This window comes from Calonectris borealis, chromosome Z (genome assembly GCF_964195595.1).
Source record: "Calonectris borealis chromosome Z, bCalBor7.hap1.2, whole genome shotgun sequence".
In the NCBI taxonomy this organism is placed as follows: Eukaryota; Metazoa; Chordata; class Aves; order Procellariiformes; family Procellariidae; genus Calonectris; species Calonectris borealis.
The window spans coordinates 82,780,113-82,852,201 of record NC_134352.1 but is presented as its reverse complement, the minus strand read 5'-3'; the positions used below and the strand labels follow the sequence as shown (position 1 = coordinate 82,852,201).

At 43.6% G+C, this 72,089-nt stretch overlaps 1 protein-coding gene across 3 annotated transcripts; it reads right to left on the bottom strand.

The window, feature by feature from the left end:
• Positions 1-15,754: 15,754 nt before the first annotated feature.
• On the bottom strand, positions 15,755-64,808 carry LOC142075670 (protein ARK2N). Of its 3 annotated transcripts, none has more exons than XM_075137379.1 (5): positions 64,627-64,808; positions 48,615-49,431; positions 30,140-30,322; positions 25,972-26,098; positions 15,755-18,826 (listed from the first exon to the last, which is right to left on the bottom strand). In XM_075137379.1, the coding sequence occupies exons 2-5, from the start codon at positions 49,336-49,338 to the stop codon at positions 18,637-18,639; spliced, it is 1,224 nt and encodes a 407-aa protein (XP_074993480.1). In that variant the 5' UTR covers positions 49,339-49,431; positions 64,627-64,808; the 3' UTR covers positions 15,755-18,636. The 3 variants fall into 3 exon arrangements, with proteins under 3 accessions (XP_074993480.1, XP_074993479.1, XP_074993478.1); XM_075137378.1 differs by lacking the exon at positions 64,627-64,808 and adding an exon at positions 22,272-22,406 and having other exon boundaries at positions 18,728-18,826; XM_075137377.1 differs by lacking the exons at positions 15,755-18,826; positions 25,972-26,098; positions 30,140-30,322; positions 64,627-64,808 and adding exons at positions 35,614-42,076; positions 62,023-62,211.
• Between the last annotated feature and the right edge of the window lie 7,281 nt (positions 64,809-72,089).

Sequence of the window (72,089 nt, the reverse complement as noted above, 5' to 3'; positions counted from 1 at the left end):
CTGGGTCTTAGCTCCACTCTTGCTGCCCGCCTGCAGGTCCACCGTTGCCCTTCTCCTTCCTAAACCACCGCGTTGCCTAGAAAACCTCCCGAGTGTTGCAGCTGCCTTTGAGTTTTGAGCACCACGTTTGCCACGAGCAGCACCTTGAAGCGTTTACACACTACCCTTCAATCGAAAAGCCTTGTGCTATCGCCCGACTCCAGGAGCTGCAGGTTTATGCAGAAACACCCAAATACCGTGAGGTGCCCAAGAGTCACACGACATTCGCTGGTGCCATCACACCTCTCTCAATTGCAAAACCAACTCTGGTTTTGGAGGTTATGGATATCGAAGATGATCTAGATGTAGGAGAAGACCTTCTGCAAAGTCTCCCCTTGCATTTCTGGCACATTTATGTAATGCTCCCCGAAACGAGCGTTCCCAGAGTAAGGTGGGGCTTTTCTCCGCTGACCTGCTGTGTCCCTTTTTGAACACCTCTAGAGATAAGGACCTTCCAGTTTTGACACGAGGCAGCTCCAGGACACAGTTTAGGTTTAAACCAGCATGTAAACGGGCTGGAGGGGATGCCCATGCCCTCGCTACCGGGTGTCGTGCCCCACAAGGCACCCCGAAAGAGCCATCCTCCCCTCTCCGGCCACCCCTGCACCTCCAGCAGTTGCAACCATCATCCATCTGGTCGGTGGAGAGGGATGAGCCAGATCTCGGATGTCACACATGCTCCCCGTGGCACGTGGGGGGGGTTCTCCTACAGGTTTGGGAGGACGGGGCTCCCGCGTCTGCCCCAGCAGTGCTCCATCCTCCCCTTTCAGCTAACGAGGCACTCCCCAAATTACGAGCAGGGTTTAAAACAACAACAACAAAAAAGGAAGCTCAGACTTACTCTAGGACAGTCCTTCCAGGAGGTTCACGGAGGAGGACTCGGCACGAGACCGGCGACCCGGCGAGGCCCGAGGCGGTTATGGCAGCGTCCTGGCATCCGGGACGCACCGAGCGATGCCGGACTTTGTCCCCACCGTGTCCCCACCGCCTCGTTCCCCCCCGGCCACGGCAGCTCCTGGGTTTTGTGGCAAACACCCCCCCAATCCGCCCTCCCCAGCTTCGCAGCCGCGTTCGCTTTCTCGCTCGGGCACCAACTCACCGGTTCTTAAATAACACATTTCCACGGGGCCGGATCCGCACAAAGCAAGGTAAATCCAGATCAGCTTTCATTAGGCTTTGCTGATAATTCCCAATACGAGCAAAATGTGACCACTATTTGTTTACCTTTTTCTTAAAAACGATGGAAATTGTGACACAACACCCCAAACCCCGTGTGAGAGACAGACCGGTCCAGCTCCCATTCGGCATCACTAAATGCCCGCAGATGTGTATAAGACCTTTACACAACCCTTATATAAATGAATCTCCGTTTTGTTCGTGTTTGGGATTATCCGTCTCCCTGTTATTGAAAGAAGTTATTTAAAGCAGCCCAGGACCATGGGTTGGTGCTGGCGAGATGTATAGGCTTTATAGAAGCCACTGCATGTGCCTCCACACCCACAGCAGCACCACCAGCCCGCGACTCGTCTTGGATTTCCTCAGGCCGCGATGCTAAAATCAAAAAAGATTATTTTCTTTGTACCAGGTGGCTTTTCAAGACTCAGAGTGTCAAAGGAATTAAGTCATTAAATTGTGGATGCATTTGATGGATTATGAGCTATGAAAGCCTGGTGGTTACTGACTAATAAGGCTGGGAGGTGGAGGGGGGGGGGAGGGAAACGTTTCCTCTCGTAAAAATGTGTTTCTAACAAGGTCAAAATACGATGCGGATGATAAATTGCTTAGTACGAGTTGCCATTAACCCAACAGCTTTCCGTATGATGAGATTACCAAGGTATCCTCAGAGTACATCGACCAAAGGGTTTTGCTCTGTATCAGCGCTAAGGTGCAGAAGAAGAGCAGGGGTTATTACACCCGCTGCAGTGAATCCGCCGCTCCGAACAAAGGGGCAGCTGCCGGCAGGTGTCCGTAGCGCGAGGTACGTTTCGGAGGGGACTGGGTTTATCCGTGTTGGGGTTTCGGGGTGGGGTAGGGGGGTGGGATTCATTTTTTTTCCATGCCGTAACTCAAATCTCATTGTCTGACGTGGGGATTGAATTAAAAAAAAAAAAAAAAGAAGGGGGGGGAAAAAAAAAAAAATCACATTGGAAAATGATCAGCCCCAACAGGCATGCATGTCTCCCTTCATGCAAGCGAGAAGCACAGCCTCCCTCCTCGGGATGCGTACGGGGACGAGTGTCACGCACGGAGCTCAGCGCTGGCCCAGGGCGAGGATGGAGCGAGAACAAAGGGCCACAGCATACACTACATCCAGGGGGGAGCAGGGGGGCAACCCGCTTGCGCTCATACCGGGGAGGGGGGAGAGGATGGCCAAACAGTCATCGAGATCACACGGGAAGAGGAAATGTGGAGAAGGAAATAATAAATAAATGTTTAAAAAAAAAAAAAACAAAACAACAAACCAAAACCAACCAAACTCAGGGTAAAGCTAGGAGGGAGGTGGAAAGGCACGGCCTTGCAAAATGATGCGCCTCTTCGAGGGGTGCTGGGGTAAGGCAGGGCGGGTTGCTGGAGCCACTTGCTTTTGTTTTTTTTTTTTGCTAGCGGCTCCTCTTGAAATTTTAGCTGAATTTGTCTTCCTCTCATTAAAGACAAATAACCAATCCTGCAGCTCCCCACCTTCTGTGGAAATGCAATTAAGACAAGATGCTCCCTCCCCACCAACCCCAGCCCCAGCCCCATCTCCTGCTTTCGAGAGCCCCTGACTTCCCGCAGTTTCTGGTGGCATCCAAGCCAAAATTGGGAGGTTTTACAGGACCATTTTGCAGACCTGGGAAAGGAGGTCTGGCCCAGGAATAAGGAGAGGTGACCGGTATTATTATCGCTTTGCAGCTGCAGCAAAATTGCTCGCTGACCGCAATTTGGTTGTCCATCCTTCCCTGCTTCCAATATTTTAAGGTTCCCGGTGACTTTCTCCCAACCCCATAGTTTGCTCTTTTGACCAAATGGGGTTATTCAGAAGATGGTGGGCCTGGAGGTTTCAAGCAGGAAAATGTAGTTACAACATTAGCAGCTGGGACGGTTTAACGAGCCCTGCCTTGCAGGGGTCTAGTGAAGATATTTATAGCGTGCCAGTCGCCCCGGGACCCAGGCACAGCAACTTCTCGCCTAGCAGATGGTGGGCAGGGCGCTCGCATATATGTATATGTTTAAATATACAGCTAATAGATTAGAGGGATTTTTCTTTTTTTTTCCAGGTTCATTTACCTCTTCCCAATCAGAGTTTAAAAAAAAAAAAAAAATAATTCCCCCCATCCATCCGGAGGTCATCCCTCTCATTTTGGTATCAGTCTGGTAAGGAATGTGTAATGTTGTAACTAGAATGAAATAAGCGGCAGACCCTTCATCAAATATCTTTTTTTTTTTTTGATTAATAATGAGCGCTTGGATTTGTACACCTTTTTTTTTTTTTTTGCTATTCTGCGGTAAAACAGGATTCTGCATCGGCACAACAGTAATACGGACTGTGCGTCTAGGGAGTATGTACACACAGACTAATGCTGAGGGTAGATATGGGATAGGAGGAAAAAAAAAAAAATATGTATTAAAAAGCCCCCATATCTGCACTACGGGAAAAAAATCCACTCACTCAAACCTCACGATGGGGGAAAGCAAGGAAAAAAATCTAAACAGCAGGATACGACAATAAATGGGAAAACAGCAATAGAAAAAGCACACTAGGTTAATATAGGAAAACTAGTTTCTTTATTGAGAGATCGTATATTAGTATTAGTGGAATCGTGTGTAACAATGTCATCATGCACACAATACAAAAAGGCAAGGCCCACCATGCTATGGAAGGGCAACAGAACAAAAGCAGCGTACACTGAGCAGATGTATAGGCTACAGCACATTACATTTCAGCAGGGTATGTCTCTACAGAGAGATTTACATCAGAAACTAGGTAATGTAAAAAAATACAGACCATGCTTTAGTTTTAGTACAAGAAAAAGGTGAAGATACACAACCAAAGGATATTCGATACAGAAAATTACCCACAAAATAAGAACAGGAAGTAATTTAGCACAGCAGAAAAAAATGTTATCCCTGTTTAATGGAAAACCATTTTGCCAGTCGTCTCTTTTCGCAATCAAATTTGGGGAGGGGGGGCTGTTCGCCACGTCGGAGGTGCGCAAATGGGATGGGACACTTGTGGCTGATGGGACGGGCGGGATGGAGCGTGGGATGGCCGGGCGAGCGGCTGGGCGGGCGGGCGCCCACGGGGGACAGCTGTCGGCTGCGGTGTCACCGCCGCCGGGGACAGGGATGCTGCACCCCTTTGCGGGCGATTCTCACCAGCGCTGGCCAGCAGCTTTTGGGGGTTATTTTAGCCCCCGTTTAACCGCAGATCTTACTCTCCAACTCTTTTCCAATTTTATTTTTGGAATTAAGGCCAATTGCGTTTCCTGGATTTCTCCTCCCCAATTTTTTTTTTGGGGGGAGGGGGGGGAGAATGGGGTGTTTTGGCCGCAATTTGGGGGCGTTTGGCCCCCCCGGAGACTCTGCGCCCCACGACCACAGCAAAATGAATCCACTTAACAGGAATTTACAGTGCAATGTACTCAGCTAAACAGGATGAAGGTACAAAAATGGCTGTTATCGTCTACAGCTACGCTGAAATGGCCTGGTGGCTACGCTACACGGCGAGACGGGGGGGGGGGGAGTGGGTGGGTGGGTTTAAATTAAAAAATAAAAATAAAATTTTAAAACATAAAAAAGGAAAATGGATCTACCGAAGCACAGACGGGAGGTGCAGGCGGGAGCTGGGCAAGCGGCGGGCGCCGGGGCGGCCCCGGGGGTGGAGGGGGGGGGTGGGGGGCCCACAACGGGCATTGCTGGGGGAAGGGGGGGGGGGGCTGAGGGGGGGGCGCGGAGCCCTGCGCGCCCGCGGAGCGAGGCGGGCTCGCCCCAACCGCCGACCTGACGGCACGCTGAGCGCCATCCTGCTGCCGGGCCGAGCCTGCCGGGCGGGCGGGGCGCAGCCATACGCGCCCGGCCGCGGCCGCGGCCCCCGCCCGCCCACACACCCCCCCCCAACCCCGCGCGGAGCGGCCCCGGGACGCGAACCCGCGGCCCCCGCGCACGGCGCGGTACCTCTGTTGCGCACGGAGCCGAAGACGGGCAGCACCAGGTAGCCGACGTGCACCAGGACCATGCTGCGGCCTTTGTGGCGCGGCGCGGCCCGGCCCGGTCCCGCCGGCCCCTCCGACGCGGCGGCGAGTGGCGGCCGCCCGCTCCGCCGGCACACAAAGGCGCCCGCCGCCAATGGCAGCGTCCCGACCGCCGGGCGACACGCCCTCCCGCCGCCGGGCCACGCCCCCCCGACTGACGCACCGGCCAATGGGAGACGAAGGGAGGGCGGAGGGCGGGGCGGGCGCGAGCCCGCGGCGGGCGCGGGCAGGCGGGCGCGCAGCCGCACGTGGGGCCGCTCGTCCGCGGGCACGCGCACGCAGGCACGGGCCCCGCAGAGCTGCACGCGTGTGGCCGTGCAGGCGGGTGCCTGCGTGTGCAGACGCGTGCGTGCAGGTACAGACGGGTGGGTTCAGGTACAGACGCGTGCACACGCGCACACAGAGCATGCACGCGGGCGTACAGAGATGTGTGCGTGCACGCTTATGCACACACGTGCACAAGCGGACACGTGCCGGTGTACGTATGCACTGCACACGTAGACACAAGCATATATGCATACAGATGCATGTGCACACACAGGTACATATGCGCATACGTGGGCACTGGCATACTCGGGCAGACGCATGCACGTCGGCATGCACGCACACATGCACATACTATATACACACAGTCCCATGCACATGTGTAACCACATGGCACACATACATGCACACACACATGCACAGGCATACTCGGGCACGTGCATGCATGCACACATGCACACGCGCGCACCATACGCACACAGAGTCCCAGGCGCGTGTGCAATTACAGAGGCACGCATACATGCACACATATATGCATACATGCATGCGACCACGCACATTCACACACAAAACACGGGCGCAGCCCTCCTCTCCCCTCCATACATCCCCTCCATACGTCCCTCCGCACCGCAGCCCCTGGCCGCGGGATGTATGGGAAACGCGCGTCAGGTCGGCTGCAGGAGCAGGAAGGGGTTCGTCCCCGTCCCCGTCCCCGTCCCCGTCCCCGTCCCCGTCCCCGCAGGCGGCAGCGGGGCCCATTGTGCTGACGCCCCAGTTACTGGCAGAACTTATTCGTTGGGGCATCGCTGACCTAAAATGGCTCCGGCCGAGCCCGGAGGGACACAGAGAGCTCCTGGAAACCCCGCGGGGCTCGGAGCCGCCTTCCTCGCGGGGCAAAGAACCCCCGTGGCTTAAAGCCGGACACCCCCCCCCCAAAAAAAAAAAAAACCAACCAAAAGCTGTTTAATTAAAACTGTTTTAAAGAAGCGGGTAAGACCCCCGTTGCGTAGGACGGGTTTCTGTCAAGGCACAGAGGCCCGGGAAGCATTTTATTGTGCTGCAAACCAATTTTTTTTAGTGCCTTTTCCACCCTTTTTCCACCATTCCGGGGGTTGGTTTTGCCGCCGGCCGCCGTCCCGCCGAGGGGAGCCCCCTTAATCCCCGCTTAGCTTTATCCCTCCCGTGCATCTGGCAGGTTTAAGCGCTCGGCAGCCTCCGAACGTCTATGTGCGATGGATTTGTTCTCCTGGATTATTGCATTGGGTTTGTCGTTGGGGTTGGTTTTTGGGTTTTTTTTGTTGTTTTTTTTTTTTTTTTCCTGATGGGAATTAAAAGAGGGGCTTGGCAATCTGTTTAACCCCTTCCCGCCCAGCCCCGCCAGCCTGAGGGCAGATGCCGGGCCCGGCAGGCAGCGGGACCCTCGCTGCCTTCTTCAGAGCTGCGACATCCACCCAAAACCACTTTTTCTGGAAAAGATTTCCCTGCCCAACGCCGAGCTCCCCGCAAATGGGAGCACGAAAAGTCCCAGGTGCCCAGTGCCTCCCAGTGCCCACCCGACTGCATCCCAGTTTGGATTTTGCCCTCCTGCCTCGTCCCCCTCAGTGCCGTGCCGACCCCGGGAGGGTTTTCCATGGGGGAAGGCTGGATCTTGTCCTGCCCTGAGCAGCGCCCACGGCCGTACGGGATCTGCAATGCTCGGTGTTTGCAGGTACCGCACGTCGTCCGCGCCAGCATGAATTTCCAAGGAAAGAGCAAACTTGGGTTTTTTTTTTTTCCATGCTTACGCCATAACGAAACGCTTCCCGTGCCTTCTTTGTGGTGCAGCATAGAAAAAATTACCGTTTTCCACCCATTTCTACCAGTGGCAAGAAATCGTTTCCGGCAGCAAGGTGCGATCTGCTTGATCGCGCTGCATTAAACACCTCCTACAAAGGGACAGGTCTTTAAGCGCTAAAAAACCTGGAGGGGGCTAACGTAGCCAAATCCATGCGTGAATCAACCAAGGAGAGATTTCCACCTCGTCTCCTCTTGCCCGTCCCCACCGTGATGGCTGCAGGATGGGGCTCCCAGGACGTGCATAGACCCTTCAAAGCACCCCGATGTCCCCTCCATGGTCCCCTGAGACCGCCGCTGGCCCCGGACCGGGGGCTGCAACCCCACCGCTGGCTCCGGTTGCCTTGGGCAGCTGCTCCCGTGGCCCCCGGCCCCGCCGCGGCAGTTGTCGTGGGTATTTCGCAGCGCTCAGCCCTCGCCGCTGTTGCTTTTCATCCGTGCACACTCCTCCCCGGGACATCTGATCCGTCGCTGGGGCTTTGCGTGTCACGCAGATGCCGCGGGCACAGGTTGACGTTAAAATTAGCCCTTGGCTTCCTCCTGCCCGCGTGACCGGTGCCTGTTGGTGTCCCCCAATGCAGCTTTTGGGGTCCCAGCACCCCCAGTTTGGGGCATCCTCCCACTTTAGCCCCAAACTCTCTTTAAAAATTAACACCATGAAATTCTTCTTCCATGTGACGTTCTCCAGCCTCGTGGATGTCACCTGTGCCACCGGTGCGCCTATGGAGATGTATTGGAGATGCTGCAGCACAGGCATCAGGGCTGTCTCACCCTTCAGTCCCACGGGGACGGTTTTTCCCCTTAGCCAGGCATGCACAGAGAATGTTCAAGAAATATAAATGTGATACAGAGCAGTTGAGAAGTCCTGGGACACGTGCAGCACATCAGCCACCATCCTTGGGCAGGTCTGGGGGTGACCATAACTCTCAGCTCATTTCCAGACCTGGCACTCGCCCTCAAGAGACGTGAGGTAGAGAAAATCATTACGCATTCGCTTAAAATGAAAATGAAGTATTTCAGCATTTCAATTTTCCAGTTTTATGGGGACAAAATAAGAAAACGGGTAAAAACCTCACATCCAAAGAGCAACCATTTGGGAGATGAGAGAGGAAACACCATGCCCCTATTTTGCCCGAGCAGATTTCAAATACGCAGCCCAGGACTTTCTCCGGAGGAAAGCAGGAGGCGGTTTTTCCTCTTCCCCCAAGAGCGGGGATTTTTGGGAGCTCGCAACTGCCCGGAGGGACCCGGTGCCCTCCCGGTGCCCTCCTGAGCTCGTTTAAGAGGGATCGCAATTTATTGCGGCAAAGGAGGACAGGGGGTTGCGATGCCCCCAATTTACGCCTCATCATTTTGCTAAAATTGAACTATTTTGCTCCGAGGAATTTCATTCTCCGTTTGCGCGGGTACGGCAGCCTACAAAATAATGTCATTTTTCTGACACGCGGCAAAAATGGGAGCTGGCGATTTTTCGCTGCAGCGAGTTCGGAGCGGGATATTGGGGCTGATTAAACCCTTCCTTCGAGTTACACGTTTAACCGCACGTCCTCCACATCGACCCCGTGCCTCCCTACGGAGAGGGCAGGGATTGAGCTTTAGGATATTTCGCATCACCCTATTTCAAGAAGAATGTCCCAAAATCATCCTTTCTCCTCCATCCTGCCCATAGTTTTGAGAGCAGAGGTTTTGATGTGTTTTCCTTGGTGGTCCCCCGACGCTCTCCCCATCCCAGCATCCCGCCAGCTCCCTGTGGCAGCGGTTTTGGGATGCAACCGCAGCCGGTGCGAGAGTCGGGGTGAAAGGAAAGCCCTCTCTTGGCTCGGCAGCAGCCTTGCTGCAAAACCCCGCGGTTTCTGCCATTAATCAAGGACGTTGCAATATTTTATCTGTGAAATCCGCCCCTTGCTCTCAAGGTAGCTTTGCACTAACCAAAAATAAGGCAAGGTCGATGGCCTCTGTCCGTATTCCCAGATTCCAGGCTGGAAACCCAGAGAAACGACCCTCCGTCGGACCCGTTGGTGATTAATTACCTTGAAATCACAGCTGGGTGATTTAATTTTGGCGTTACGTCCGGATGATTCCATTTCTTTTGCGCTTCCTGGGGCCCGTTTCCCCGCCGCAGGATGGATGCTGACTGCACGGGCAGGGTCTGGCCAAGCCTGGTGTCCAGCATGGTTAGGAAAACCAAAAAAATTTGGTCTTTTCACATCCACGAGCCTTTCTGCCTGTTTTTGGGGGCACTTTCCCCCATTCTGGGGGATGCAGCGGAGAATGCGATGGCAGCCCGGAGCCCGTATCCTCCGGCTTTGGTGCCATCTAGTGCCTTCCCACCGGCTGCTTCCAGCCCGGGCTTTCAGAGCTAAGATGACGCTGGGCCAAATTGCTTTAAAAATCATGAATATTTCTTGCCAAATCACCTTCTTTGCAGTCTGGGTGCTGCTGAGACCCCCTCACCTCCACCCACACGCCCATCCCAGCCTTTCCGTGGGGCTGGGAGCCAGTCGGGCTGAGCCTGGAGCACCAGGAATTAAGGGGATTCCTCCCTGGGGCACAGGGAAGGGGGGAAAGTGGGTGTAAAGCTAATTTTAAAGCATTTTTGAGAGCTTTTCTGAGCATTTTAGAGTTTTGCTATACCCTCGCGCAAGCTGGGAGTGCTGGTCCAAGGCAAGACCTCACATTGGCCATCGAAGGATGGGGGAGCTCAGCATCACCCCTCCGAAAACTTGGCCGTAGCACGCAGTGCTGCAGCTTACCGGGGTATAAAGCATTCTAATAACACTTTTTTTGGCTGGCAGGGAGCTCCGACCCTCCTGGAAAACACGTTCCCTGCCTTGTGCCATGCCCAGGTGGGACTGCTTTAAAAATTGCCCTAATTCTTCCTCTTAACAAGCAGCTGGAGGAAGGAGAGATTGTGCAAGGAGCCAGTGGTTCCACAGCTCCAAGTGGGATGGGGTTTTTTAATGGCCTGGGACTATGTTTCAGCAGCATCCCAGCTACAGAAGAGGTCCTCGAATGCTCTCAGGAGGTGTGGAGGACGGTCAGGTGTGCACCAGGGGCTCATCCTCCTTTTGCAATGGGGGAGACAAACTAAACATTATGAGGAGCGGCTGAGGGAGCTGGGACTGTTTAGCCTGGAGAAGAGGAGGCTGAGGGGAGACCTCATTGCGCTCTACAACTACCTGAAAGGAGGTTGTAGCGAGGTTGTTCTTCTCCCACGTAACAAGCGATAGGACGAGAGGAAATGGCCTCAAGTTGCGCCAGGGGAGGTTTAGATTGGACATTAGGAGAAATTTCTTTACTGAAAGAGTGGTCAGGCCTTGGAACAGGCTGCCCAGGGAAGTGGTGGAGTCACCATCCCTGGAGGTATTTAAAAGACGTGTAGATGAGGCGCTTAGGGACATGGTTTAGTGGGCATGGTGGTGTTGGGTTGATGGTTGGACTCGATGATCGTAGAGGTCTTTTCCAACCTTAATGATTCTATGATTCTAACAGCATTTTCAACTCGCCAAGTCTTGCCCGAGACACGCTGTGAGCTGCCTTTTGAAGTTATCCCTCTTTTCATTAGGATTTACTCACCGTCTTTTGTCTTCTGCTCTGGGTGTCTTCAACCTGCAGCCTGCTCTTCACCTTCCCACCGTTGTTTCCCAATGGCTTGAGTCTGCCCTGGGTTACCCCAAAGGTGACCTGCACCCATCTCCCCACCTCCTTGCGGCTTCAAACCTCAGGGGGAACCCACCCTGACTGATGAAAGTAAGATGGAAAAAAATAAACCCAACTGAATGAAGAACAATATTGAGACCAGTTTTGTATCTCCTGCAGCAGCGGAGGGGCAGCGCGCTGCTCTCCGGTCCCTTAATCACATCCTAGGCATCATGTGTCGGGGCCTGAGGTGGTGACACGGGCTTGGTTGCACAAGAAGAGTCCAAGGGCTGTATTGGGGCTGTCTGATGCTCGTCATCAAGAATACGTCTACAACACACCCACGGCAAATGAGTGCGTCAGCACAGGTAAACACACGGTCTTCAATTATTCAAGGGAAGGCATCTGCTTACTCGCTTCAGCCTAAGTAATGCATGATCATTTGAGCGGCTTCACGCTTCCCCTGAAGCCAACAGACACCAAAAAGCCACAAGATCGTGTTAAGGGATGGGTTGAGTGTCTGGTTATTTAGTAGGTCCTGGGGTTGTTGGAGCAAACCTCCACCCAGCCCCGAGCACCTGAGAAGGTTGTACTGTATATACTCTGCTTCCCCTACGCGCTCCTGGCTCCCAGGTCTGGCTTTTCCTGGGCCAGATGTCGTTTGTGGACACGTAGCGACTCCCAGTGATGGGATTTTTCATCGTTTCAGGGACTTTTTTTAATGAGAGATAGTTGGGAGGCTGGTCAGGCAAAGCACAGAAATGTGGGTGTTTCTACAAGCTGCTGCTCCCGTGTCTGATCGTCCACCAGCATTTTGTCTGGATAATCTCCATTGCTCACCTGTCCAGAGCTGAAAACAGCTCTGAAGAGCTCTGCTCCTTCCACAGACCGAGGGTGAGCTCCCGTCACCGCCTGTCCAGCCTAATGTTCAGTGTGGGATTGGAAATGGGACACTAACAGTCCAAGAAAAGACGCAGCACATGTAAAGAACCATCAGAAATGAAAATGATTTGACAAAATACCCAAACCTGCAGTTTTTCCTCCTTGGGATGCATCTCACAGACAGGCAGGGCCCGTCTCCCACCTTCGCTGGGGAAGGGAGAGACCATCCCCACCAGGGATGTGTTTACAAGCCGAGGTTTTGGCTGCCTCTCTCCACCGTGCTGGAGATGACCCTTCTGCCCAGGGGTTGGGGACCTCCTCCAGAAGCAAGAGGCAAAGGTGGAGGAGCAGTTAAGGAGTCACCCATCAGCTGCCCTCGATGACGTCCCACTCCCGTGGATCCCATCCTCGGTGGTACCCCACGTTGTGAGATGCCTCCATCCTTCCCCGCTCCCACGCAATGGGATGGGAAGCTGAGCAAGCGCACTCCCTCAACCTTCAAGAGCCAACCCCAAATGCTCAGAAGAACCACCGCTTTGCCCAAATCTATTCATTAACCCACATCACCGCTTTATTTAAGTGGAAAACGGGTTTCTTAGGGTGCCCTTCCCTCTTGCTGCTCTGAGCAATAGAGAGACGAGGAATGGGTATCCTCCTCTCAGGGATGTGCTGGTGACCAAGAGAAGAAGGAAAGCCCTGCCGAGGTGGTTTCCAGCCCATCACCACACCGCAGAGAGCTTTGCTGTGGCTCTTCGTGCAGACGACGGATCCCATTAGAGCTGTAAAACACTGGCAGAAGGGAGGCGTTAGTGAGATGTCAGAAAATAGATCCGTGGTGCTCGGCCGGTGATTTGTAACTGGCAGAGCTCCTGCGAGGGGTATTTTTATTTGGCGGTTTTGTCACACATGGTCCAGGGAGATTGTGAATAAATGGGCCCGAATAGGAAGTGTAATCATGTGGAAAAGCAATAAAATTACCCCTTCATGACTCTCTGTCATATCCTGTGTCAGGTAAGATGAGCTTTGAGTGAGAACACATAACACAAGTGACACATCTCCCATTAGGATCTTAAAATCATCACTCCAGCCCAACCACCTCTGACTCGAAAGCTCCTCTTTGGGTTTACAGGACCACTGCCGGCTCATAACATCACGGATAAACATCTCCTACGTATCTACAGCCCCAGAGGGGGGGATTTAAATGAGCCCTGCTTCGAAACAGCAGCCTCCCCTGGAGGTCCGTGCTGCCAAACGCCAGGGCATCCAGAGGGCTATAGTTGTAACGATGGGGGGAAATCAAGAGTATTTTAGGCTGCAGATAATTAAATCAGTTGGACTCGATGATCTTAAAGGTCTTTTTCAACCTAAATGATTCTATGATCTGCGGGTGGTAACATTAGAAAAGATGCATTTCCGAGGAAGCAATGGAAAGTCACTCTTTTTATGAGTGACTTTGGCATACGGAGTTGGAGATTTCTGCTAAAAACTGCAGATCACACAGAGTTGTGCAGCAGCACTGTCAATATTGGAAGACGTGGGTGAGGTCGGATGAGCTGGAGTGACGGACGTGACACTGGAGTTCAATCACGTCAAGTTTAAGGTAGACACACAAGCACCTGGCAGAAAGGAAATGGAAAAAAATTGGGTGTGCTTGATCATGGGCCAGCCAAAAGTTATTGATGCGATGAAGCCACGGGCAAAGCAAATGCGATCCTCAGCTGTATGAGACGGCATTTTGTCAGAGCCACGCGTCAGATACCTCCTGGAAAAGGCACCGGTCAGACTCCAGAAGTTCTGCATTCAATTTGCATCACCTACAGTAATAAAAAATGAATTTGACAGGGGACTCTCACTTCTTTTTCCAGCTCTGATGTGGTTTCACCCAAAGCTGTCTATGCAGCTAATAAAATTATTAGCAGCAGCCTAGAAAATTATCTGAAATTAAACTTTCAGAGAGTTTTCCCCCGTCCACCCCAGCTTTGCCCCGAGATTTACTGTCTGAAAGATCCTTTCTTCCCAGTAGCTGGCACTCAATTCTAATTTTAAACTGAATTACAAATCCAGATGACTAACCAGCTCCAAGAGAAAACTTCCAAGGGGCATTTATGAATTAGTAGTCGTAAGGACTCTCGGGAATGCATTTATACTGTCATAAACTCTCTGGTATCGAGGTATCGACCCGGGGGGGTTGGACTCCTCAGCTGCTGTTTAGTTTCAATAAAAGGAGGGTGTTCACCTCATTTGCACCAAAGACGAAAGTAAATGCAGCGTTTGTCCGTCGCAAGTTTGCATTTTGCAGGCGTGCTGCTCCTTTCTTTTGCAGACAGAAAGGAAACTGCATCCCTGTGATGCTCCGGAGAGAAAGCCTCAGCAGCTGACGTTCACAAACGATGACCCTAAAAAAGAGAGGGGAAAAACAAGTAGTATTGCAGCAAACGGAGGTGATGGACTCAGCAAAGGACACCATTTCCAGATTCTCCAGGGAACCGGGGAACTAATCCACTTTGCAAAACATTTTCAGTCCCCATTTTAAGGCAGACAAACTAAATTTTCAGCCAAAAAATTAATCTGCATTGCAATGATTTCACTGAGGAAAACAATAAAAATCTAACCTGTTTGGGTAGCTTTTGTCACTTCTCGTATTGCCCCAAAAACGAGAGTTCCCACAGAGCAAAGCGGCCCGAGCCACGAGGGATGCGCCAAGGGCCGCAGGAGAAATTTTAAGCTTTCCGTTCGGTGTATCCTGAAGTCCAAAGACTCCGGGAATCTCTTGGTGCTGGAGAAAAAAAGATTCAGGAGATACGTCAGCTCTTATCTTTCCACATTCTGCACCGAACTCCACAGCGCTGTTCTCCCTCAGCTGGTGACACACATGAAGTAAAATCCGAGCCTGGTGACCACCTCCACAACCACCACCAGGCCCAGGATTTGTATTTTCCAGCTTCACAAAAGCCAAGAACTCAGCGGGGCCGAAAAGCCAACTCGCTTCAGTCGTCATCAATCTTGACATTTAAAATACATGGATAAACAGCTCTCCTTATTTGCACCACTGAGAGCCTTCTCATGTGATAAAAACATCAGAACTAAAGCAAACTCCCCTATTTTGCTGGAAATGTAATGGATTTTATTATTAGTATTATTATTATTATTCCTATTTCCGTATTGGCTATGAGAAGACTGGCAGGCAGCGGGACCCTGAGTTTAGCACAGCGCAGTTATACTTACCACTCTTCTCTTTACTTGCAGGTGTAAATCCCCCGGTATAATGTAAGGGTTCTCCAAAGGCTGTTCAGCCTCTCACGGTCTGCGAGGACCTGCCCAGAGCTTCACAGCTGGTCTACACATCCATTTCGAACGGCAGTAAGATCTGAGCTTGTCGCTACTACCTGGCTGCATGAGAAAATCCGAGCGTAACATCGGTCTCTTAGTCAAACGGTCTCACTGACCAGCAGAAGACCGCTGTGAGGATGGGACGAGGGGATGCAGTCGAAGAAATACCGGTACGAAGGTTGCTCAGGCACCTGAAGGAGACGGAGGCTGCGCAGAAATTGCATCCCTAGAAGGGTTTCTGCAGAGCGCGATGGGCAGCGGCCGCTCGTTACGGCTCCCCGCGCCTCCCCCGGCATCCCCCACCAGCGCTACAGCAGAAGCGGTGGTCCTGTCCTGCTCTGGGAGGTAAAAGCAAGCTTTTGCAGTCAGGAAATCACATTTACATTCTGGACGTTCAAAATTAAATGCAGGGAACAGCGTTGAATTTGGGCAGTTGTAATCCATTCCCGGAGCTTAAGGCTTTATTTTGGAGATGTGACAAACAGCGGCGTATTGAATGGAAGTGGGGGGGGGGAAAGAAATCCCAAACAAGTTGATACTGTTTAAATAATACACTCTATTTTATTTTGTCTTAAAATAGTTTAACCTTTATGCTACAGACTTGTTTCAAAAAACAGAAGGTCTCATCTTGCACCAAAAATATATATATTTTTATATATATATATAACACTCTGTTTTATTATTATTTTTTCTCCAAAGACCATTAAATACTAGATGGAAAATGAGAACTAAATAATGAGTGTCGAGAAGAATCAAAATTTTTTAACTAGAGTCGCACGTTTTAAACATTTATATTCTAAGCAATGATTTGTCTTCACTACAGAAGATTCCAAGTTCACACTCCAGCAATTCAGGAACTGCTAAAACCGTGAAGGGCTTGAGCCAATGCACACTGAAGTCGATGGAAAGCCCTGCATCAACTCCAATGGGTTCTGGATCAGGCCCCAAGTGCATCGGTTCTCAGCCGTACAACGGCCAGCATTTCTCTTTCTTGCTGAGAAGAGCAAAACCGTCCAGGCACCTTTTGCTCTCTTTAAAAAAAAAAAAAAAAAAAAAGAAACAAAACAAAAAAAACCAAAACAAAAGCACTTCCTAGCTATCCAGTGATTGCGGTTTTCAGATCACTACCCTTTCAAATTTGTGAAGAATAAGAGAAAATATGTAGTGTTTTAAATAAAAGAAAAGAAAACCTGCATCAGACTATAATACATGAATTGTTTAAACAAACACAGTGCACAATTGGAGGAAGTTTGGTTAGGACGCAGTCGTTTTTATATATACATGGAAGTCACATCATATACAAACTGAAAAACAAGAGAGTGAGTTTGCATTTTTCATGGAAGGACTACAAATGGGTCCCTGCAGCTTTCTTCAAAACTGATCTTTAAAAGACTTTGTGAAACAGGAAAAAGCAGCCACACTAAATCCCTGTTCCAAAGTTACCTTTACAGCATGTGTGCTAGCCCACTAAAACGACGGCTGAGTTGCGTGATTAAAATACGAGGAGAAAAGATCGAGGGCCGCTACTGATACAGTGCCCCAGCAGTACGGGGCTCTTCCCTACCGCAAGGCGAACGGGCTCCCTCCACGCGCCGCTCCCTCCCTCCCACCCCCAGAGAAAGAAATCGGTCACTAGAAGCACCACGTACGTTTTTCTGGCCATGCAATACACTTATGTTCAGTATTTTAGAAAGCTTGAAATTGGAATATCAATCCCTTACCTAGTTGTTCTTTAAAGTGCAGTCATAACCGTTCTGCTTATTAAAGAAAAAGCTGTTTGTTACTAACTATTCCACCACTGCTGGGTTTTTTTTTTTTCCTTTATGTGACAACATAGGTAATTTTATTTCTTTTTTTTGCCCACAGATAAAATTATTGGAAGCCAAATAAATTTAGAAACCGGCCAACACAAAAAGAAAACAGAACTTCCCATGTCCTGACTAACCCCTGGTCAGCTTTAAATGGCAAAAAAATCTGATGATAGAGCTGTACAAAATTCCCACTAGAAACATTTTGAATACAAAGGAACATTTTAATTGCACAATAGACATTTAAAGTGAATATCATCTTGTTAGAAGTCTAATCTTTGGTTTTTGCCTTGAGAAAGGCTCAAAATGACAGATGAGGGGCAGGAATTTCCATATACACTACAGAAACTACAGCCTGCTAAAATAAGTAGTTCCGCTGATTTTGGTAAATATTCTGGTAGAAAGTGTTTTCTGGATCATACCCTAAAAACAATTCCAAAACTAGGATAAGAGACATGACCTAAAGCCAGGAAAATGGTGCAGATCTAGTTTGGGGGGGGAAAAAAAAAAACAAAAAAAAAAGATCACAACCTTAAGCCCTGATCCTGCGACATCTTTTAGGACAGAGTTTTAAGCACTTGAATGGCCCCACGAGTTTCAGCGAACTGTCCGAGCTGAACGCTACGCATCTGCTAAAGTGCTTTGCCAGACTGGGGCTTTGCAAGGTTGCTTGGGTTTTTTTTTTTTGGTTTGGTTTGTTTTTTTTTTTTTTTTTTGGAGATGGTCAATGAAGCAAATAAGCAACAGCAGAAATGAGGACTACGAGCAAAATGTTTCGTTTCTCTCGTTCTCCTACTCCAGGCAAGACTCAGATATAGGTAAAAAAATTCAGCTATATTTAAAAAGGAGAAGGATGCCGGGCCTTTTTATTACTTTTTCTTGTGCTTCTGCAATAATCAGCTGCTAGTAAGTCACTACTATTAGTATTTTAAACCGTAACAAGCTGTGGGAAATGCTCAGTGAAACACAGTAGTCAAGTAGACAGAAGACTCAGCACTGAAAAGAGTGTAAACTATAAATTATATTGAAAATAAAAATCCTTTAATTAAAAGCTGTTCAGTGCATATGTTATGGGCCGTTTGTATTAAAGACAGTCCCTCCTGCTGGTAACGTAACCAAATCACCTTGGGTATAAATACTTTTGGCCCAATTTTCGGAAGTGTTGAATACCCCCAGTTCCACTGAAATCAGTGAGGACACAGCATTTCTCAAAATCACTGATGCTCACACAGCAAAACACTAACTTCTACTAACAAACTCAATATACTGATAAATTAAAAATGTTCTGAAGTTGGAGGTGGGAAAGGGTGGGAGGATATAAGTTTACACACAATTATTTCTTCAGATTAACACACACACAAGTTAGTAACTGTAGATGTGTTTTAAATTTGGAGCTATTGGCTTTTAATTCTGGGAGGAATCCTCCTTTGAGAAGGCAAAAACATTTAAAATGATATTGAAATTATACTACATTCTTATGGAAATGAAAAACTTCATGAGTTTGAAATTCGTAATGCCAGGAACAGGGCTTCTGAAGCTGAAGCTTTAACAATGAACTTCTGTGCCACAAAGGGGAGAAGGGGTGGGGACACAAACACAGTGACACTGCATTACAGTAGATATTTGCGCCTGGTATCCTCATCCAAAGTGAGGTCTACTACTTCTGGGGGCGAAGACCAATTCTGCTGGGGAGTCACAGCTGTCCATGATTGAGTTTGTTGAGTGTTAATATACTGTGAGCCTGAGCCGTGCTTCCAGGAAGACACACTCTGAATCACACCTCCCCTGGGATGCACACACCTGTAACGAGGCAAAAAACACCAAGGATTAAAGCTACTATTGCCTTCAGGCACAAGATTCTTAGCTGCAGCGGTTTATCACTTACACATCCTTGTTAACGCGTCCCTCTCCAAAGTGCCCGTGTGGATTTTCCACTTGTAGAGTCCATGACATCTTAAACACCCAGTAAACAAAGCTGAGACTAAATTTAAATTTAAACTTGGGAGTGGTGGTGGGGATTATATTATTTTTAAGAACTGAATTCTGCCAGTAGGTGTAAAGTGATATTCTTTACAAGGTATGTGCGTGGATCCCAAGGGTCTTGAAGACGCCTGCCCCATCATGTGTCGTACCGTGCATTATTCAGAAGTAGAGTTTCCTGCTAGCAGTTTTACCCACTGGACTTTCAAAAAGAGAAAAATTTTAAGTGAGGCTTGATGAGACGAAGAGAAAAGCTATCTTTCTATATGAAATCAAAACCATGTTAAAATAAGGACATAATGAAACTTTCATTACAATTACAAGAGACATCTTGTAATTACATTATTACAGCCATTACACTTGATTTTTCTTTGGTCTTCTTAACTTCTTAATTAAAAATTACAAACATGCTGGGAAATGCTTACGGGTAACAGTACAGCCCCCCTTCAGCAAAACATTCAAGCTTTCAGTGATTATAGTCAATGAGACTAAATCATGTATTTAAAGATAAGCATACACTCAAGTGCCTCGCTGAAGCGAGGTACATATCTACTTATTTGCACAGTATTTTTACCTATTATATTCATAATAGATATGTGACAATTTAAGTACAAGCTAATAATAATTAGAAAAAAACAAAAACGAAAGACAGACTAATTTTTCTATATGATGAAGTGATGACAAGAATTTACTGGTGTCTTTAAGATGATCATTCCATTCCCAGCTGCAAATCTTAAACAAGTGCTAGTAAAACTTTAAACCTAGTGCTCCAAAAGTCGTTTTGCTCTTGTAAGCGCTGGTGGTGGCTGTAGCTGCTCCTGGCTGCACGCTTAAGCAGGAGATGTTTGGCTGCTGGGGTAACCTTTTCCCGTTTCTTTGTGAAAGCACGTGTACCGCATTTCAGGAACTCAGGTCTTCTGCACTGGTCAAATCATAGAATTGTAGAATGGTTTGGGTTGGAAGGGACCTTTAAAGGTCATCTAGTCCAACCCCCCTGCCATGAGCAGGGCCATCTTCAACTAGATCAGGTTTTGCTCAGAGCCTCGTCCAACCTGACCTTGAATGTTTCCAGGGATGGGGCATCTACCACCTCCCTGGGCAACCTGTGCCAGGGTTTCACCACCCTCATCATGAAGAATTTCTTTCTTATATCCAGTCTGAATCTCCCCTCTTTTAGTCTAAAACCATTCCTCCTTGTCCTGTCGCTACAGGCCCTACTAAAAAGTCTGTCCCCATCTTTCTTCTAAGCCCCCTTTAAGTACTGAAAGGCCGCAATAAGGTCTCCCCGGAGCCTTCTCTTCTCCAGGCTGAACAACCCCAACTCTCTCAGCCTTTCTTCATTGCAGAGGTGTTCCATCCCCCTGATCATTTTCATGGCCTCCTCTGGACCCACTCCAACAGGTCCATGTCTGTCCTGTGCTGAGGGCTCCAGAGCTGGACACAGCACTGCAGGGGGGGTCTCACCAGAGCAGAGCAGAGGGGCAGAATCCCCTCCCTCGACCTGCTGGCCACGCTGCTGGTGACGCAGCCCAGGATAGGGTTGGCCTTCTGGGCTGCCAGCGCACGTTGCCGGCTCATGTCCAGCTTTTCATCCACTGGTACCCCCAAGTCCTTCTCGGCAGGGCTGCTCTCAATCCCTTCATCCCCCAGCCTGTATTGATACCGGGGGTTGCCCTGACCCAGGTGCAGGACCCTGCACTTGGCCGTGTTGAACCCCATGAGATTCACATGGGCCCACTTCTCGAGCTTGTCCAGGTCCCTCTGGACGGCATCCCGTCCCTCAGGCGTGTCAACCGCACCGCTCAGCATGGTGTTATCTGCAACTTGCTGAGGGTGCACTCGATCCCACTGTCTATGTCATTGATGAAGATACTAAACAGTACTGGTCCCAGTACAGTCCCCTACGGACACCACTCATCACTGATCTCCATCTGGACATTGAGCTGTTAACCACTACCATCTGGATGCGACCATCCAACCAATTCCTCACCCACTGAACAGTCCACCCATCAAATCCATATCTCTCCAATTTAGAGAGAAGGGTGTTGTGGGGGACCGTGTCAAAGGCCTTACAGAGGTCCAGACAAACGACATCCCTAGCTCTTCCCTTGTCCACTGACGTAGTCACTCATCATAGAAGGCCACTAGGTTGGTCAGGCAGGACTTGTCCTTGGTGAAGCCATGCTGGCTGTCTCGAATCACCTCCCTGTCCTCCATGTGCCCTAGCATAGCTTCCAGGAGGATCTGCTCCATGATCTTCCCAGACACAGAGGTGAGGCTGACAGGTCGGCAGTTCCCAGGGTCTTCCTTTCTATCCTTTTTAAAAATGGGTGTAATGTTTCCCTTTTTCCAGTCACCAGGGACTTCACCGGACTGCCATGACTTTTCAAATATCATGGAGAGTGGCTTGGCAACTACATCAGCCAACTCCCTCAGGACTTTGGGATGCATCTCGTCAGGTCCCATAGACTTAGGTTCTTCAGGTGGTCTCGAACCTGATCTTCTCTTACAGTGGGAGGGACTTTGCTCCCCCCGTCCCTGCCTTGCGGTCCATCCACTCGGGAGGTGTGGGAAGAGAGGTTGCCAGTGAAGACTGAGGCAAAAAAGTTGTTGAGTACCTCAGCCTTCTCCTCGTCCGTTGTTACCAGTTTGCCAGTCTTGCTCATCACGGGGGGTACGCTTTCTTTTACTTTCCTTTTCTGGCTGATGTACCTGTAGAAGCCCTTCGCATTATTCTTTGCGTCCCTTGCCAAGTTCAGCTCCAGCCGCACCTTGGCCTTCCTGACCCCATCCCTACACAACCGGGCGGCTTCCCTATACTCTTCCCAGGATACCTGTCCCTGCTTCCACTGCCTGTGCGTTTCCTTCTTGCCCTTTAGTTTGACCAGCAGGTCTTGACTCAGCCAAGCTGGTCTCTTGCCTTCCTTTGCCCAGTTTCTTACACCTGGGGATCGAGGAGCTTTTGCGTACTACGGAAAACGCCCTTAACGACCTGCCAGCTCTGTTCTGCTCCCTTGTCCCTGAGGGCGGTTTCCCAGGGGGTCCTACTGACTAACTCCTTGAACAGCTGGAATTCTCCTTTCCTAAAATTCAGGGTCCTGACTTTACTCTTTGCCTGACTCATATCCTTCAGGACTGCGAACTTCACCAGTGCATGGTCACTGCAGCCCAGGCTGCCACCAATCTTGACATCACCAATTAGCTCACTTGCGTTGGTGACCAACAGGTCCAGTATCGCATCCTCTCTGGTAGGGCTGTCTATTACCTGGCTTATGAAGTTATCCTCAGCGCTCTCCAGGAGTCTCCTGGATTGCCTACAGCTCGCCGTGCTACTTTTCCAGCAGATGTTGGGGTGGTTGAAGTCCCCCAGCAGGACAAGAGCCTGCAAGTGTGATGCCTCCTGTAAGAAAGCTTTGTCAATAGTCTCCCCTTGATCGGGCAGCCTGTAGTAGACACTGACCACAAGGTTCCTTTTATTGCCTCGGCCTCTAATTCTCACCCATAAGCTTTCAACCTGCTTGTGGCTATTCTTCAGAGACAGCTCTTCACACTCTATCCACTTCTTGATGTAGAGGGCAACCCCTCCGCCCCTTCCTCGCCTGTCCCTTCTGAACAGCCTGTAGCCATCAATAGCTGCACTCCAGTCACGGGATTCGTCCCACCAAGTTTCAGTAACGGCAACTAGGTCGTAGCTTTCTAGCAGCACGGTGGCTTCCAACTCCTCCTCTTTGTTGCCCATGCTGTGTGCATTGGCGTAGAGGCACTTCAGCTGGGCTGTCGGCCGTGTCACTTCTTAGAGAAACACCTCTTAATTCCTTTGAGGTATTTCACTGGTGTTTCCCTGTTGGCTCCTATTACCTCAGGAGCCCCTGGCTCATCTCTGTAAGACTTCAAGTGTGCTCCAGTGTACCCAGCACGTCTCAGAGCAATGGGCTGAGGGACCCTGTCCCTCTAACCTTGGCATGGCATCCCACAGCTTGTCACAGGCAAACCTGACATTATCCCCCTCCCGCTTCAAGTCTAGTTTAAAGCTCTGTCAATGAGCCCCGCTAGCTCGTGAGCAAAGACCTTCTCCCCCCTTCGAGAAAGGTGAATCCCATCCGATTCCAGCAAACCTGGTGTCGTGTAGGCCATCCCATTATGGAAAAACCCAAAATTGCGGCCGTGACACCAGCCACAGAGCCCTGTATTAATAGACTGGGTGCATCTGTTTCTTCCAATATCGCTGCCCACAACTGGAAGGAGAGAGTTAAAAATAATCTGTGCTCCAGATTCCCTCACCAACCGTCCCAAGGCCCTGAAGTCTCTTTTGATCGCCCTTGGACTACACGTTGCGGCTTCATGGCCAGCCACACAGAAGAACAGTAGTGGGTAATAGTCCGAGGGCTGTACCAGGCTAGGAAGTTTCCTAGTGACATCCCTAGTGACATTTACATTTTATTTGTTTTAATTTAATGTAACGCAATTTCTTTTCTCCAGAACTACTTAGGTTATGCTCATCTCTCTTGGCTCTGGTTAGAGTTTCATGAAATAGAATGAAAAATCTCATTCTCTGAGCTCTAACTTCTCTGAATATAAATGTCTCATTTCCTTCTCAGATATGCTATTTAGTTTTGGATGTGATGTTCAGAATGACTTTTTTATTACTTCTTCAGTTTTAAAAATACATACTTAAAGTACGTATCTACAAAGAATTAGTAATAAGAGACTGGAACGCTAACAAATGTAGGGGATTTTTTTTTTTTTTTTAAAAGCTTTCTTTTAAGAAGAAATATTTTTAAGCACAACTGACAGGAAAAGCTCGTAGCCAAAGCAAACTAAATACGATGTTTGGTCTCAGGGACTATGGTCCATCGTTCTGATATAGAACAGTCCTCAATGCTTAGGCAATACTAACTTTTCTCCCTAAAGATGACAAAAAGCAAGCTATAAATTATCTCATAGAAATGATACCTCGCAAAAATAAAAGTGTTTATCCTCAAACAAGTCACAGAAGCAGCCAAGAGCAAGACATTCAATCAAACATTAGCTTAGGGAACATGCTTTCCAATCTGTAGCTAAGGGGAAGATACCAAGTAAAGGCAAACAAAAAAAGAAAATAAAAACTAGAAAAAAAACAGAGGAAGACTCTTTTATACACATGCATGATTTAAAAAAAAAAAAAAAATCTATTGGACAAAAATTATACAAACTGAAAAACATGACTTTGGGTCCTAAGTAGATGCCAAGTAATATTCCAATGATGAGAAACACCAATTCACTAGCAATCTGAAAAACTACAAGTGATGGACAAATTCTAGGGTGTCACGACTCACACCAGCCCAACGATGACATGGAATATGCAGCACGATAAAGAACAGTGTGAGCAAAAGAACTGAATCCAAACACCATACTAACTAAGCATGCAAAAAAATACTGATCAAAAACCTAAACCTCTTCCAAACGACAACCCTGTCAGAAGCCCATCAATACTTCATAACTGCAAGCCTAGACCTGCAAGAGAAATAAAACTCTAAATAGGATTCGAACAACTGAAATGTGTGAATATGCAATGGAGCCAGTAAGAACTAGCCTTCAGGAGATGGCAGATAAACTGATTTTAAACAGCAACTCTGCATTTACTTAACATTTCCATTCTTGTACATGGTAAATATTATGGAGGCAAGCAGCATGGAAAGCTTTTGAAGACGGGACCTCAAACAGAAGCGTTGTGTGTCCATAGTGCTAGACAGATTTACACGAACTAGTAGTGGAGGACAAGTCCACACTGCTTATCATTAGGATCATCTAAGCCCTGGGTCTGCTGGATAAACAGCCAGGAGAGCTACTTCCTAAGGAATTAGCATCTTCCAAAAGAGTTAGCCATGCAAGGACTTTCACTATTCACTATTCTATTTCTAGACTAAATTTCCCTTCCTTCAGCACCTTAAAACTTCCTTTTTTCACATCCAACAGCACTGGATTGTGCCCACACTATCTGTAGAGTTTCCTGCCTGGGAAATCGGGTCCTGTACACCTTCCTTCTTCCTTCCCTCAAGAAAGATGCAGTGAAGGGACAACGAGGAACAGCTCTGTTCCTTGCCCTCACACCCCTTTTCCACCTCCAAGCATCCACCAGGCAGCAGACTAGTTTTAGAACGAGCTTGTCTGTATAGTGTTTTAACGTGCTTTTATTCCATCAAATTAACCCTCCATACTGTATGAAAATGCCGGTCTTGTTCAACCGCTTCATAATACCTTCATAATTTCCTTAAGCCAAGGAAAGATCATAGACTAAAGATGAAGAGTAATATCAAAAAATGCCTATCAAGAATAACAGCTGAAGCACAGCGGACAGCTTTCAATCTGAGCATGAGAGAAACCTCTGGCTTCCTTACCCTCATCTACTTCGGGGGTTTGAACTCGCTTGTATCTTGAAATAAAACCAAGATTCATAAGGATTCGATTTTTAATCTAAAGGGGCTATGTTATGACATTAGCCATTGAAAAGTTGATAGTATTTTTACAACTACTGATTAATTAAATAAACTGGAAGCTGATTAAATGATTAAAGTAAGTGAATATTTTGAAAGGAAACAAGAACCCATATAAATATTTTTGTTTATGTATTTGCATGTTCACACTATGCCCTTAAAATGTGAATTCCTGATGTGTATAAATTTGGTATCTTGATATTTGGTATTTTAATACTACATATGTTTAGCCTGTTAATGTTTGATATCAAATCACAAGCTTAATCTGAATACATATGAATTTGATAATGTTCTAAAGAAAAACACATTCTGACACCACCGTGACCAGCAGAATACAAAAACCAAGTGCAACGTTTGCTACCTTTTGGGCATCAGTCATGGATGGGTAACTACAGAAGTGGAAATCAGCAGCTTTTTTCTGTATTAATTTTGGCAATACAGATATTCTGATAAAATGAAAGAAACACTAGAGCAAGAAAAAGGAATTCATACCTGGCATGTTCCTGAACTCCAACAATCTCCACTTCGCTATCAGAAGAGGCGATATTAATTTCTTCATTGATCTGGGCGTTACCAGAAGAGGTTTTGTCACTTGCAAGGAAGCCTGGATCCAAATGACCTACAGATGGGGAAAATGCAAATACAGCCAACGTTTAACAGCTTACACAACTCAAATCAGCTGGAAAAGGAATTTCCCAAGCTAACAAAAAAAAAAAAAAAAAAAGAACTGAAACCCTGAGATTGGAAAATCTTATTAGATCAAGTCATCCAATTTTCAGTTCATCACCTGATAGAGGATGACCACTGGATTTACCCAGTCTCAACAGCTCTAGTGAACAAAGCCCGACTACTGCATCAAGAACACTTGCTGTAATTAGGCTTTCCAGCTATTATTTTACAACAATGCTAAGAGGTAGCCTGTGCCTAAACCTCTTTGAAATAAAGAAACAAGACAATCTATTGTCAATAAATCAAACTCAGTGATACTGTGGCAAACAAAGCCTATAGGCTGGACAGAAACATCACACCCCACCCAAGGAAAATGAAAATGCTTTTAAAAAAAAATCAAACCAACCAACAAAAAACCAGGGGAAATGGGTCAATGAAAAAAACCCAACAAACCCATGAGTTTCTGGTCGCGCTGTTTCACACATCTGCTCTAACATTATTACAAATACTTGGGGGGGGGGGGGGCGGGAAATCTGTTTTTCATAAGTTCCGTATACAGCAGTGTTGTTTTTTTATTACAGTTCCTCAATGCTATCCAGTTCATCAATCTGTCAAACAACAAGTCCTTTCTAAATACTCACAACGAGCGTGGCAGGTTTTGTCTTTTCTGCCAAGTACTGCTAAGAAGTTTCTTCACCACAATTAGTGAAGCTGTGTTGCGACATATTAAAGAATACTTGCATGGAAAACACAAACCAGCCAAAATTATTATTTGTTTTACAGAAAATAAACAATTTAAAAAAATCAATTTAAAAATAAGATTGCAATAAAAAGAGATTACTTCTACCTTTTTTCCCCCTAAAAAAAAAAAAAAAAGATTACTTCTTCTGTCTCTCTCTAGCAGTAACCTGGGGGACGCTGGGCAGCCCTGAAGCAGATGACACTACCTACTTCTTGGAAACCACTCACTCAGCTGTATTACACAGGGGAAGAATCATTTGTCGAGCAGGAAATTTGAGATTAGATGAATATATTATGTATATCTAGTTTGACTGGACACCTCTTCAAAGCTGAGAGGAGGAAGGTGCAATAACGATCCACTGAATTTCAAAGGTGCACGAACATGCAGAACTGATGATGCCCCCAGGTAGATAGAGAGGACACAGATAGAAGAAATTAAACTTAAAACAAGCGCCAGGGAAAAGTGAGTGCTTAAAGTACGTGGAAAAGATGCAAGCAAATAGAGGGGCAGAGACCAGACTGTATGTTCAGTTTTTGGAAAGCAAAGACCCTTGGTGCAACGTCTGGATCAGGGTTAGCAAGGGAAGGAAACCTGGGTGCTGCCACGTACCCGAAGGAGGAGTTTCCACCTCACAAAACAAAAACGATTTGTCAGCTGAACTTAAAACGAATTAATAGCCCAGGCAGACTTCTCCTAACATTACAGTTCAGCTGAACATTTCTTGGCAAATACCGCTGACCGCCAGAAAGTCCCAAAATGGGTCACGGATATTTCTTTAACAGAAGCGGCTGGGCACAGTGTGGAACGTGACATGGAAGCGCTCAGAGGCTTTGATTCATGTGCTGGCGATGCAAACCGGGAGCTTTGCGTGATCACCGCCCCGGCGATTCGCATCGCCCCGCTCCGGAACGTCACCGCTGCTACAGCACAGGCAACACAATCCTCGGTCATTGATTGACTGGTATGGATATCAACATGCCTTAAAATGTCGTATTAATGCATTAATGACGTACCACCGTTCCGCACCCTTTGCTAGACAGGGTTACGTCTGGCAGAGGGGCAAAGCAGACCACCTCTTAAACAGCCCCCAAATGAATCCCCAGAGCTATAAATGAGAACCCCAAAAGAGCTTTCACGTATTTCCATAGCTTTAAGTTCAGACAACAAAAAGGTAATTAGCAGTAGAGAAACCACGATTAGCAGAGTAAATATTGCAACAGTAGCTGAGTGTAAATCAGGATTATAGCATACAGATAGATTGACAGCCTCTGGCCATACAAATTTCATGCCTAATAACATGCCCACGCTGTTAATTTCTTTGCACGAACATTAGGATGATGCCTAAAGGAGATGCTTTGTTTGCCCTACAACATCAGGGCTTGCAAAACAGCCCAAAATATTTGCCCATGCACAAAGATGTGATAGTGTGTCCTAATAAGATTTTTCACTTAGATAAAGCTTATGTTGTTATTTTCCCATGGGAACACATCGTTTAACGTCTGTTAAACTAGATACTGGCTGAAGATTAAATTTGGGAACAAGATGTAAGATTTGAAAATTCTGCTTTCCAAATGTGCAATCCCAGACATGGTAAGAAAAGGCCAGTACTGACAAACGTGCAGTCAGAGGTGTACGGAGGCTACAGGGCTCTGGGGCAAGGTGTATGCAGGAAGAAAAAGAGATTCATCCTTTCAGACGCTGAAACGGCCGTAACACCGGGAGCAAATTTGCCTGGACGCGTTCCCATAGGGTCAGGGATGAAGCAGTTTCTTGAAGATTTTCTTTTACCTGGCAACCTCTTCCTTGCAAGTCCCCTTGGATACAGGTGGAGGAAAGGAGACAAATTTCTACCTGCATCGCAGCATTGTACTCGTAAGCGGAAAGTGGAAGAAAGCTTGGTAAGAAACATTACTTTTTATTTCCTTACACTCCTTTGAAGTACCAATCCATTAGTGTTATATAATAAAGTTAATTTCAGCTGTTCTAATTGTTTAATAAATCACTTTATAAAGGAGTGGGCTTGTTAGGGGTCAAATAGCTAACTATCAGTCAGCTGCTATCCTGCAAACAATACCAGTGAGCTCGGAAAACACCGGCTAGCTTCAAAAAGGCTGGAACAACATCCAGCCACAGACCACAGTGAAAATAATGCAACAGAGATTCTCATATTCAAATAATGGACTTGTCCACTATACAATAATGGAACATTTCCTTAAAAATCTGCCACATAGTTGGTATTTCTTTAAGCCTTATAGACACTGAAATAGCTCAGAGCTACCAGGACACTTCCAATGTAGATGCCCTTTGGCAGGCTTATGTTTGGAAAACACAGCATGAAACAAAACACTGCTGTGCTCCGCCACTGCAGGCAAGACTCTGTGTCTTATGCAGCTAAAAATCTTAACACGGCTATTAAAAAAAATAAATGAGCGGAAAGGAAGGCAATATGTTGGCATACAAGGCTACGGGATGAAGTCGATAGGAAATACTCCCTGTTCTCTCTCTTCATCCAAACCACAGTAGCATTTAACGATGTTTAACTCTCGTTAGTTGAAGAGCTGCAAGCACTTAGTGAAGCTGAACAATTTTTATAAGCTACATGAACTTCTCCAAATTCTTCCACAGTATTCCTGCTCTTGCTTTCTTGAAGGAAATTTTTTTGCTGTCTCTTGATGCTAAGCCCACTTACCAGCACCTTTTCACCCTTCATCTTTATCTGATGCTGGTCTGTCCGATTTTCTAAGGTATGTTAGAAATGCAGATGGAATATGGGAATAATTAATGCTTATATTTTAAAGAAATAAAGAGACAAACAAAAGAGACATACACAGACAACTACAATACTTAAAATGAGATTATGATCGGTTTACTAGCTGGTGGCATGGGTCGTCATAATCAACTGTTCAGTAACAAGCTTAGCGCACCTTCATTTTAAAAAAGCCAACACCAAAATCCCAGACCTAAGTTGCAAGAAGTAATTAGAGGGAAAAGATGGAGAAAAATTAATTAAGACAATTAGTGCCAAAAATCCATTGCAAGACTCTTTGTCAATTTTTATCAGTTGTATTTTGGAATAAATTTCGGATCTTTTTAATAAGCACCTGTACTGTTTTATTGCAAAATCCACACAGGGAGCTTTTAAAGCTTTTTAAAGCTTTTAAAGTATTTTAAAAATACTGAAAGCAAGAAAGGGAGAGACACCAACTGAGATGCTGGAACAAGTGTCAGAGGAAGAGAATATAAACAAACCTGTATCAGCACTCAGTTCATCTAGCAGCCCTCTGGTTCTCCAGGTAGATCCCGAGTCTTGATTTCCTAAAGAATTACTGTGCTCTTGAACTACTGCAGCCGCCAACAGATTGTCCACATTTACCACTTCTGGGTCTGAATTTGTGTCTGATATATCATAATGAGCTACAACTGGAGGTCCATCTGCAGAAGGAGAGAAAAGCAATGCGTATTAGAAGTCAGCACACTGTGAAAGACACCTTTAGAAGTACACATAATTTGTTTAAGGATTAATGCAATCTCCTACATCAAGCTCTTAAAGAACTATAAATTATATGAATTATTAAACTTCCGTTAATGAACACGATCTGAGATTACAGAGACATTTTAACCTTTGCATACACAGAAAACACAAATGTAAGAAAAACACGTTTATCAATGTATCAGTTATTTGTGTATTACCTTTTACATTAACACATAAACATCTCCATATCTGACAACGTTACGTTTACAATCTTAAAAGGATAAAACCTTCAGTTTAAAATAAAAAATAAGTTACAGGACATTAAATTTGGCAAGACAAGATATTTATCTAAAGAATTTTACAAAACTCAAGTGACAGGTTACATTACTTTAGGGTTGATTGAATAAAACTAACTTTTTGATATAACTGATCCAGTGACAATAAATTTAACATTAGTCAACTTTCCTTTCATAACATTTACCTGTCAAGGACAGGGGAATTTTTCAAAATGGCAATGTTTTTTGGTGTTGTTTTTTTAAGATCAAGAATAACAAGAAACAAAACTATAATGTGCAGTGATAAATATGCTTTTAATTCAATATGATTTACCATATGCATTTTTGGCCACCAAAGTGAAGGGGGAAAGAGGGAGAGAAAATTCCTTACGTGATTCTGAAGTCTATTCTTGAGGAATAACAAAAAAGCTATTTTTGGTCTATTTTATTAGGACAGACTATTTTCTTTGTGAGGAATGAAATCACTTATAATTGGAAAGCACGCTAGAAACAGAAGAGGCTCAGAAAAAAGTCAAATCCAAAGCAAGGATTAATGTGGAAGCAAAGAGAGAACGGATAAATATTGTAATTCTGAAAGGATGCACATTTTAACTCAAATGCCTCGTCTCAGCTATCGCTTATCGACTCAGAGTGAATGAAAGTGGTTGGAGTTCCCGCTCCCCAAATGGCTGAATCAAAACTTTCTTTGGGCCAAGATTTCATCCACAAAAACGAATATAAAAACGGGTTGGGCCAAAGCTCAGCTGCTTTGCTACTGCGATTCTTTAACTCCAAAGAAGTTCTGCCAGTTGAGTGTCCGCAGGACTTTTTTGTTACGGGTGTGACACACAGAGGGTATAATTTGTAGGGGATAATATAAAATAGTCATAAACTAGTAATGTGTTTAGGAAGATAGGACCTTCAGAATTATAAAATGACTGAAGAAATCTTTAAAAGTCACAAAGAATAAAAAGAAAAGACTTTTCAGGAAAGATCGGTTTCTTTTAGGACTGTTAAGTGCCTGTTGAAGACAGAAAGAACATGATGAACTAAAAGTTTCAAATTTAGTTCTCTGAAAAGCTGTTTCTACTGAGGTTTTTAGGGTGGGCTTTTTTTGTTTGGGTTTTTTTTTTTTTTTGTAACTTGGTCCCCAAAACATAATTCAATCCACTATTTTAAGAAACGCCTATTTTGTGATTAGCAACATGCCTTCATTAAAGAGTGACCATATTGCCTAAGTCGTACTAAAGATCAGTTTTGCAACAAGGTATGAAGAAATTCACAAAATATTTCCGATCAGACCTGCCTCCAAAACAACAATTTCCTAAAACAATGTTATATTACAAACTTAAAACAGACCCGACAAAAACAAATGGGTAGTTAAATGCCAATGTATTAAAGACCAAACTGTTCGCAACATGAAACGCTGATGAATATGACTGGAAAAGAAGTCCCGATAATTAACTGAAAGGCAATCTTTGTCTTTTTAAAAGGCAATTACAAAATAATGGAATACCAAGTTCAAAATTAAGCTGGCTGATGTTCAGTTAATTATTTGTGCAAGCCGATGATTAAATTACATGCAGAAGTTACAACTGGACCGAATCATGAGAGGCATGTTTTCTTTCAGTCTTATCATCAGAGTTCAGCATGAACATATATAATGTGATCTATAAAAACAAACAGTTGAGTGCAGAAGATACGAGGGTCAAGTACAATATTGACTATTTGACCATTTTTTCAATAGGTTATCTAAAATTTCAGGAGCTATGTATTGTTCCTTCAGGTCTTTGTTCCTCTCGCTTCTTACTAAGGTCTCCAAAAGCAGAAGCGAAATTTGATTTTAGATAGACATGTCTACACAAGTAAAATTATATTTGGACAAAAGGCACCAATAGTCTCAAGTCAAAATTGTACCACTCCTACATGTATAATCATGCAAAAATGTATAATAAATGTATATACATGCAGAGTGATATTCTCATCACCTACCCATAGAAATAACTTGTGTGAAAGTCTTCATCAGTAGGAAATACAAGCATAAACTTGTTATCTGTAGCTCCACTCTTGTATCTTCCACACTTCCAAACAGCACACCTTATAACTTAGCTTAAATTTAGTATACATCAAACAGACAAAAATATTTTCAATATAATTTACATACTGTAATTATATTTGTCAGTGTAATAGCCACCAATTTAACAATCTGGAAAAAACAAGCTGCCTATTTACAATGCAATCACAGCAGAGATCTATTTTTGCTTTTCTCAGCCTTGCTTTTCAGGATCAGATTTGGAAATGAAAGGCCCCTGACACCAGGGTTATCCATACCTATCACCAGTAAATGACCAACGAGGCCAAGATAACGGCGACGATGCTGCACAAATCCTAGGATTCCCAGCATGTATAAATGAAGAAATAAGCAATAAATGCCTACGTGTGTTTTAAAACAAACAAACAAACAAACAAAATATGTAAGTTGTAGACAACTACAGCTAGACGGAAGTTGCAGCTACGGCATACAAAACAAATCCTCTAAAAATCTTTCATTCCCAAAAGCCTGTTTCCTTTTCAGTGCTACAAGGATGGGACAGGAGGGGTTAAATTTGCAAATAAATACTATTTCCCTAGCCAACTAGGTGGTCATCCCATGACGCGACGCAAAGCGAATGTGTGGTACCAAGAAATAAGGACAAGCTTCAGCTAGGAAATAAGTGAAAAAATGCTTTCTGGTTGAAAAGGTAAAAGGATTAACTATAACCATAGTTGTAACTTATCATCTTTTCTTTATAAGAGAGCCAATCCTCGTAATTACTGACTGTAACAGGATTTCAACAGATGGAAAAACAGACACCAAAACAAACCATGCCAGAATCAAAATTTAATGTAGCACAATTAGGAGGTTCCCTGGCCAGTAATTTAAACAATCTATTTAAGAAAAATCATGTCTTTTGAGAAGCCAAGGTAGCTGGAAGACTTCCATTTCCCTGGTGATAAGCTTTAATTCATTTCTAAAGCAATAAATGCTTGAAAAAGACAAGGCTGAAAGTTAATAAGTACCAGCAGCAAAATACAGCTGTTGACATTTAATGTTAACAGGGAAAGACTTTTTTTTTTTTTTTTAAAAGAATTCAGAGGCAGAGGTCATCACGGGGACAGCATTTCCAAGTGTCCCATTCTCCCTTAATTTACACAGCTCATCAAAACTAATTCTGCTCAGGACAACTGAATCAGAAGCCACATGCACAAAAGTTCAGGTCGACACATGTCAATTTTTATTTTAAGCCTGCAACATAGAAAATTCAGTAATTTCTTATCTGCTGGCCACTCACATGCTTTTCACAGAGCCACGTCTCAACATTCAGTGGTCTAAACTGTGCTATAAGATCCACGTTCCTGTTATCCCTTAATTCATTATAATGGCAGCACAAGCAAAAAGGGGGAATCAACGGTAAAATTTCAGCTGCCGGTTAAAAGCAGCGATCCTACAAGAAGCGCCGTACCTTTGCGCTGCAACAGCTGTGTATCAATGCACAGCAGTACTTTATCGTAGGAAACAAAAGATATTAGCTAGCAGAACCTGACCGGGGAATTTAGTCCTTTTAAGTCATTATTTCTCTTTAGCTTTTTTAAATTTAGGCATGGAGTGCCAAGCTCATCACCTAAACTCCCTCCCGCTATAGCCAAAGAGAAGAACCTCAGGGTCAAGTAATCTCAGCCTGGAAATTGCAGCCGGGAGCACCATCATCTCCCCTCCTTCCCCAGTAAAGAGAAAGAGCTTAGACCACCACCTTAGACGAGGCACCTAACTTCTACACAGCTGAAGTTCAGCAAGATGAATTCCAGCCCTAGGGATGGGATTTATACTGCGCTATGTTTTCTCTACAAGTAGTGGAAAGAGACTGAAATCTCCAGAGGCCAATCCTGATTGAAATAATTTCAAAATTAAAAGTCTAATTTTGGTGGTCTGAATCGCCTTCTGGAGTCATCAAGTGTCTGCAATGAGGAGACGCGGAGCCTTATTTAAGTGTGAATATCACCGTAAGCTTTAAAACACACAGAACAGGTACAATAAGAATAGCAATAATAATTACAGCACTTTATTCTTACAAAAAGCTTTCCATTAGTGGATCTCAAAGAGCTCCGAGGTGGTTATTAACCTCCTTTTGCCTACGGGGGAAACTGAGGCAAGCAGAGATTCGCGGCTTGCTCAAGGCTAACAAGCAGAGGAGCTCAGCTTTGCTGAAAACAACACTCCCCTCAAATTACTGAGCTATTTTTAACTGGTAAATTATTGAGGAGTTTAAAAATAAGTGTTTAGGAACGCTTTTGTGAAACACGCAAAAGCTAAAAAGGCAACACGGAGGCACCCAGGTAATCGCAAGCCCAAGGACACGGCTTCTTCCAGCCTCACCTCCGCATCTTCGCTGTGAACGCAGGCACCGCTTTGTCTCAATCTCAGCACCCTAAACTAAATTGCATTTGTTTTTATGTAACAAGAGAATACTGAGACGTTTGAAAATAATACAAGATCAAAGAATGCCCTCATTTATACCTGACACTTAAAATTTAAGCGATAACTCCATTTACTTCAAGATTAAGCAAAACACAGAATGGACTTCAATACCTATATAAATTTTAAGATCAGACGATCATTACAGTAATCAAAATAATCCTATTTTGTGTGCCAAAAACTAGAAGATTCGTCTCAAGCGACTTGCCAAAATAGTTTTACAGTAGACAGACACAGAAAGGCTTCATATACAAGACTACAGGCTGAAGTGAGGGTCTTTTTGTTTTAGATAAACAATACAAACCTGGTATTATTTAAAACGTGATCCAAAGCTGCCGTTTCATAAAGTATGTGCAGTTCAAATGGCATAAACTAGCTGAACCCTAAAACAATTCCCACAGGGGAGATGGGGGGCAGGAGATCTGTGCTTTTTTTATGGTGTTTAGCAACATGAAACACTTCATTACTATTTATATTTATTTATTTATTCCAGGTTACAGTAGTTACATTTCAAAATTTACAGGGTTAGGCAAAGAATACATTGTAAATACAATAAAAACCAATAGCAGTGTAACAACATTCTCTCCAAAATCATAAAGTGAACAAAAAGTTATCAATGAATCCACTTTCCTCACATTTTCCTTCATTTCACACAGTAAAGCTTTTGTGTTTGTTTTTTTTTTTTTTTACCATAATAACAAAATAATAAAATCAAACCAACATGATCAAATAAGTATCTGTTCTCAGACTGGATCGTTTTTAATATAACACATCAAAAGAGATCTCAAAAATTCAAGTCTAGCTGATCAACATTCATTCTTACAGGCTTTTTGATGACTAGATGGAAAATACCTTGGATTTGCATTATGTCTTTATATATAATTTGGTAAAAAAGTCCTTTTCATTGTGCGTTAAGCAAAGGCACATGGAACACGGCTGTGTATTGTAAATATCAGGAAGTGGCGTGCATTTTATATCTCATGATAGGATTTATTTTCCCTGATGCCACCTAATGATTCATTAATTATGGAAGCAGATATATTAGCCAGACCTCTTCCCCAGTTTTACTTGCAAAAGTGTATCAGGGGGGTTTTGGAAACCATCACACCCTACTCTTACATAGCTGTGACAGTTAAAAAAAAAAAAATTCCCTATGTAAATATAACTTACATTAGGAAAAGGCAGGAAAACACAGCCCTCCGGAAAACATCCCATTTTTGCAAGTACAAACTGCATCTTCCCATGGAAGGAGCGGTAGAGCCTCGATGCAAAACTTTTGATGGTCCAGACTAAACCCCCGCTCGATCGGTCTGCGAGATTTAACAGAGCACTTGAAATCGTTTCTAACTTAATAAGCCTATTTTCCATGTGCCTTCATTTTGCTGATCGAATACTACGAGACTAATAAAATTTGTGAGAAAGACCGGTTTCTAGCTGCATGTTTTGCAAGGTACTCTCCATCTCTATCAATCAGCCTGAATATTTTTGCTTTTACAGTACAAATTACACAGCGCATGTGTTTTAATGCTTCCAAATGTAACTGCAGTGGTCACGGTGCAGACCTTGATTATTTTAAAAACCTCTACTCAACTGGCCTGATTTACACACACTCATCAAGCAAAGATTGCCCTTAAAGTCAGCTGAAGGATTCTCTGACCAAAAACTGCAGAATAAGTTCAATTTCTAATGAAGTGAAATGCTAGCCCTATCGCAATCAGTAGAAATTTTCTACTGGTTTTAATAGGGCTAGGATTTAATTTCTTAATGCCCTTTAAATATTACTTTAAAAAAAAGATTTACAGTATGCAGATACAGGAAGAGACAAAATATATTAACAAGAGAAATCAGTGATAATAAATACGTTTCAATTTGTAAAATAACTGCCAAATATAATCCCATTTCATTGAAGTTAAGATTGGTCCTCCAGTCTTAACTCTAGCAGCTCAGATAAAATAACCTAACAATCCTGCAAAAACACTAAAAGACACTGTGAACTTAAAAAAATAGAGATGTGTATTTCTGCCTGAATTATTTTGTCCTAATACTGTTAAAAATAACACTGAAGAGCAGTATATCTGAAAGGTTTAAGATTTTTCTTTTTTTTTTCCCCCTGCTCAGTTATTTTTTGCAATAGAAACACTGAATAAAGCTTCACTGCCTTTACTTCAATTTGTTTTATGCTTTATATTATCTTAATTTTTTTTTCGAAATAAAACCTGAAAATTCCGATGTTTTCTTAGAGGCATGTGAAGCAAAACCCCAAACCCTCAGATAAAACAATGTGTGAAGGGTGGAATTTCCTACAGACCTTCCTTACCAAACCCCACCGGAGGGAGGGAAGCAGCACACGTGCCTTGGGAAGAACCCGCAGCCGAGCCTGCAAAAACCCTGCACGCTGAAGCCCCTGGACTTCCAAGGACTCCTACACAGGGTCCAATTCTAGGAGCAGATCCTTTAATTTTTCATTTACTGAATTGTCAGTTTGACATTTAGTGACATTTAAATTGAGCCTCTATATAAAGACTTCTTTCTTTCGCACTTGCACAAAAAATGCTAACAGAGTAGCTGTGTTTCACCTGCTACTAAATCCCGACTCTGCAGTCATACGGGTGTTCAATTTCTCCCATGCAAACAGCTGCCACATTGAAAACATAATTCGATATTAAAAACGGCAATATAGAAACTTGAATAAATTGAAACTGGCACCGTCTTCCCTGGAATTACACCAGTCTACACCAGCTGATCTGACTTGATGCATTTACTCTTTCAAAACCGTAAGTAAAATTCTTTAAAGAAACTAGAATGTTTCTTTACTCCCAAAGTCTAAAACCTAGGGCAATAAAAGAAACTCTAAATTATCATCTGTGATTCTCCACGTCTGTGCAAAACTCCTACTGATTTCTCCTCTACTTGTTAAATTTGGTGGGTTTGAAGTAATTTGTTGGGATGTGAGCATAAACATACATTCAAAATGTAACCCTGGGTTGGAAAGCAGAAGAGTTTCCTTCTGATAATCTTAAAATAGTCTTAAATAAGGCCAGACTGCTTTAATGAAATACGGAATGGAGGCGATTAAAATTTATGTTAAAATTTCAGCTGAAGAAATTTTAACTCCCTGAAAGCTTCGAGTCAAAGCCCTTTGCAAATAAGAGCTTATAATGGAAATCATGACAAACTTAACTGCAGCCAAATAACATCGCAAAAATATTTCCAGGAGGGGGGGAAAAAAAAAAAATCTGAAATGACGTATTAGGATCTTTCAAATTCACAACACAAAGCAAGAAGAGAGATGCTCCTGTTTAATTGCACAGCCTGCCAAATCCTTCATCGGGTAGGTTATACTACACCTGAAGAACAGAGAGGTGGGGTTCCCCTCTCAGCTCCTAGGAGAAACATCCTTCTTCACATGGGAAACAAGCTAACGGACCAGGTATTCAACTGTGTAAATCGATGCACATTTTTCATTTCAAAGGAGCTGATTTAGGGCAGCCGAAGATCTGGCTCCAGGTATGAGGCAAGTTTTCACTTTCAGAGAGACCAAACAAAATAATATTTACCATTTAGAAAACTATTTACAACCATTGGTCTTGCACAGGTGTTCTCAACACTAAGTAGCTTTTGTGGGGAAATTAAGTTAAAATTATATCTAATATGAACTATTCCCTCAGTCTTCTGGGTGCCTTGGAATAATTTTACCCTTGAAAGAGTAAAGCTTTAAAGTCTGTACGCTCAACTGCTATAATCCTCTGCTTGTTCTTTCACATTCATAGCTACTTGCATTGAAAATAAAATGATTAACATAAATGGATAAAACTGTTTCACAGTTTTTCATTTTTGCCTATAGTAAACCAAATCCAATTTTTTATCTATTAATCACTGAACGATTTCAATTTTTTTTTTTTTTTTAAGAGATTACCTAACCGAGACACTGAAAGTTGGCAGAAATTTCACTGGCTACATCCCTAACAGAGTTATCATCCAGTTATGAGATTAGTACATAAAAGTATGTAAATAAGTTCAACTGATCTCCTTACACAATTTGTTTTGAAATACCTAATTGCTCCATATATCTACTATTTTATAAAAAAGGTTAAGGGCATGCTTACAGACATACTGAGTTAAGTGACTCTTACACATTAAAAGAAACCAGTCACTGCAAAAAGCTGCTTCTGCATGCATGGGAAGACTTGTAAAGTTGTCATGCTTTAAAATATGCTGCTCTTATCGTCATAAAGGTGTGTGTGTATATATATATAGCTCCCAAATCTATGAACACCAGAAGGATCTGATTTTTCTTTTTTCTGTATCAGCAAATAATCTTCCCTGAAGGATCTTAAATTTTAAACAGATGAGGACAAGTTTATTAAATTGCAATCAAACACAAAATAACTCATTTAACTTTTACCTATAGTTAAGTTAAAAATGCACACACAATGTCAGACGAGAGTTTTCTTACAAGTTCATATCAAAATCTTTGTATCAAAATTATGCATGAAGGTGATCTGTAAAGAATTTATTCCAGTACTTAAAAATTATCTCCTGCATAGTCTTTCAAACAGTTACTCTGAAAATAACACAGCTCTCTAACCTCATTTTTTTTTTTTAATGAAGGCATCACATAAAAAAAAAGTAAGTCTGGGCCAAGAATAATGTTAAAACACCAGTGTTAGTATTATACTGATAACAAAAAGCATTTCTTGAGCTCCTGTTACGGGTTTGATCCAAACCTCCATATAAATTGATGGAAAAACTCCCACTAACTTCAGGGAGGAAAAAAAAAATCAGACCTACAGAAGATACGGTGGTTATTTCCAACAGGAAGAAAAGGAATTACACTAAAATAATTAGGAAAAAAAGTGACTGTGGTTTAAAAGGCAAAATAACAGAGCTAAAGGAGACCTATAGTGTTCTCTTTACTTAAACTATGTCTATGCAAAGACTTTCCATTATTAGAATTTTAATTTGAATTAGAAACTTTTAGCAAGTTCTAACTGATGATAAATATACATTTTTGGTAGCTACGGAGAAGTTACTTCACATGAAGAAAGGCCTTAATGGAGAAGTGACCAAAAAATCCCTGTGTGTAGTGATAATAGTAAGAATTAAATAGAGATTTCTAATATACAGTTTAAATTAATCCTACTTTAAACATCACAGTTTCAAGCCTGCCTATTCAGGATAACTATCAGTATAAAAAAATCCACACAATAGCAAGTTATTGTATTCTTTAAATGAAACTAATGCTGTGGCATTCCCCTTCACAAGTAAATAAGGATTTCAGTGGCATTCAGACATGGTTCAGAAGAGGCTCTTGCCGTCTCACCCAGACCAGCAACCCACACCTTCAGACCACCACAGTGTTTACTAATCTGTCAAACCTTCCTTTAAATTCCTGTGCCAAGACTCAATCCATCCACCGACGGCTGCTTATCTTAGGACTGACACGACTATTTTTATTCCAGCATGAAGGATGCAGCTTGATCGTATATACAGAAGGAAGCAGCAGCGCTCTGTGCGCACGGGTGTGATTCATCTCGCCTAACTTTAGCCAAAAGTTATCTATTCTGAACTGTTTATAAGGGAGGTTTAGACAACTAATGGAAGAGAAAGACACCGCCAGGAGGTATTCTCTGTAGGCGCTTATCTCTTCGCATTGACTCAGAAGGAGATCCACAGAACAGCAAACCAGACACCTAAAATTAGAGGAGATGTCTTCCACCCAAACTGAACACATATATATATGTATACATGTGCGTATTTGTGCACACAATATAAGACAGCTGCTTCCATAAATATGCCATGTGCAACACAGCAGTGACATTAATAAAAACTCTGGACAGAAAATGAACTACTAAATGGGAGACACAAAAAATCAGTTGTGCACATTTGTTAAATATAGCTAAATCTTTAGGGTAAACTTATTTATTACTTCTGCCTAAAAAGGAAGAAGAAAAAACTAATGTGTGACATGTTCAAGCTGCAAAACTTGGGAGTAAACAGATAGTTAAGGAAATGTTACAGGTTTGTATCTAGTCTGGTTCTCTAGGGTACTTTACATCTTTAAATATAAAACTTATTTCCTTATATAAATGTTTTAACATGCAAAAAGAGCATTTGGATGAATACTCTGAATGCTCCTACTGTAACAAACATAGCTCTACTGATTTTGGGGTATCTAAACAAGGATTCTAAGTTGTATTTTCCCAAGTTTGGTGACGAAAGCTTAGGGTGGTTCCCCCACACACCTTTAAAGGTATTTTTATGTGTGTGTGCTGGCACATGCACGTGGGTATACTGTGGGGTTTTTTTAAACTACAGATATATTCTCTATAAATTAAAAAAAAACCCAAACCATAGTAATAAAACCCAAAAGAGAAAAACAAAACAAACATATACGAAGAGAAAAGCAAACCTTGTTTTTAGCATAATCCAAAGTAACATCAAGATTGCAAAGATCGGATTTTTTAAAGTTTATGATTGATTCAGATCAGGCTCTGCAATATTCCCATTCTCTGGAAAGATAGGTGGAAAATTGTTATTGAAAGTCGCTGGAAACTCTAGCGTAGCATCGACATTTTGATAGCCCACGTAAGAATTAAACGACTGCTGTGGAAGTACTTGGCTATCAGGCATCTGTATGAAAGCCCCTGACTGTGTGGTAGGGGGGATTCTTTGGCCAACTAGTTGAATTTTAGGTTCCCTGGGCTCCAGTTGTTGCTTGCTTTCTTCATCCGTGTCAAGACGGGTTAGCTTTTCTATCCACATGCGAAATTTCTCCTCTGTCTGCCTCTGCATCTCGGCAAAGCAGTTCATGGCCTCTTCCAGGACATTGCCTATGCAGTTCCTATCCCACACGGTGCCCCTGTCAAGCAATCCTGGAATTTCCCTGGTCGCTCCTCCAGATCCCCCAGCACGACTGAAGCCAGCTTTAAAGACATTGAGGCCATTTGATAAGACATCATTAAGTAAGAACATAATATTGTTTATTAAGGCATGTTAACTCAGGAAAACAAACTTTTCTAATTGTGTCCCTTGGATATGACAATGGGGGAGAAATTAGCAAATATTAACCAACAGTATCACCCTCAAAAAAACCCATTTTACACTCACTGAGGTTATAATAGAAATTTTGGCTTCAAAATCGTTTTTATTCTAGAATTCTCAGACAATTCTGTCACAAAGGTGTGTGGGTTTTTTTTTTTTAAGAAACCAAATTAGTCCAATTCCCTTGCAATTTGTTTTGAATTCAACTGAAGGTGTCAAAAACATTGTACAATAACATGTTTAGTTCTGTTAAGCTGCGATGCAAAATACTACTGTTTAACTGATAAACCTGAATAAATATGCGTATTTTACTTACATACTTGAACCCTTTTAGAATGGACTATTAAACATACACAAAACTCCACACAAGATAACAGAAATAAAGGCTGATACAGTGATTGCAGTACCTAAAGTAGCCAAGCCCAAAGCTCGTGGTCTAATTTTGGAAAACACACTAAACACCAACGAAGAGAATACACAACACGGACACATAGGCACAAACACAAAAAGATATGCGAATGCTATGCTCATACACGAGGTGAAAGGACCCTCCGTTACGTCTGATGGACACAGCTACATCGCAGGGGTAATCCACGCGACACGTAGGAGCGATCAACCCCACACCAACTAAAAGCATGCCCTCGCCATGGTTTAATCCTAGCGCGAGCCACCGGCCGTGCAGCATTTCTAGCGTTACTTCTAGCCAGGGCAGAAAACAGACAGGGCATAGTTGGAAGGAAATTGTTCTCCTTCCTTCTATCCATCAAAAAGATGGTTAAAATGACTGGCTTTGGGATTATCAGGAAGAACTTTAGCAGCAAGAAGAGAAGGCCATCCTCGTTATCTTACTCTACATATCAATAAGAAAAGGCAGTGGTATCTATATTTTTAAGTTTAGAGTTCACTCAGGAATCCTCTAGGAAGCAATAAAACCCCAAGAAAACAAGGCTCTGTACCTGTTCAAGAAATAATAAACAATATGTGCATGCTGTCCGAACACACAAACATTACCTAAGGCAATTCCAAAACGAGACAAGCATCACATTAAACTACACAAAGCAGCTCCAGAACCTGACAATTTAATATGTAAACGTGAAACTTGTGGGATCCTCTAGCTTAAGAGTAATAGAAAATATCCTAAGAATGAGAGAAATCATTGCACAACCTAAGCAAATATTTACTAATAAAAACATAAGGCACTAAAACTTTATTGGGATTTCACTGTGTACATGAAATTACAGTATTACTTAAACAAGACATTCTTTTTAGGAGCTGTTTAAATGAGGTATACATAAGTCCTTAAGAAACAGCTAAAGACCAGGTTTATTCTCTTATTTCCGAGCAGTAGCAATGCTACCCATCAGGGGCCAAAAACGTTCTATTAAAAACCCTACTCCTTAAGTCTTCTCTCCCATCTGTTCACCTACCAGACAGGCTGGAAATTCAGCATTCAGGTCCTCTGCTCAAAAATAAATTACTTTATAGCAACTAATTTACATCCCTCCAACTGCATTTTAACTAAAAGCAATTAAGTAAAGTGGTACCTTTTTCCCAAAACGTGGCTCCTTTTGTATACTCAATGTCTTTTTCCTCCCTGAAAAAAATATTCCTTCTGTTCATATACTCCTGGTGTCGAACATCCAATATGATTCTGTTTATTCGTCTTTAGTCAGGGATCTTATCCCAAGATCAAGTAACTAAACGGCAGTCTTTCCGACTTCCACAGGCTTACGATCAGATGCCTCTAAGTAACGTTGAGTAAGTTTTAATTGCAATTTAAATAACAACTACTGATGGTGATGTGAGACAATCTAGCTAGGCTTTTAAAGTTAAGAATGAACTAGCATGGTCAAAGTTGACAAAATTGTTTTGTAAACTGAAGAGACTATGTATTGAAATATGTATTACCCTGCAATACTATTTTTAAAAGGCATCATTCATAGTGTATCTATGAATTTACAGTAGCAGCAAATCAATGTTTCAAATGCTTCCCTTGCAGTTCTTAAGCCTTATTCAATCTTCAAGCCTTATTCAGTCTTTTCTTTACTGGTGGCCTTCAGGGTTAAAAAGAAAATCAAGCCTAAAAATGCATTTTTATTATATTAAAAATCCTAGCATTTATCTGACTGGTCCCTTTGCCATCTGTAACCTTACAGCTCTGTATTTTTTGAGGTTATGCCAAGTTAAAAGGCAAAGAAATTTGCAATCACAAAGGGGTCAGAAACCACGACTAGTATAATACCTCCTGCAAAACAGCACCTCAGAAATGTCCCAATGCTGTCTCTTTACGGGATCTATTAAGTACTATCCAAATAATGACCAAAGCCAAAGTTATTTAATTTAGGAAATCCGACAATGTAACAATTTAAGAAGATCTGCCGCATCTTGATTCTAATGAGCAATGGTGGACAACTCCGTGTCGTTTTGCTACCTGACACTTCCAAATGAGTATTTTACTGCAAATCACTCTTAACAGATTTTATCCCAGTTCTAGTTGTCATTCTGAGTTACTTCAAGCAAATTCACCCCTTGCAAGATGTTTCATCCAAGGTCTATGCACAAATCTTAGGAGGAAGGAACCTGGCTGAGAGTCCCTCACACACACTGTGCCCCTCTCTTTGGATATTAAAAAGAAAATCTTTTTTTTAATTAAAAAAAAAAAATTTTTTTTTCTTTTTTAACAAAATGAACTGCAATACCTTTTTCAACATCAATACTCAAACTTCTTAACAGGTTTTTTTGAAAGCCTAAAACATGAGTCACCCCTATTTCAATTCAGATTTTTCTGAGTCGTAGAAAGCACAATGAAGTGAAATGCCAATTTTTCTTTGTATTATATTGGAATTTTTTAAAACCCCCTCCCTTCTTCCAAAGAAAAGTGTTTACACAGAAATAACGATCGATTCCCAGACTTGCTCTCATGCCAATTTCATTCAGAGTTAATTTGCATGGTTAAATTTGAAATTGTTTAAAGGAAAAACTTGCAAGAGCAGCAGGTCTAGCAGAACTCAGGGTTCAAAGATCATCCTCTCATTCTGTGAATGCTATAGGTAAAATATTACCTATTTTACCAGATAGGTAAAATCCTAAATGCCAACAGAGAGGCTCAATCATTAAAAGATAAGAAATTGCACCTCATCTATAATAATTCAAAAATCATGGCATTCCCTGAATTAAAGAGCCCAAGATTATGACTGCTCAGGTCAGTGAAAAGATTCTTGGTAGCGTCTATGAAGTTTAGATCGAACCTTTATTTTCAGGTGTAAATTTACACATTATAATGTATTCAGAATAACATATATTATGCTTAGCTCCTACTGAGCTCACAATATTTGTAATTAAAGCATTACCAGTAAGACCTCAACTCTTTACTCTTCGATCTTTGTTGAGAAGAAAATGAAGCCTGCCAGTATTTTAATCCACATTACATTTGAGTTCAGCAGAGAGAACTGACTCTCTACTGCACAACTGACTCTCTACTCACAACTTGGGCGCAGGCACAGTGAAGCCAATAACACTACAGATGTTCATGGCATTATTATGTATTTCACTGAACATTTTCCTTACCTTACTAATTTAGCCAAACATATTTCAGAACCAGTCACGTGGATGGTTTGAAAAAAATAACCGCACTATTAAAATGGAAGAAGTTCAGTAACATGACATGAAAGACTACTACTGTATTCTCATATGTGGCACTTAAAATTTTCAGACCACACACAAGTGAACTGTCTTCTGTAATGCTACACGTGTCAACAGAAGGTTAAGAGCCAGAGTATTTACGACCTTTGTACACAAAGGCCACATTAAATTGTCACTAAAAATTTTAGAGCATCTCTGTTGGCAAAGCTATTTTTCAGACAACAGATGTTTGAAAAATCAGTCCCAATAATAAGCTATGTTGAGACAGTAACCAACACTACAGCTGAAGTGTCCAAATACAGTAAAAGTAAGGGGAACACAGGCTACCTGTAAAACTCTTCTGCATCAGTGTGTACAGACCTTTTTCAAAAGTAAAGACAAAAGTTTTTCCATGCTTCTGTCCTTCTGACAGGTGCAGTGTAGTTTCCTGACACTCAAGTTCAAGTATCAAGCTTTCAGTTCAAGTCTTAGCTTTTGACTGTGTGCAGAGGACACTCATGGCCTGAATTTCCAGTAATGCTTTTTGATACCCTGTATTATTTTCTAACTACGTGTTCATTCCCTAAATTTTGAGAATATTCACAGTGTAATGCTAAGTGCACTAACATGGCTTTCTAGTCAAAAAAAATAATTCAAGTTAAGCACTTCGCCAGTTCCAAGAAGAGGGATCGCAGATGGCATGTGAGCCTACCACCGCGACGGAGAGCAGAGTCCTACTCAGACTCACAGCTCCACTGCATCTGTTAAGACCACAAGGATTTGATTAACCCACAAGTAGCACAGGATGCATTTGTCCTTATCTCTACAGAGAATATTTTTCTCTTGTACTTGGAGACTGTTTCCCACAAACCAAAGTCGTTTCTATTTAAAGGAAAACCGCAATGTGGCAGGTATGCATTGCACCTAATTCCAAAAGGACAGCTCAAGAGTTTTAATGTCTTAAATGTAATTTAGTAACAAGCAGATGAGACAGGCTATGTAATAAAAGTAAAGGTCACTGTTCCTCGGGATGGTTTTTGCACTCCCACATTTCGTATCGCAGGTAAAATTGCGCCTTGGTGTAATCATCACGAAATCATCAAGCTCTTTCGTGCACTGCAACGGGACCTTTTCACTCCAAGCATCTCACGGTTAAGACAGAGAGCTCAAATACAGAAGAGCCTAGTGACACAGAAAAAGTACCCTAGAGTGGTTTTGGGTCTCCGCTATGGAAGTCAGAAATCTAGGCAGATCTGAAAATACCATGTGGTGCCTTTCTGGGTCACAAGGTACTTTTCTGACTTAAAAAAGAATATAACCTAGGGGATTTATTGTGTGTGTTTTGGGTTTTTTTTTAGGGGTGGCGAGGAACCTGTCCCAAAACTCAATGAAACAGTCTTCTTGGACAGGCTTTAAATCAGGCTTTAATTGCTCAAAGTGTAAATATAGTAAATTAAACAGGCACAAAATTATGAAAGCTAAAAGTTTGACTAACCACTAAATCGGTAAAAATAATTTTAGAATTTCTATTAAAAGTTTACTACACAATAATTATAGGAGGACTATGTCTTTCGCAGACTTTCTAATAATAAACATTAACTTCCTTTGTGCAACCTGCTTCCTAGCAATATGTGGGAAAAATGCCAGTTCTCATGGTGACAGAATCATTCACCATAATCAAGTCAGTTAAAACACAGTTATTTGTAAAAATCTGCTGCAAATATTTAAAATAATTAATCTAGCAAACATTAGTTCAGCAACTTAAGACTAATTATTGCAGTTTTCCTTTAAATGTTTTTGGCCTACGTAAGCTGATATTTATGTCAAGAAAAAAAAATCTTCTAGCACAAGAGGTAAAAAGGCATGCAACCCAGTAAAAATTGGCAAGCCAAAAAGTTTATTTTGATGTGATTTTATTTTGATTGCCATATGATGACGGTTCTGTGGTATAATATGCTGCAAGAATAATTCACACAAAATCCTGTCCACGGCACTTGGGCTCATAAAATAACAAAGACTCAGCAGACAAAAAACTTGAAGAATTCATCTTTCTTTTGCTAATAAAATCATGAGAAGGCCCCTATAATTTGCTGCCTCCAATCTTAACAGGGATGTATCAGAAAATTAAAAGTATAGAAATTATAGATCCTTATGACATAGGAAAATGGTAACACCTTTGTCTAAAATGTTGAAAATTTAGGTGTGGATATAGCTTGGGCACCTGTGTAAACAAATTCATATTTATGTCCTAAAATAGGTGACCAGCTGCAATCTGCAAGAATTTACAATAAGGCTAAGTAGGTTTGTCATGCACTGAAACGTAGAGCTGAAAGCACAGCGTAAGTGCAGTAATGAACGGGGCCTTACTATAACACAGGCAAGAGGTATGCCATGTTATTTTTAACACAGCTGCTGAGCTGTGGTCTTAATATATTAAAGCAAAGCTGGCCACTTATCTTAAGAATGTATTTATTAGATTATCACCATCTAATGGGATTTGACAGCACTGATAGGAGTTCATATAGGCTTACAAAGGAAAAGATCTGAAAATTCCAGAATTCAAAGATAGTCCTTCCTCCAATTTACCATTTCTATGCTTTGTTGGTGTGCAAAAGTGCACTGAAACCTCAGAACAGGTTTTTAAAATTTGCCCATGTCTTGTTAATACACTGCAGTCTTCAAATTTACACAGAGCTGCAGTTCTCCTGGTTTTTCTCAAGTGTCACTCATCTAATTTAGCATGACAGCTGAGAAACGATGTCAGATGCGTTACAGTTCAGTTTAAAAAACATCCTCTACCTGGTATCTCTGCAGTGATTGTCTTGCTGCTCCCTGAAACCTCTTCATCATCATCTGATGAACTCGTGCTCGAGTCACACGTCAGGTCACTATCGCTGGTACTGCTGTCCTGCAGCAGGTTGTACTTCTTGCGAGCAGCTGCCTCCCGTTTCTGTCTTAAGAGCCGGATTCTTTCTTTGTGCTTTTGGCTTCGATGACCTTTTACCTTGGTAACTCGACCGTTCTGCTTATCACTAGACTGTCGGTTTTTCTTGGCAGCCATTGTTGAAGTTTCACTTTCGGACCTGGATCGCCTGGATTTCCTCCCAACTGCAACCCCAGACACCGCAGAAGGGTCTCCCTCTACAGCAGCTTCAGCTTGACAGGGCTCATTCTCTTCTGTGGAAGACAATGTATCTGAGTCAGCCAAATGCCCACTGGAAGAAGGGGAAAGCATGCAATGATTAGAAGAGTCACTCTCGTAAACTCGACCACCCGTTGGCTTATCGCTCTCTGTAGATGCCAGCTGAGACTCCGAGGAGTCTCGCCTCAGTTCCATCAGTAAGCAAGGCATTGAAGAGAGCACCGCAGAGTCTGCTGCAGTGGGCACGTTGTCTTTCTGAGTTTGTGTCTCCAGTTCTATAGGTCCGTCTTCATCAGGAGCAGTCTCTTGCTTTTCAGAAGTCTTTGGTGGAACTTCTGAATCAACAAGTTCTTCTGCTTTTCCCACTGCCTCCATCTTCATTTCAGAACACCAAGGTCCTCCTGGTCTCAAAGCATGGAGCACGCGGTCTGGAAGACTGGGTGAACTAGATTTGGACTTCAGCAATGCAGCAACCTGCACAAGAACAGAATGGTAAGAGTAATTTACCCAAATAACTCACTCAATCCTGCTCTTCACAGGAGATTGAAACAACTCATTGCTTTCAATTACAGACAGTATGGTTCAGTATCCTATTGTTTTTCTTCATTTACTTTCTCCTAGTGAACTCATCCTGTCACACCAAACTATTCTTCCTTTTACAACAGATCCGTGAAAGATGGTACTGGAATCACATTAAACGCCGTTCACCTCACTAGAATAATCAAAAGAGATCAGAAAATAATAAAAAATATTTTAAAACTCTTACTTTATAAAATTTAAATCAATATATTATAAGCAATATATGCTAAACTTCTTTACCTAGAACTTTAAACATATTTTAATGGAGAATTTTAGCCCTCATGAACAATGCCAGCCTGAAAATTCCCAGACTTGGTAGTCGTCTACCTGGACAGACCAGAATATAGTTCATTTTCCGTATCTATGAGAAATTACTTTCAGTTGAACAGGACCTCAACCTTACAAAATTACAATGTTTTTATGGTAATCTGCAAACTTACAGTACCAAAACGACATAGCAGAAATCCAGTCACTTTGAGCAGAAACCGAGCAGCTGCTGCACATTACAGAGCAAGACTACAAACACCTTCCTCTTCCAGTGGAACCGCTCTGCCAGTAGATCTTACGTACCAAAGACGTGTTTACAAGAAGCGATACTAAATTGTTACGGACATGGGGTTTACGACATCTACAGGCAATGTCTTTTGAAGCATTAGCTATGTGTAACACAGATTTGTCCTCAGCAGAGAACCACCATGCTGGTGAGTCATGTAAAGACTTTTTAGGAGTACCTAATACATGATTCAAGTGCTCCTTGAGTTGTCTCCCATACAAGTCCTGGTTGTATGAGAACCTACAGGCTGACTTAGTTTCTCTCAAATCTGCCAGGAAAACAGCATCAAATAGTGTGGGCTGCAAGCAAGAAACAGTATCCACCCACATCAGTATCCTACATTTTACTTCAAGTTATAATTTCATAAACTGCATTGCTTCAGTGCAAATACAGAAACCAAGCTATTTATCTGATTGATAACTTGCACATCATCAACCCAGAAGTACCTGAAGCACCTTCAGGGAAATTTTGTTTTAGAGATCAATATTTATCATTTTATCTTCATTATTCACACTTTGCCTTCCACCTAAATTTTCACTTGGAATTCAACATAGAATAAAGATCTTTCAATTACCACATTACAGATGAACAGTACGGAACAAATCGTTTATGGGTTTAGAAGTATAGTAAACGATAAATGTATGGCACTTCAAATAAAGTGCAGACAAGAAAAAGCAGTAGTAAGATTTAATCTGCTGTTTTTAAAAAATGCATTTCTGCAGACAAGGGCAATTAGTTCTTGAGCAGCCTGAGAAAGCATGGATGGTTCAGAGATTTTTCTGTACCCTGACAATCCTTCTTCAGTTTCCTGATCCATCCCAAGCTGCCTGCAACCGTATGTATGTAATTGTATGCTGCTTCCCCCCCTCCAGCTGCAGCACAGAATAAGGCTACGTCCCTGCTTCTAAAAGGTGCTCAATATTGTCCTGTCTGCCCTAACCCACTTTGAAACTTCATTTTTAAAGAATATTAAAATAGAGTTCATGGTTCCTTCAGGCTAATGAATGAAATGCTGAATGGTGCAAAGGAATTATGAAACCATTTATGGGAGAGAGACAGCAGCTAAGGAAAGAAAGCTTAGTTAGTATCAGACAACACAAGAAAAGATGGAGATGACAACTCTAGGTCTGTTAAACATGAAAAACCAAACCAAACCAAAACCCCAAACAAACAGTAAACCCAGCATTTTACTTCCAAAAAAAAGAATAAAATACAGACTGTAAAATACAGGAACATACATATAAAGAAAAATGTTTGCCAATACTTGCACTGAATAAAACTCTCTAGAAAGCAACTTAAAAGAAGAATTTCTGGAGATGGTAATTTAATGTAGGCAATAAATATCACGTAAGAACCAATTTATTTCCAAGGCCACAGCATAGCATCAACAAACCCAAATGATGAATATACATGTTCTGAGACATAAACACATCCCAATACTGTAATAAAATCAGTATTTCTAAATATTTCATCTGCAAATCTACATTATCAAATAATTCTCCTATTATACAAGTAAAACACAGGTTTGATGATTGAATGATTGGCCAATAGTTATACACAGTGGGATATGTCTTGTACCTGCTAGTGCAACTGCCAGCTTTGCTCTGGTTGCGCACTTTTAAAAGAAAAATATCTTTTCTAGGAGTTTTGAAATGTACGTGCAAGGAAAAACTTGGTTGCTCAGACACATACAAGAAGAATATTATCCTGGCCAAAAGAAATGTATTTAAATATTCATACTAGTAACTGCAGAACAGCTTCTGCACTATTCATCCTTTTAGCCTGGGGAGCACAAAGGACAGAGCTCGACACAAAGCTAAAGGGCAGCCAAAGTGAACTAGAGACTCTTTTTTCACAAACGTCCTACTTGGGAACATCATCGACCTCACAGCTCCCAAAGGCACGGTAAGAACACCTGTACTTGCCTTTCCATCTCTCTGGCCTATCAGCCACAAAAAATTATGTTTCATCTATACGATACCACCTTGCTAACAGTCTATTCAATGACGTAGGAAGATTTTTTTATTGTTAAGTAGGATCTTACTTTAATTACTCAAACCACGCTGGTTGGATCCCTGGGATCCACGAATTGTATTTTCAGGGCGAAGGCAGCACAGGGATCAGTAACTTCACAAAAGCATATCTGGTCAACATTGACGTGTGTTTCTGTGTGCATGGAAAAAATACTTGCTCTGATGAGGTCTGTACTCTCCCTTGAGCTGGCTATTTAAAAAGTCAATAATTCTAGTGTTAGTACGTATATAAAAAAGAACTTGATATTTATCTCGGTGGAAAAAAAAGTCTGTCGTGTCTCAAACAGGCTTTGCTCCAGGGAAGAATACAGACACTTCAGGGGAAAATATCTATGCCAAGGAAAGATTTGTCTTAAAGAAAGAAAAAAGGTACTGATCTAGTTCTACCTGAGAAATGTATAGATCAGAGGAGAGGGGAAAAGACTACAGTGAAAAACTCCCATTCCTTTCTTGCCACTCACTTTTCTAGTAACAGTACTAGAAACGGTAATCTCAAGGTGATGCTACAGAAAGACCAGTTTCTTACTTAAATGAGAACAACATAGCACTGAAAAATAAGCTGTGATGCTTGCAGACAGATTAGACATTGCTCAGAAATGTCATTCTCCTTTTTCTGATGCACAGATACCACACTGATGATTTTAAAAGGCAATTCCGTAAAAACTTCTGTGTTAGATTTTTCCAACAGAAATTATTTTATTTTCCAGCCACACATAGAACACACCAGTATGCAGAAGCCATTAAATATCCAACTGTACCTTTACCTGGGAAATATTTTTGAATCATGGACTCATTTGTAAAGGCACATAATTTGTACACTATGAAACCTGCACTTTAGCGAAGAAATCCAGAAGGATTTTGATGGTCAGATTAGCAGAGACAGCCCAGCCAGTCTAACAGCTCGCTGCCACTAACAGGGATGGGTTTTACCCCCTACTCTTTTACCACCTAATAGTGACTGCGCAGTCGTATTCCCTCCTTTGCACCAGAACTGGCTCATCCTTTCTTGGGTAGATTCACTTCACTAAGCCAGCAGAAAACAAAACCAGAAAATAAATGAAATTTTCTGCCAGAGCTGGCAGGAAGATGAGGGAAGGGAGGGCAAACAACAAACCATCCCTCTAGAAAAAAACAAATCTGATTAAAAACTACCTGTTGTTTGGTCTCATCACACCTTGAACTCACAGGTTCCAACTAGACACAGGAGAGGGTACTGAGTGTTTCTTTCACAGCACTGTTTTCTCTGAGAAGAGATTTCTGAAGACAAAAAGTGATTAAAAATCAAAAAATTAAATTCAAACAAAGGTGTTAGTAGCTTCCTAAAGAACAACTATCGTGGTATGCATGCTATTAAGTAATATATACTACTGCTCAAAGAGTTATATTGAAGATGGCATGCATCTTTATCAATCAGTAACTGGCCACTCATACATCCTTTATAATATTTGTTTGGTTTTCTCTCAGTAAATGTTCTTCTTTATAATTGTATATCCTGCAATGTCATACATCATAATTGTATGTCCTGCCCAAGCAAACGATAAAGCCTGAAATACTTAATAAACACCATGATACCCTAACCTTAATTGTACATTATCATTTTAAGTGTTATTGAACTGATTCATGATAAAGAATGCCTAGTTTATATGAAGCAAACCAGCTTTTTCTCAGCAGCTGTAGATATGACAGATTCTTACTTAAAAGTACTAATTTTTTCATAGCAGCTTGCTGTTAGAAGTCACTTTAGTTTATTACTGACACATTTCCTCTTATTCAGAGCCCAACAGACCACTACCTTCCCCTGCTTACAACTGTATCACCTTACGTCAGTTCTAGCAATTGTTTAAACGAAGAAAATCAACTAGCAGAACATTGTCTTTTAATGCCATTTTAGCACTGAAAGAAAATAGTTTGAACAACCTACCTCCTCGCATCACTAGCCATTCATTTGCAAGTTGTAATTTTTAAAAAAAATGAGAAACTGTGCCTACATTTTTGCAGAAAATAACATCAAGTACGTCCTTTAAGCTTTCGTCACTACATAAATGAAAAGTTAAACTGCACTGCTGCATAGGAGTTACCTGTTTAGAACACACAGTTAACTATAGAGATCCTTCCAGAGCATCTACTACAGCTCCAGCGTCACAAAAGTCAGTATCTTCATCTAAATCTAAATACGGTTTCGTATTTATACAGAACTAAAGACTAATAGTGGCTCAAACTTACATAAACAATTATTTCCATCACCAGTGGATTACATTATCTCACATTTACCCAATGTAACTGAGCATAGATGGAATAAATCAGATGTGTGAGAGAGGTAATGATAAATTTATACAACTGAGGCTAATAAAACTATGTAAAACAGTTGACTTTTTTTTTTAATGTAAACATTCAGGGAAGCCCATCAAGAACTCCAAATCAAACACTTGATAGACTACGTGTCTAAGGCTGGTGGGTTGGGAAAGGACAGAAGCAGCACATGACCTGGGTACGGACGAGTTGACCTCATGCACAAGTCCACTTCCTAATACAGGAGAAACTTGGCAAAGACCCAGGTTATGTCCTCTTCCGCCACATAACTCTGAAGATGTGAAGATGTGACGCTGGCTGCGTCCGAAATGTCACCAAAAACCTTTGTAGGTGTACCTGCATGTTTTTCTACTCCAATCTCCTTCCTTTCCATTAAACGCCAACATGCTTAATTCAGCAAACTCACCAGAGACATTCTAGTACGAATAACACATACAGACATGCCCAACAACAAAATGTCTAAGTACCTAAAAACCAATCAATCCAAGTCATTAGACCTCTATCAGAAAAAACTAATCTGCATCCAGACAAACGTAGAAGTACCGACACTTCCTGCACTTCCCAACTGCTGTCTTTTGGACTTGTTCATCTCCTCCCCAAGATACCATACATTCTTTTTTATTTTCTTGTAAGTGTCACACATACCCATGCACTTAAAACAACAGAAGTGTGACCAGCACTCAATTTAACTCAAGAGAGTTGACTCAGCTCTCTGTGGATGTGTGTGCACGATGCTCGAGAGCAGATTTTTTCATAACACTAAGCCACCCCCACATGGATACTGTGTAATTTATATAGTGTTCCTTTGAAAATGCTGCCCTAAAGCTGACTCACTGGCATACAATTCTACCTAAGGCACATTTCTGGGAGTGGAGTTGGCTCTTTATCAGATGATTCATAAGCCAGGCCTGGTAGCAATCCTAAAGAAGCAATCCCTTCGCAACCGACATGGTAGGAGAATTGGTAAGAAAATTTCAGTGCGAAACAAAAGAAGAAAGGATTAAACTAATGCTGTGTTTCAACTGGTTTTGCATAAACAAATGAAGGTTAAAACCAGGCTGCTCCTACCGAGTGCTCAACAGGCTGCATATACAAATTATCCAAGACTGAATAAAAATTACAAGTATATGAGTTAAAACAAAGGTTTGCGGAGCATCCTTTGCAACCTGGAAAGGCAACATTTTTCATCGTAAATCAGAAGCAAGACTTTACGTTTAAATACAGGTTTTTGCATTGTAATGCTTGATGTACATATTCTGCCTCTTTCAGATGAAAGCTAACTACCAGCTATGGGTTAGCTCACAAGCCTGCACACAGGCTTCCAGAAACATTCACCAGCTGCACTGGAATCCCACAAAAAAAAAAAAAAAATCACATTCCTCATAAAAATAAATTCATTAGCATACAGATGAAGGCACACAGGGTTGGCTTGCACTTAGCCTTCTAAAAATCTGATTTCTTTCTCACAGTGAAACCATTTTTCTCAAGCGCGCAATGATTTAAAGTCTACAATGCCCTCTACTCTAAAAATTAGAGGGGGCATATTTTTATTACTGTCTGTTCCTAAAAATTTAAGTGACTCGCTCTTAGATTTTTCATTATTCTCTCAACAAAACTAGTGGCAGAAATCAATGCTAGGATAGCCACGCTTCGTTTCTTTTTCTTTCTGCCACATGTTAGCTTGCAGAAGATCACCCTACTGAGGACAGTCATACGGATGTACCATCTTTTTCCAAGATTTTGAGTTTAACAAATTTTCCCGCTTTACTTATCTATTTCTGTTACTCAAAGGAAATACATTCTGTGCTTCTTCCGCTGGTTCATGTAATTCTATATAAACAGACCTCTTTTTCTCAAGAAGTGTTGGTCTATTGCTCTACCATGGTCAATAAAGTAATGCTCACAGAAAAGCCACTGAGTGTAACAGTAACAAATTAATCTTGATTTTCAGAGCACAGATTTTCTTGCTATTAAGAACGCTTATCTGAAATATCCTGAAAGTAATCAAACATTGCGTTATGCGCTAATAGCTGCAATTGGCAGATCAGGACAACTGCGATGTAACTTTGCAGTAGTAAAGTACATCTCTGCAGTATTCCTTCGAGAAGGGCCTGTGCTGTCTCCCACAAAAATCAAAGCCGGTCCAGCACGGACAGGCACAAATGTACCTTGCTATTGCTGTTATTTGGAAATCTTGAAGCAGCAATGAGTGCCAGGGGACACAGGCTGCAGTTCCAGCAGCCCTTAAGTCCATCCCGCAGTCGACTGCCACTGTGAGGGGGCAGAACTGCCTACCTGCTGGGCCAGTTAGCACCCATCCAGTTCTTTTGTAATTCAACTTCCCAGAGGAAAGCTGTGCACCTTATGGTCGGGCTAGTTGGCTGAATGAGATCGGAGTCAGGGTCCAGAAGGAGAGCAAGGTGAGCACCTTACACAACAAGGCCCGGAGCAAGGGAGAGCATTGGACGATTCACCTGATCTTGCAAAACACCACTCCAAAATTGCACAACCCTTGACATCAGGAGGACAGATACTCTCAGCAGATAAGAGAGCTGTTTTGTCAAGTTCTGTGTAACGTTCCTTTCCACTAACAGTGCTGCCTACCTAACCGACGCTACAACGCCCGGGCTGTCTTGCGGGTACTTCCGTAGCTCACGCAGCGACTCGCCGGCATCTCATCATCTCTTACAGCTATCTGAAAGCTCAAGCTGAACTAGAAGTGGTATGGATTTATGACAGCCATTTAACAAAGATGAGTTAAGCGACATTAAGCGACTCTACAAGTAAGTATTTTATGATCAGTCCTTTTTACACATCTTTGCCACATACAGGAAAAAAACCAAACCGACCCTCGGGTATTTTAAGTTTCAAATACTTTAATTCAATACCAGTGCTGTGTCTTTGCCTTTAGCCAGTATCTTCCCACCACAGGGCAGTAACATACCCATTTTATGGTCTGGCCAACTGAAGAAGAAAGCTCAGGTGACATGCCCAGATTCTACAGAAAGGCTGGACAAACCCTGATCTCCAGTCATTTTCTCATCCGCAAGCTACTAAGATTATTCATTTGTTGCTTTAGTTAAGTTAGTAGTATAAAATCTAAATATTGCAACATGAATTTGCAGTAGGTATATTACTGAAAAATAAATGGTATCATAAAGGCCAAGTCCCATTGCATTCAAATTATGAAAATTTTAGTAACAAGTAATTAAGATAACAGCTGCTGTTGGGCTGCTCTTGACACCAAACCCTTGATCGTTTTTTGACCAGTAGTAAGAGCTGCCAACTGATTTCAGCGTCTGCCAGGTTGCTAACAATTGACACCGTAGTTTTTACGTGTCCAAAGTGCTCCTAAAGAAGAAAGCACCCATGACACTGGTCTGTCATGAGCTAATTAGGGCTCAGTAATCAACAGGTATAGCTCACCCATGCCACTGAACCATACTCAAGAGCACAGCTAACTCAATATAGCTAACCTTTAAGTCTGTATCTTTTCAAATCCTAACACTCTCCTCCTTAGTTGAGCTTTCCTAAGAAACTAATGCAATAAAAATATTAAATTCTTGTAGGACGCCGCAGCCATAGACAAACGTCTGTGGACACTGGCAGAATTAGAGGGACTGTGGCATGGTCTGTTATGGAAGGAGAACAAAGCCTGGTAAAGAAAAAGGACAGTGCAGGAGAGGGTTAATTTAGAATTTGACAAACAACAGAGGAAAAAAACAGTATGAAGTAAACACAGGTTGGTTCTACAAATGAAGAAAAGCTACTTTGGGTATTTCAAAAAACAGAACCGACTGGGTCAAAAGCCAGTTACATGTGTGTTATGAATAATGCCTCTAACACGGGTTTTACTATCAGATACTTCCTACAGTATTCACTCCCAGTTGGCAGAGGTGAGGAAATTTGACCTCTACTTTGAGAGGATAACAGACAGACCAGGAAACAGACATTTCTTTCCCACAACAATCAGAAGACTTTGCATATATTTGACTACAGAAATTAAATAATAGCATGTAAAAGGATACCAAGTTACCAGCTATAAAAAGAGCAAAAGAAAATTAAAAGGTAGTTTTCACCATTACCATGCAAGTACTGACAGGAGGGGAAAAAAAAACCAACCACAGAAAAAAAAACCCCAAAACTTACTTACCCTTAAATAAAAGCACCTCTTACCCCAAAACAATTTATTGCATTATTGTTCTTGATTTAGGAAAAAGAGGCTCAGCTGGCAGAGCTTTCTAAGAATAAAACTAATGGTGAGCAACAGGAGATGTAAATAATATAAACAACTTCCCCACCAAAAGGGGAGATAGAAGAAAAAAGAAAATCAAATCTGGAGTATTAATTCAACCACATTCTGTCCATTCAACACAGTCTTATTACTGCTGTAGCTTGATGAGTTCCACACAGACAAACGGTGAAATCCACTCCAGGTGTTAAAAAGTAGAAAAACCATTTTGATCTTGTAAAACAAAAAAGGGAAATCAAGTGTCTGTTATCAAACCACCTTTAAATTAAGGTGAAGTCTATAACTTCATAAGCCCTCAATAATTAGCTAACTCTGGCAAGATACTCACTGAATTTCCCTAGCTTAGTTTTATGGTATCCAACATTTTCTGTATTTTCTTTATTACGGTGAGCAGACCCAAAGCCTGTGAATTGCCTTTAAGATGACGTATTAATATCAGTAATTGGAATCATGGAAAATAAAACTTCACCTTAAAGGCTTTTTAAAAACAATACTCAAATAAATGGTTTTTTAATAATTCCTCATACATTCTGCGTAGTGCTGATCAAACGGTATTACCAGCTCTGGAGAAACCATAGCTATTGACAGCTCAAATTGTATTTATCAGTAATTCAGCTCTGCTACCCACAAGCCCATTCTTTCCCGCTACGACAACCTGATTTCCAAAAGACATCATATTAAACACGATGAGGCCTCAGGCTACCAGCATTTCATCCAACTTACTTCATTAGGAGACAGCCTCTAAATCCCCCCTTATCTCACATTGTATTTCCAACCACAGGCACATGGAATTATTAGACAGCTTCCTGACCTACTCTTTACCAACCTTTTTCCCTAAAATTTTTCTTTTGCCAGATCACTTAGAACTGTCTCCCTAGCAAGAGTTGGCATTCCCAGAGAGCAAGAACTGGGAGAGTGAGCTGAGGAGTCAGGAGATTACCAGTTGATGAGAAAGTCACAGCACAAGAGAGCAGTACTGTCTTACCCTTACCTGGCTATCATGTTAAGTTGCTTCTTTTTACTTCAGAAAGTTTGACAATACTATTGGAGCACACAGCGCCAACCTCAAACTGGTATCATGGAAATGTAATATTCCCAATGAAAAACAAATTACTGAAATGGTAATAACTGCATCATCACACAGACAACCGGTATTATAAAGTCTGGATTTTAGTTATTCCCAGCTCTGCTACTCTGAGTCACTTGGTCTCTAACCATTTTGGATGAATAGAAGTGAAATCTGCCTTCTCTAAAATAAGTCTTGAAAGGCTAATGACCAAACACTGTGAAAGACATTGCAGCAGAAACGAAGCAAGAAGAACACTTATCCAATCGTGGTCTGGCTCTTCCTTCCTGCTCGTTTCCAGGAAATTTTGAAACATCAAAGTAGAAGAGCATGGGGCAGGACGCTGCAGAAGTCTCACTATAAAGTCAAATCCATGATCCACGTATATTGAAACAAAAATGCTAACTTGAAAGACTCTTAAATACTTGCATTTAATTAAAAAGTGACCACCTGTTTTGCTTATGATTAAAAAGCTGTCAGACTGAGTCCTAACAGCTTTTAAGCTGTCTTCTTGGAGACCAAATATCACAAAGCGTGATATGGCTGAAGCCTGTACGCTATTCTGCTACTTAAATCAATTTCCGAGCATTCAAGAGACAGACTACATGGTCAAATCGATATAAAACCCTAAATACCTTCTTAAATAAAAAGGCTGGATCATTCCGAATCGAAAGCTGACTCATCACATGACCACGGGCATGTTATTTGACCTCCCCGTGCATTCAGTAATGCATCTGCAACGGTGTAACGGCAACACCTCAGCGAGTGAGCCGCATCTCATTTTCAGTCCTGAATGAGTAATCGACGTGTGCCCGACATGCAGAAAGTCAGTCTCATCCGTGGAGAAACTGCTATACTGTACAGGGTCCATTCACGCTGATCAGGGAACACTGAAGAGGGAACACTAACAAGTGGGAATGGGCAACCACAAAATTAAATTCTAACCCTTAGCAATAACAGAGTAAGTGACAAGGTATCAGTCACTCCAGTCTAGCTCAGGGATGTACTCTGTCAGGAGAAAGCAACTGCAGAGGCTAATATTTACACTATATGCATATTTTCATTTACAGTCTCTTTCATCCAGTTTTCTTTTCGCCCAGAATTGCGCACTTGTAGACGTTGCATTCTAGACCTCAAGTCGCAGACTCAGAACTGCATTATGCATTAAAAACCTGGAACAAAGATGCGACAGAAAGACCACACAAATCACCACAAAAATCACACTAAGTTTCCTGCAATAATATTTGCTGCCACAGATTCTGCTGTCGTAACAGTTCAGCTGCTCCTGAGTTACAGGGCTAAAGTTAAAGGCACGAGTGTCGTTTCTCTGCTGAACTTCGATTCACGTACTTGAAAAACCGAGACAAAAGTGGTTTCCTTGCCACGTAAGCCTCAGGTTCTCTCGGAGCTGTAACTGTGCAGTGACATGCACTGCCCCACGCAACTTTATCCCAGAACTCTTTCCCAGCACTACGCCTGTCCCCCTCTCCCAATGCAGCTTCATTTTTGGTTCCTCATTGCTACCGATAACGTTCAAGCCAGCAAAGATTTTCAAGTTTTGGTACTTCTTTTTCAGAATGCTTGTTCTGAGGTGCGAGTTATACGCTTGCAAATATGGTATTTAAATCTTTCCCTCTGATCTAGTACATGTGTTATTAAATCTGCTGCTCTGTTTCTGTCAATGTTTACAGTTTCCTAAGTCATTTAGTCAACTGCAGATAAAAACACAGAAGCTGAGATTGACCATAGACCCAATTTTGTCACAAAATACCATCAACACACTAACTTTGAAATGTTATAGAAAATTAAATACAGGTTGCTTGAAGCTATTTACTCATTTGAAAAGTTTCCAAAGCTTTCACATATCTAGTGGTGACATTTCGGTCAGAGGGTAACCAGACAGTCGGGAGTGCTCGGTCTGCAGCCGCTTTCACAGTGTGGTACGTAGAGACTCCCATCTCATTAACAGATGTTTAAGTGAGATGTTGATATACAGGTGGGTCACAGATGGCACATACATCCCTGGCGGAGCAGGGAGTTGATGTGAGAATATACAAGAGAGAGCAAAGAAAATGAACAAAATCAAGGCAAGGCAAAGCAGCCTGCATTTTAAAGGTAAATACACAGCAAGGAGATGAGGGGTCAGGACAACCAAGGCAATTATTTCTCGTTGCTCCGATCGAGTTACACCAACTTATCTCCCTAGCGCTTAGTGTTCAAAGCCCCTCATGATTCTCTATATTTACTCTTTGTTCATCCAATCTTATCTTACCTCATTAATCCCCACCTCCTCCATGCTGTCAGCCGCCAGCGTGATCTGCCCATTTGTCAACCGCACACAAACATCCTTCCTACCTCTCTTTTATCAGTTCGAGCAGCGCTTGGCTTGTGCGTGTTGTGACCGCTCCGTATCGACCATGCTCAACTGCCTTGTGGTTGGCTTCAGGTTCCTTCCCTCTTCCCCTCCCTCCGCAGTACCCAGTTTAATGTATCCACTCATTTCCCAACTTGTTTGTGCACTTTAATTTCTACTAAGCAGGCAGCCTTCATGTACTTATTGAGCGCAAGCATAGATGGCCAGGCTGTACTGCAATACACATCATACGCTTGAATGTGTAAGACCACAGTCCTTTCCTCTTCCTGATTTCTCAGGAATTTCTCATCGCACCTCTTCATGATGCCAACTAGCAATTAGGCTGAAGAGCAAACAGAAATAGTCGACACATTATAATTAAAAATTCAAGTGTTTAAAAATGAGTCAGAACTGTTATCCTCATACTTGAGCACAAATACCAGCTGCCCAAACTCACGTACTACCTTCCATCACTCCCGCCATCCCTCCTCCTAATCCCCTAGACAAAACACCAGTGTTACTGGTATACCAGAACCACAGAAAGCAGTATTTTATTAGCTGTTAGTAGCCACGTAACCACCCCCTTCTTTTGCCAGCACCAGACTCCTCTAGATCACTAGATGTGAGAAATACTCAGAAAATGATGCTTAAAAACGATCGCTGTTGGACAGCCGAGTTCTCCACACTTCATCTCACTGCTTTTGTATCGCACGTGCGTATGGGGCGGAATGTTTGGGTTTAGCAAACACATGACAAGCAACTTACTGTCCTCCTCAATGCTTGTTACAAATCTATTTACTCCGCAAAGGCAATGTTTCCCACCTCCAAGGCAACAGGGAAAGCTGCACTGTTGTGACTGCCTGACTCTCAGCTCTTGTATCACAGAAACAGCAACTACAGGTGTTAACTGGGGCAGGAGAACCACGAGATGAAGACCTCAAAGAGCACCGTACCCAGTTTCCACCTCAAGGTCAAACATTAAGTTTTTTAATAGACTTAAGCAACATAAGATACTTTAAGAGCAACATTTTAAATTTAACATTTGTTTGCTGTTCTAAGGGGAAAGCTATTACTGTTTGTACTTAAAATTTTAGCTTGAAAACTGGAAATAGGCTAGTATTTGCCTATAAGTGAAACTATTATTTGGTCTTGTGCGTGACAAGTACCAGAGAAGACTTAAATAAAATCTATTTTGGGGGGGGAGGGAGACAAAGGCGAATTAAGAGAAATTTTACATTTTTAAAGAGATGCTCAAAGATTCAAAGATTTACTACTCATTCATTTTTAAAAGCTAGAATTACTTGCCAGTGGAAACAACCAAAACCAAACAGGATTTACACTTATGTCATAACATCTCTACACACAAGTTTTTTCAGCCTTTGAAATGCTGTTAGGTACTTTGTGCTGGCTTAAAGTATGTAACTAGTTACAACCAATGCCTTGTTTAACTAAGTTATGGCAGTTATGGATTCATAAAGGTACCTACAAACTTTAATACAAGTAGCCTAGTTCCACTACTAACAAACTAAGACATAAATACAATTAGATGCTACTTAACGAAGATGGAAGCCCTCCCTATCAGCTACACAATGTAAAACTAAAAAAAACCTGGCAAGTCTTCCAAAAAGTGGCCTTTTAAGTAGTTGTCCAATAACCTCAATGCAAAGAAAGTTACCATACTGGAATTGGGGAAATACTTAAAATATTACAAGTCTGCTCAGACTGCCTTTTTCCTTTTTAAAAAGAACAAGTAGCACAGTTAAATTTTATATTCTCCTCGGATGGCTGTGTCGCTGAAAGCCACATCTGCAACCCATTAGACGTTAGGAGCTCAAGGGGAACTCGGGCTAGATAAGCATCGAACAACTTGAACTTTTTTTCCACATAAAATATATATTCCCACATCACCCAAGGTAAACAAAAAAAATAGAAAAGCATAAAACTGGAGCAGTTACACGCCTTGTTTTTCAAAGGGTTTTGCTCCAAACAGCTCCCACAACACACTACGCAAGTCCCAGGAAACACGAAGTGGCCAGAAGTTGCTTGCAGGAGCTGTGGCAAGGTTTTTATCCGCTGGCTCCGGGCAGGGTTAGGACAAAAAAGCGGCGGCCGGGCTGGACTCCCGCCTTCCAGGCAGGGTGTCGGGCCGTGATGGAGGTCACCCCTCACCGGGGCGGTCAGCACCGAAAGCCGCCCACCGGGCACCCACGTTTTCCTGAAACCCCTCGGCCGCGGCGGAGGATGCCCGCCTCCCCGGCCCTGGTGGGGACCAGCCCCCCCCCACCCGCTCCGGGCACCGCTCCGGGGCCCCGCCGGGCCGCCCGCTCCCGCCACCGCCGGCCCCGGGGGAAGGGGGCGAGGCGAGGCCGGTACCCGCGGCGCCCCGCCGCCTCCCGCCCCGCGCGCAGCGGGGCTAACGGCAACGGTTCCGCCGCCCGCCCGGCGCCGCTGCGGCGAGGCGGCCCGGCCCGGCCCCATCGGAGCGCGCAGCGGGCGAGCCCCGGCCGCGCCGGCCCCACTCACCTGGACGACGCAGGGCCCCTCCTGGCCTCCGCCCCGGGGGGCAGCAGCTGGGGCATGGGCGGCCGGGAGCAGCCGGGTCTCAGCCGCGCCGCCGCCGCCCCCCCGCCCCCGACGCCAGAGAAAATGTCACCGGAGGCCGCGGGGCTCCGCTGCGCGGCGTCACTTCCTCCCTCCGCCGCCGCCGGAGCAGCCGAGCGCCGCGCAAGAGCGGCCGCCTCCCGCCGCGCCCGCCAGCGCCACCCCGCGGCGCAGAGCGGCGCCGAGGCCGGCAGGCTCCGCCCCCTCCCGCTCCTCTGCCCCCGCCCCCGCGGCGCCCTGAGGGGAGCGGCGGGCGGGCGGGCGGGCTGTCACGCACGACCCGACACCCGCGGGCGTCCCCCCCGTGACACGCACGCACCCACCCCCGCGGGAGAGCCCCCCCCAGGCCCCCGAGGAGCCCCAGCGAGGCCCCGGCGGGGCGGGACGCACCCGGCCCGGGCCAGGCTGCGGCAGGCCGTGGCCATGGCCTGCGGGACGGAGGTGCGAGCGGGAGAGACGGCGTGAGGGGCACAGCGGCAGGCAGCCGCCGGCAGAGCCGGTTCACGCCGGCTGGAGCCGTGGGTCGCCCACCGCGGAGGAAAGCTGAGGCGGTAAACCAGCCAGGAGGGAGACCTGGCTGCGGGCTAACGGCACACCGCTCGCTTTGGTTTCCCAGCAGCGAAGCAGAAGTGCGCAGACCCAGCGCGGCGGTTGGAGCCAAGTCGCAGGAGGAAAAGAGCAGAGGAAGAAGCAGAAGGAAACCAGGAAACGAGAAGAAAGAAACGTCTTCCCCCGGCGCAGGGGCCGGGTGACGAGGAGGGACGAGCTCGGGAGAGACGCAGGCGAAGGCGGCAGGAGCCCAGCACCGCAAACGCCTCTCACCAGTCTCTCCGCCAAGGCTCGTTCTCCCGTCAGCGCTGGTCCTGGTGATCCTGCCCCTGCGCTCCCTGAGATCAGGGACCTGGGGGCTGGGTGGGGGAAGCCGGGTGTGCAATTAGGGCAACGTTATAATGCATACATTAAACATCGTTCTGATGTTTCTTAATCAGAGTATTTAGCTTTGCAGCCCCGGGGTATATATGCTGCACAACTGCACAATACATTGTAGGTCGTGCTCTGCAATTTGAAAACGTGTGGCAGCAATCGTTTTGGTGTAGTCTCTAAATCCTGATCAGGGCCTACAAACGCCTGGGAAATTCAAGCGTTAAACATGCATCGTACGGCAGAGGCACCCTTGGAGGATCCCGCTCCTCCACAGCCACTGCTTGTGGCGCAGAATCACTTATAGGGTTGATAGTATAGAAACGTGTGTAGGTACCTACCCCCACCACCCCCCAAATAACATACATGGACTTGGGAAACAAAGACAGACATCACATACTACCTCAGGAGAATTTATCATGTCGGGGAGAAGTAAGAACAAGAGAGAGATTCAGGTACAAGTAGAGCTACGTATTCAGAAATTCATGATTCTCCTTTAAAACAGCACTTTGCAAGATACTTCTCACTAAACATGTAAAAAACTTCCTTCGCAAGAGCACCAGCCCCATCGGTGCATCCAATATTGGATAAGAGGGAACAGGCGGGGTGCTAATGAAATCCGTACTTAAGAAAAGATAAAACCTGCCCTGCGCGGGGCTGCTGGGGGCTCTAATCCAGAGTCTGCTCCGATTTCCTACGCGGTTCTAGCCATGCCCTGCCACCAACTAACATCAACCTCCGCAACCCGGCCGGCTTCTTCTGGGAAAATAATCCAGAATCTGTATTTAAAGGGAAGGACGTGCTTTGGAGGCATGACTCCTGAAAGACGCCCGGAGAACGGCATGCTGTTGCACAGGCGTTAGGACACGGCGGCGAGGAACAGGCAATGCAGTTTTGGATGGTGTACAGAAAAGCATAATGACGCAGGCGAGGGCGGCGAGCATCTGCCTCGCATTTGCAAGAAGAGCGATAAATGGAAAGGAGCTCGAAGAGGCACGACTGAAGGAATCGACAGCCCGGAGGCATTACGAAAGAAAAAAAGAAATCCTATCATAGGTACAACGGAATTAGTAAACTAAGCAGGGAGACATTAGTGATCTGTAAATACTTGAATGAAGTAAGTGGCATGAAAGGAGAAGACTGGTGATACGTTAATGATTTTAATGGGGTGAAATTAAGGAAGGGCATGTTTAAGCTGAGGATTGGGGTGGAAAGCTTTTGAATGGAGAACCGTAGGCTGGAAAATTGTCTCCCTAAGGGAAGTGGTGAAAGCTTTATTGCCTGAGATTTTAAATGCCAGATTAGGAGAAATAGCAGGGGATTCATTCTGAATTTTCAGGGAGATGGGCTGAAAGATTAGGAAGGGAGGAGGAAAGGCAAGAGGTGGTGCTGGCTCCAGGAATTTAGGGAGTACAGCCCAGCGCCTCTTCTACGCTCCTTTGGCTCCGTTTTATCACTCTTTGACCGCCTCTGCCAAGAGTGAGATGATTTCAGCGTTAGTTACCTCCACGAGGAAGCGATAAAGACTCCTCCGCCACAAAGAAACGCAGTTGAGAAACAGGCGTCTCGGTGGGACATCTCTAGAAAGAATCACGAGGGAAGGGAGCGGCGGAGGCTCCTTCAGCTGCGGAGGGGCCCGGCGGCGCAGCCCCGCGCCCGAGCTTCCAGGGGACCGTTGCCACCACCGCAGCCACCTCTCTCCTCTGCGGCACTTGTGCTTCCCCAAAGACAATGGGAGGAAATTAGCTCAGCGCTGGAGCAGACGGCAGGAGCGATCCTGCGCCACGCTCCTGTGTCAAAGTAAAAGCTGGTTGTGAGAGCACTTTGGCTCGTAAGGGTTTCCAGGCCGGCTTCCGTCACCCGGCTCTTTGCAGGGGGAGCGGAGCTCCTCCGTCCGTCCCCGCTCCCATCTCGCAACCAGCCCCACGCCAAAAGTTCCCCTCCAGCTCCAGGCTGGGAGAATGACTTTTCAAGAGCTGATCCCCACGCAGCTGACATCGGCATCCATAGGCACGTTACTAAGCATCCTCTGCAGAAGGAATATATAGAAACTTCACCTTCCAAGTAACATTTAAACAACGCCCATTTTCCAAGCTGGGCTGCAGGCTGCCAAGCATCTGAAATCACAAATGCGCCGCTGAAACGCAGCCAAGCCGTCCCCTCGCTGTGCTCCTGCTCCTTCACAAAGTCACCCCGGCTCCTCCGCAGCCACCAGTGGCGGCCGAACAGGGACCACGGGAAAGGTGCTCAGGACACCGAGGGGTTCACCCACCCCTGAGCTACAGCCCACGTCTCCTGGGGGAAGGAAGAGAGAGAAAAATCTTCTGTTGCTGCTGGGTTTTACCAGCCAATAGTGCAGCACAGCTGCTTAATTAGCATTAAAGGCATCTTCTGCAAAGGGCTAGAGGAAGCATTTAGTAGATTAGGTTGTAGTTTTGGAGTTGTTGGTTGTTTTTTTTTTTTACCAGAGATTACATGGTTCAGGAAGGATGGTGTAATGCTGAATGACTTCAAGGCAGATGGAGGCAGCGCTGTATCCTCCCTACCCAGCGAAGAGAGAAGGAACTGCAAGTTTTACTTTAAACACACGCTTATTGGTAAAGCCTCTGCTTACTCGCTTGTGGGGTTTTCTTTGCAGAACAAATGTTTCTGAATTGGAGAAGCAGAAATCCTTCCAGCCTGGTACTGAAATTTTTTAATGAAGTGAGCGTATAAGAAAATGAAAAATGTTTCTAAAGCCTCTTGAAGTTACTAACAGCAACTGCGTACTCGGAAACAAACTGAAGGTTTTCTTGCAGCATGCAAGGCCGCACGGGCCAGCATTACTATTGTTTCACTGCTGACCCTGTAATTTAAAAATTCAAAGAATAGCTCAGAAATACAATATCTTTCCCAGGCCTGTAAGACCTATTCAGTACTAGATGTAATTAAAATCTTAAGTACACTTGAAATTTGACACATAGCATTTTTTGCTTGCAAGTACCCAAACCAGAATTGAATATCAAAAGAGTATTTGGAGCTCCAGAGTTTTACTGGAGACGGTACAAAATGCAACAAACTTACTTTTAAAATAAATCTTGAAACTATTTTAATATTTTTTTAAATTATATCTAATCACAAAGTCCCATATTAATATTCTATATCTACAAAAGGATTGATATGAATGAAAAAAATTTTGAATAGTTTCAGTCAGATTGAAAAGCAGCCATAATGAAACGTTGCAACAAATAGAATATTTCTATAGCACTAGATGAAATATAAAGCCAAAAGAGATTCCATCACATCTTTTGATTCAATGCATTTTGAGTAAATAGATACATATTTCAGCTCAGTAGTCTTAAATTTGCCTCGTGTATTTTGCATTTGTCTAGCATTTATTATTCTGGTTCTAGTACCTAAATGTTTCCTTTAAACTAAATCCCTATTCGCTAGCTAATTTGGGGGTGAATACTAATTTTTTTCCTAAAGCAGTTATTATTTTGCACATTGGCCTGATAAGACCAGTATGTCACTTTGTGGTAAAACATATATAAGTTTACACTTGAGGTTGACCACTGGTTTTCACGTCTAGCGCATAATTTCAATTCCTTTTTTTTTTTTCCCCAGATGGAATTTGGATCCTTACATTTTCCAGGAAGAGGAATTGAGCGCACGGTGATAAAGCGTGCGCATCTTTTGTACTTTGTCCGTAAAACCAAGGGATCTGCAGCTCAGCCTGGCTCCAGCTGCAGCCCCCGTGACGTGCCACCCTGTGGGCAGCTGCCCCCGAGCCCCACGCGAAGCTCCCAGCCAGCACAGCTGCTCTCAGCTTGCAGGTGTTAACAGACAGGTGCCTCCAAAAATCAGGCTGGGGGTTCAGAGCAGAGCAACTGATGTAATCTGAAGTGAGGCTGACGCAGGGAGGCCTCTCCAGGCATTCGTGTCATTCTCAGTTGGGTGATTATTTCATAATACACAACAGCCGAGGGGTCCAGCTGGCAGCCTCCCTCCAGGCTGCCGCAGAGCTCCTCACCACCCGCTGTGACCTCCGTGGAAACACTCAACAGCTGCCAGGGCAGAGGGTGAAGCCCAAAATCAAACATTTTCTCAGCCAAGCACTCAGGCTGGCGCGCTCCTGTCTCAGCAAGACCCCTGCGAGGCGTTCCTGTGCCGGCATCCCATCCCCGCGCTGGAAAAGCTGGACCGCCCCAAAATACCAGCAGCGAGGAAGGACATCTCCCTGCAAGGCACTCTGCCCCTGCAAACGCGTAACTGAAGAGCTGAGAAACCTCACTGACGGTCCGCTGGCTGCGTAAATCTCGTTTCTTTGACTTTCCTTGTTCCCATCAAAAGCCAAATTGTCCGACCTGACAACTGGCTGCTGATTTACGTTGCGTGTGCTGCAGATGGTTCAGCTGTGGTGCACAGCTGCTGGGTATTTTTTTTTCTCCTTGTGTTTCCAATGCTGGGAAGCGACACGTGGCTGTCTTCGGACAGCCCTTGAGTCAGCCTGGCCCTGCCGCTGTCTATATTCGGGCTCTTTGCCAATGAATGGGACACGGCACATGCTGTGAAGCAGCAGCAGCCGGGGAGCGGTGCAGCTGCCCTGCAGGCGCAGGGGGAGAACACCCCCCAGCTTTCACAACTGGTGCAGTGTTACGCGATGAAGTGGTGCTAAGGGACTGCCACAGTCCAGGGAAATCCTCCCAAGCCTTGAGTCGTGGTTACGCCTGTGCGATAAAAAGCCTTCATCTAACATTAGCTGAGTCAGTCTTGAGGCTCTCATTGAAAAGCAGGGCTGGTAGCATCCTCAAGCCCTCATCTAATCCATCTTTCTATCCCAAAGCATAATCAACGCTCCCTCGCATTGTAAACACTTAAGCAAAGCATTTCTGATCTGCTCTTAAAAGCCTCCAATGATTAAGATTCCTTAATTGTCAGGCCATGACCTCCAGTGCCTTACAATGGCTTTCTTGTTAAATCACCCTCTGATGTCTACCCAGCTACGTTCTGATCCCTTTCAAGGCTATGACTTCTTCCCCCTTCCACAACAGGAAAGATCAGTTATGCTCTTGCTCTTTCCAGATTCTTGCCTTCTTTCTAGCCCATAAGGAATTGAAGATAAATAGCCATGAAACTAAGGCAACTAACCCTTTCCTAACATCTCGATTTAAAAACCTGAAACTAAACAGCAGCTCCCTCCGGCGTATGGAAGACAAGGCCGAAGATTCCCGCGAGCAGTGGCTCTCTCAACGTCCTTCAATTCTTCCCCATCACAGTGAAAGAAATGAGGTCAAGGTGGTCACAAGGCGAGAGGCTGTGGCATTTTACCGACACCAGTGTCATTCTGAGCTTGTTCCTTCTTAGAAATCAGAGCTACACCCTAAGCATAATCAGATACAGATCTCATGATCCTGTTGCTTCACGGGAGGGCATGAAGCAAGAGAAAGAATCTCTCTTCCTGCAGATCAGTGAAATCAATTTCTGCAGTGAAGTAACCAGCTCCTGGGGACAGGCGCAGCATGCTAAATCATTACAGTGATCTTTTGCAACTCCAATTGCAAACAGATGTAGCTACAAATTGCCACCGAGAGCACCACTGTTATTTGCCTGGACATTGCCCAGTACAAACGGGCCCCAGTCCATGCTTGATGTCCTTAGGTGCTGCCACTATTTCTAGATTTTGATTTTGACCCGTTCACAAGAGATTTTCAGATTTTTGGCTTTAGTACAAAACAACTTTTAAAAGCGGGGATGTTTAAGGCTGGTGTGGTGGTGGCATGGAAATAAGAGGAGGGCTCCAGGGATCCTTTTGGAAGATGACATTTGAGGTGTAATTGGAAAGGACAATCTAGGTTCAAAATTATCAGATCCCACAGCGGTTCTGCAAAAATATTCATGTATTTTCAGACCTCGAAAGGTTGTACTATAAAGCCCTGTTTTGTTTTTAAAGCTACCACTTCACTATCCATAAAGCTACTTATCTACTTTCATTTGCTTAGCTCTATTATAATGTAAGGAGAAACCACAAGTAGTCAACAGTGGACTGGTATCTCTCAAAGCCTTGAACAGGGGCAAGCCTTACAGGTAGTGCCACGGGTTTCCACTTTCTCAGATGACAATGAAACGACAGAACCTTAGGAGGCTGATGCTGCTCTCACCTGTGTGAGCAGTACAATTTGCTGATCTGTGAAGCCAACACTGTGACCCACGTGAAACAAGTCAGAACTCAATCCATGAAGGGAGACGGCCAACACACACACAAAAAAAATCCCCTTTGTGGGCTGTCTCAGATGCTGCAGAGCTTTAGAAGGCAATGGGAACTGCTATTCTGAGCCCTAGATCACAATTTCCATATCGTTCACTTCGATTAACATATCAAATCCCTGCTGAAGGCATTAAGGAGAAATTTAATTGTTCACTTCTGTTTGAAGAAAATGCTCAAACTAAGAAGCACTCCAGGCACGAGTCTAGAATTCATCTTC

Excerpts from the sequence above, each read along its gene's own strand:
- LOC142075670 (XM_075137377.1), bottom strand. The coding sequence starts at position 62,046 with ATGGAGGAGGTGGGGATTAATGAG. Across the intron at positions 49,432-62,022 it reads AGGAGGTGGGGATTAATGAG|GTTGCTGCATTGCTGAAGTC; the intron begins GTAAGATAAGAT and ends GTTCTTGTGCAG. Across the intron at positions 42,077-48,614 it reads AATCACTGCAGAGATACCAG|CTGGCTTCAGTCGTGCTGGG; the intron begins GTAGAGGATGTT and ends ATGTCTTTAAAG.